Below are 72,089 nucleotides of genomic sequence, written 5' to 3'. Positions count from 1 at the left end.
TAACATTTAGGTATTATGCAAAATCTGAAAACCTAATATGTTAACTTTAAATTACATTAAAACTCTAATCCCTTAAGTGGGATTAAATCACAATGCAAAAAAACCCAAAAAGCCACAAAACATATCAAAAATATACAATGTAAAGAATGTCACATTCAAAACATTAATTGCCTAATATTAGGATATATCACCTAGCATAGATTCATGTTAAAGGATTCTTACCTAACTTATTTGATTTTGGTGAAATTGATATGATTGACATATCCTTAAATTACAATATTCTAGTTCCCCAATGAATCAGGTTTTCCTAGAACACAATTTTGAACCATTAGTATCTCCACTCTTCCACTTCCTACCCAACTTAATCCATTAGTAGTGCAATATTTTAATTTCTTATCGGATGAATTTAGTGATCTTTTCTTATGTTTTATCACTAAAGAAAAAAATAATTACTACTCATATTGTTGTTAAGTAATTGGTGTTGTCACAAACCACCTAGTCTAAATTCATGTTAAATATTTCCTCCCTAACAACTTATTTGATTTTGGTAGCATTGGTAAGAGCTCTAGATATCCTCAACACATATTCGTTTATTTCCCCAAGGATTTAGGCCTACATGGAACATATTTTTATTCATCAATGTCTCTACTTTTCCACTTCCCAGCTAACTTAATATGTTAGTATTGTAATCTTCAAATTCTTTGTTGATTGGTTTTATCCTCTTAAAACTTCCTTTGAGAGACATAATAAGTTGCTTTGTCCTCTCTTAGAGATGGAAACTCCCTTAAAATTTACTCCACCTTATTTTATCCTATGGTATTTTTAATCTATTATTTCTTGAGAAGAAAAAAGAAATAATAATCACAATTGATGAAACCTTTTTCTTTTATTCTACTTAACTTGAATACTTTAATATTTCACTAACCATGTTTTCAATAAGGAGTTCTATGAAGGAAGCATTTGCAAACTGATCAAAAAATGGATTCATTCTCAGTAGCTTCATTTTATTTCATTTTCACATGATGGAGGGGTAGAGCTTCTTGTATCTTAAAGAGATTTGGGGGGACTATTAATAGAAGAAAGAAAGGAAGATTTCTAGGGCATCACTAGATCTTTTGGATTCATAAGTAAGATTTTTGTCATTTTTTAAATTTGTATATTTCAAATAGAATGTGATGTGGGTTTTGAAGATGGAAATTAGATTTTTGAAACTAGTTTTGCAAATGGGTTTTAGGTTTTAGATATGGGTTTTGAGTTTTCCTTTCTCTTCCCCAAATCTCTCCCTCTCCTTCCACTCCTCATTCTCACCCTTCCCATCTTCCACTCCTATTTTTATTCCCCCCTCCGCTTCTCTCCTCCTCTTCCTCCCCCTCTCTCCCTTAACCTCTCCATATTTTTCTACCTATTCATTTCCTTCCACTCCTCCTCCCTCTTTCTCTTACCCTTTTCTTTTTCTTCCCCCGTCCTCTTGCTCTTCCTATTTTTCTATGGAAGCTTGATAATACTGAGAGGGGGGTGAATCAATATTGTGCACTATGATTCAACTTGTACCAATTTTTTCCTTTTTTACACAATTAATTGAATCATAAATATATCATCAACAACACAATATAAATAGCAGATCTAAAGATAAACATGAACTATGAGTAGTACATAAACCATCACAAGTAAATCATGTGAACACTAATGAGCACCACATAAACATTATCATGCACATGAAGACACCAAATGTAAGGTGTAAACCTTTCCAGAAGAAAACTACCATTTGTTTGTCTTCATTTGCTTCTTCTTATTATTATCCAAATCTTTATTTTACATCATATGAAATGTCCACCACTAGTGTGAAAGCCAAAACTTTCTATCATGAAAGAAATTACTCGCTCTAGATATCCTCAACACATATTCGTTTATTTCCCTAAGGATTTAGGCCTACATGGAACATATTTTTATTCATCAATGTCTCTACTTTTCCACTTCCCGGCTAACTTAATATGTTAGTATTGTAATCTTCGAATTCTTTGTTGATTGGTTTTATCCTCTTAAAACTTCCTTTGAGAGACATAATAAGTTGCTTTGTCCTCTCTTAGAGATGGAAACTCCCTTAAAATTTACTCCACCTTCTTTTATCCTATGGTATTTTTAATCTATTATTTCTTGAGAAGAAAAAAGAAATAATAATCACAATTGATGAAACCTTTTTCTTTTATTCTACTTAACTTGAATACTTTAATATTTCACTAACCATGTTTTCAATAAGGAGTTCTATGAAAGAAGCATTTGCAAACTGATCAAGAAATGGATTCATTCTCAGTAGCTTCATTTTATTTCATTTTCACATGATGGAGGGGTAGAGCTTCTTGTATCTTAAAGAGATTTGTGGGGACTATTAATAGAAGAAAGAAAGGAAGATTTCTAGGGCATCACTAGATCTTTTGGATTCATAAGTAATATTTTTGTCATTTTTTAAATTTGTATATTTCAAATAGAATGTGATGTGGGTTTTGAAGATGGAAATTAGATTTTTGAAACTAGTTTTGCAAATGGGTTTTAGGTTTTAGATATGGGTTTTGAGTTTTCCTTTCTCTTCCCCAAATCTCTCCCTCTCCTTCCACTCCTCATTCTCACCCTTCCCATCTTCCACTCCTATTTTTATTCCCCCCTCCGCTCCTCTCCTCCTCTTCCTCCCCCTCTCTCCCTTAACCTCTCCATATTTTTCTACCTATTCATTTCCTTCCACTCCTCCTCCCTCTTTCTCCCTCTTTGTGGCCTCACTCCTGCCCCACCTAAGGGTTGCGCTATCACAACAGAAGATTGGGACCCAGGCAAAAGCTCTGGAAATCGTGATGAGACACCAATGTAGGATGCTAATATGGGGCTTCAGTAGATTCACGCGCAGTTGCAAAACCTTTGCCTCGAAATGAAAAGTCTAAAGAAAGATAGAACAGTTAGGCCGAAGGCACGTGAAGAAGTCTGGTGCCTCAAATGCAAAGGTCAAGGGCATGACAAGGATCAATGTCCCATCTTTGTGAACTATGTTATAGCAGGGGGACCAATGCCTATAAGGTTAGAGGCTATGGCAAGGCCAAGTACAGGGCCCACGCTATGGTGTGCCATATGCCAAGTAGCTGGGAAACATGCGATCGACAACTGCCATTTACTGCAGAAATTCATACAGACACCACAACAGCTCTTCTACAGTTTCTATCAATCAGTAGTTCATGACGAGCGCAATTGCCATAGTTATGAATTAATGATGGACAAGACACCTGTATACAGGGTGCAAGCAAAAAACGGCTTCCAAACCAAGGCGTTGGGAGAGTGCGAGGTGAGTATCATGAGCGCGAGGTGAGTATCGAGGTGATTGTTTTAACCCATAAAAAGACTTTTTTAACATGCATATCGGTTCTTTCTTACCCTTCACCACAAAGTCTTCAAGTTACTTCATGTAGATATCTTCTTCCAGATCTCCATGAAGAAATAATGTATTCACATCCATCTGTTCTACCTCAAAATAAAAAGCAGCAACAACAGATAAAAGTAATCTAATAGAAGCTACCTTAGCAACAGGAGAAAAAATATCACCAAAATCAATTCTTGACACCTGGGAATAACCTTTTGCTACCAACTGAGCTTTTTATTTCTCCACATTGCCTTATGCATTCATCTTCTTCTTAAACACCCATTTGTTTCCAATGGGTTTCCTTCCAGCCGACAACTCCACTAGACCCCAACCCTCATTTCTGTCCAAAGATGTCATTTCATCAACCATGGCCTCTTTCCATAGTTTTCCATCTTCTGAATCTACTATCTCCCTCACATTTTTGGGATCATCATCAGTAATATATAGAGAAAAAACTGAACAAAAAGCAGATGGACTATACCTTTCTGGCTGCCTTCTTTCTCAAACTGATCTTCTCATAGTTGGACTCGGTGGCTCTTCATCTTTTGATTCCTCTTATTTTGTAGTCTTATTCTTCCTCCTTCAGCTCAAAATCTATCTTCTCAGGTTCCTTTGGTAGGAATTCATGTTTAATAACATATTTCACCTCTCTAAACACCACATCTCGACTATACACAACCTTCCTTGTTTCTGTGTTCCAAAGCTTATAACCTTTCAAACCATCCTTATACCCAATAAAGATGCACCTTTTAGATTTACTATCCAACTTGGCTCTTTTCTCCTTTGGAACATGTACATATGCATCGCAGCCAAATACCCTCAGATGTGAAAGAGAGGGTTTCTTACCAGTCCATACCTTTTGCGAAGAATTATCCTCCAACATTGCTAAAGGTGATCTATTGACCAAGTAACATGCAGTCTCCACCACCTCTGCCCAGAATTTGTGTCCTAACCTAGCACCATTGAGCATGCTTCTTGCCTTCTCCATCAACATCTTGTTCATTCTTTTTGCAACTCTGTTTTTTTGAGGTGTGTATGGAGTAGTTTTTTGTCGTTATATACCACACTTTTTATAGAAATCTTCAAATTCCTTCTTTCATGACTCTCCACCGGTATCTGTCCTCAGCACCTTTATCTTCTTCTTTGTCTGGTTTTCCACCAAAGCCCTAAATTCTTTAAATCTGTCAAAGACTTTAGATTTCTTCATGAGGAAATATATCCATGTATTCCTTGAGAATTCATATACAAATGATACATAGTACACATACTTAGCTAGTGATGAACCGACATAGGTCCAAACATATCACTCTGTACAAGCTCTAATATCCCTTTCGCCCTCTTAGCAGTAGAGGGGAAACTCACCTGATTCTACTTCCCATATACACAATGTTAACAGAAATCAAACTCTAGAGAGAAATTAGACATGCCTTCTACCATACCATTACCATGAAGTATTCGAAGGCCCTTCTCTCCAATCTGTCAAAGCCTTTGATGCCATAGCATGGTCTTTTCTCCAGAGACCACCATATTTTCTGCTCCATTTTGAAGAACCGCAGAACTATTGCACCCATCAATAACAATGCTACCCAGAATCTTGTACAAAGTTCCAATCTGAACTCCCCACATCAATACCAATGCTCCCCGCACAATCTTGTAGGTATCTTTCTCGAACACTATTTTTACACCTCCATCATCCATCTTTCTTATAGAAATCAGATTTATGGCCAATGCGGGAATATGCAGAACACCCGAAAGTGTTCTAATCCTTCCACCTTGTAACTTCAACTTGAATTTTCCGCGACCACTGATTCTACTTCCTATCATCCCCTAAAAAGACATCACCACCGTCATATTTCTCATACTCGCAAAACCACTCCCTATGGGGAGTGAAGTGAAAGGATGCACCTAATTCAATCAACCATGCCTCATGATATACATGTGTACTTGAAGGAGAAGCCAAGTACACATCCCCACCTTCATCTGAGTTGGTTTTCACCTCTGCAGAAGGAGCATCATCGGATCCCTTTCCTTTCTCAGGAGCTTTAAATTTATAGTCCTTTTTGAAGTGCCCTTCCTTTCCACATTTCTGGCACGCCTTTACAGGTTTTCCTAGAGATTTAGATCTCACTCTAGATTTAGATCTCCCACTCAAGGACTTATTTTTGTTTCTGTTCTTAGATCGTCCTCGTACAGACAAGGCATCACCATTCTGGACCTCCTTATTTTTCCATCTCATCTCCTCCAACAGTAAGGATGAAACTATTTCATTAAACTCCAAGGTAGTTGTATTGCTACCTATTGTAACAACCAAACTATCCCATGAATTTGGTAGAGAACACAACAAATTGATGAACTTATATTCATCTGATATTTAAATATCAACAAATAACAACTGGCTTACCACAATATTAAAAGCGTTCAGATGCTTTGTCATCGAGTCTCCATCCTTTATCCTCAAGGTATACAACTTTTTCTGTAGGAACAGTTTATTCACCAGAGATATAGATTGGTACAAAGTCCCTAACTTGTCCCACAAAGCCTTCACCAAAGCTTCCCCTCATACATTCAACAATATTGAATCTGAGATACATAACCATATTTTTCTCTTTGCTTTCCCATCCAACTTCTTCCAGTCTTCGTCTAACATTGTCGTCAGTTTAGTATCCAGATCTACCATGATCCATTGATCTTTATCCTCAGTATTATCAAGCTTCCATAGAAAAATAGGAAGAGCAAGAGGACGGGGAAGAAAAAGAAAAGGGTAAGAGAAAGAGGGAGGAGGAGTGGAAGGAAATGAATAGGTAGAAAAATATGGAGAGGTTAAGGGAGAGAGGGGGAGGAAGAGGAGGAGAGAAGCGGAGGGGGGAATAAAAATAGGAGTGGAAGATGGGAAGGGTGAGAATGAGGAGTGGAAGGAGAGGGAGAGATTTGCGAAAGAGAAAGGAAAACTCAAAACCCATATCTAAAACCTAAAACCCATTTGCAAAACTAGTTTCAAAAATCTAATTTCCATCTTCAAAACCCACATCACATTCTATTTGAAATATACAAATTTAAAAAATGACAAAAATCTTACTTATGAATCCAAAAGATCTAATGATGCCCTAGAAATCTTCCTTTCTTTCTTCTATTAATAGTCCCCCAAAATCTCTTTAAGATACAAGAAGCTCTACCCCTCCATCATGTGAAAATGAAATAAAATGAAGCTACTGAGAATGAATCCATTTTTTGATCAGTTTGCAAATGCTTCCTTCATAGAACTCCTTATTGAAAACATGGTTAGTGAAATATTAAAGTATTCAAGTTAAGTAGAATAAAAGAAAAAGGTTTCATCAATTGTGATTATTATTTCTTTTTTCTTCTCAAGAAATAATAGATTAAAAATACCATAGGATAAAATAAGGTGGAGTAAATTTTAAGGGAGTTTCCATCTCTAAGAGAGGACAAAGCAACTTATTATGTCTCTCAAAGGAAGTTTTAAGAGGATAAAACCAATCAACAAAGAATTTGAAGATTACAATACTAACATATTAAGTTAGCTGGGAAGTGGAAAAGTAGAGACATTGATGAATAAAAATATGTTCCATGTAGGCCTAAATGCTTGGGGAAATAAATGAATGTGTTGAGGATATCTAGAGCTCTTACCAATGCTACCAAAATCAGATAAGTTGTTAGGGAGGAAATATTTAACATGAATTTAGACTAGGTGGTTTGTGACAACACCAATTACTTAACAACAATATGAGTAGTAATTATTTTTTTCTTTAGTGATAAAACATAAGAAAAGATCACTAAATTCATCCGATAAGAAATTAAAATATTGCACTACTAATGGATTAAGTTGGGTAGGAAGTGGAAGAGTGGAGATACTAATGGTTCAAAATTGTGTTCTAGGAAAACCTGATTCATTGGGGAACTAGAATATTGTAATTTAAGGATATGTCAATCATATCAATTTCACCAAAATCAAATAAGTTAGGTAAGAATCCTTTAACATGAATCTATGCTAGGTGATATATCCTAATATTAGGCAATTAATGTTTTGAATGTGACATTCTTTACATGGTATATTTTTGATATGTTTTGTGGTTTTTTGGGTTTTTTTGCATTGTGATTTAATCCCACTTAAGGGATTAGAGTTTTAATGTAATTTAAAGTTAACATATTAGGTTTTCAGATTTTGCATAATACCTAAATGTTATGTGTAGTGAAATTAACACAATAAAGAAGATAAAGGCATGACTCTAAGGTTTGTTGATTTTCATAATTAAGGATTTCTAAAATAAAATTATATGTATGTTGTGTATACCATTAATATTTATTTTTATTTTCCTTACTTATAGTTATTTTATCTTTTATATTAATCTATTAACCAAAATTTTGGAAAAAGAGAATATATGTTTATCTAAATGCTATCATAATTTTTCCATTAGATTTTTACAAGATTATCAAAATTCAATTTAAAATTAAAAAAAAAATTAATATAACAACTATTTTATAATCCATAATATTTTTTTAAAATATATTTAATAACAATAATATAACATTATTAAAATATTATACATAAAACTCGACTTCCATGCAACTCAGCGAGAGACCAGCAAACAGCTTCTCCTTCGATTTCCCAAGCCAAGACTAGTTCCAATTTTTAGCTCTACCTACAAATTCCAATTTCCAATTGTACCCTTATTAATATATGCCACGCCACTTCAGCTCAACATCCTTTGAAGAAAAAAACTATCTGATCTATGTATTATGAATGAAAACCAGTTACATATAGTCTTTTACATATCCTTTTGTCGACATCCTTTTTTTTATAAACGAGATAAACTTTGCCTCTTTACATTAGCTTTGCATATTGTGATTCAGATTATGTGGCGCTCTGCAATCTTGTGTTCAACTAGATCCAGAGGTAAAGTCTTTCAAATATCAAAGGATGCCGATATCATCAGAACTGGAAGTCTTTTAGTGAACACCCAAATCAGAAAGGTTCAAGGACCACAACTTTTGCTCGACCTCTCTGATGGCATCCGGTCGTCTGACAAAATTCTGCGAGCCATGGATAATCAGCTAGATGAAAATTTCAATTACCTGAAACGCAATGCAGCAATTGGAATTTTCAGTACCAAGTTAGAGGCTTTGATTAAACCCTGGAGGGTGAGGGGAAGGTATTATATTTGGGCTCGTCATCCCCTGATGCGCTTATGCATAGGGCTTTATATGGAGTAAAGGCAATAACTATATTATTTTCTGGTTCCTTTGCATGGATTCTATTGATGTGGTCTTCTTTTTCTGAATCTGAATCTTCTCGCTAGTTAATAAATTCGACCCTAAACTTTTGCGTTCCGCCTGGGTTCTTGTGGTCCGTGTCTTTCCTGGACTTGCAAAAGAGGGTAATTTTTCAACAAGTGCAAAGCAATAATCGATGGATTGGAAAGCTTACAGGCAGTAGCTGCGGACCTGAGGTCACTCATCCAGACAATGCCATTACTTTCTGAGAATGGAAATAGTGAGGAGGAGAAGTTAAAGATGAGAATGGCTATCCATGTGGATGAATTCAAACATAAACATTGAAAGGGTTGACGAAGATTTAAGAACTTTTGAGAAACCAGGTGGATGGCTTCTTCAAGAATTTGGTGATTGTGAACAATGCTTTCATTCAGACCACCTCATTCTCATAACCATCACAAATTCTGTGTGCTTGTATTTACAATGTACACTGCATTGCCATGCCAGCCATCCGAGGCCCCGTTACCATGGCCACAGCAAGAGCTCGTCGATCTCGTGATCTCGTCTCCACAGGGTCTGCCAAAGAGCATGCCGCAAGTGTATGAAAGAGAGCATGCCCTGCGATAACAAGGCGGAACAACAAATTTCAAAACAAAGCGGGAAAACAAATTTCAAATTCAAATGGCCTCCGGAAGTGGGAAATATAAATGGGAATCTGCTGATAATAAATGAGAAGTACTGGAAATCATGTTGGCCGGAAACGCAAAGGTGGCCGCCGGAGTTACAATCCATGGAGATGGATGCGCCCCCATGACCCGCTCGACATACATAGATGGGCCAGCCTCCATAGGGGCATTTAATACCCAATGTATGGCTAGTTAGCTCTTGCCCCTAGACGGTAGCAAGTAGGTAAGAAAATCGACCAGGAACCATAAATGTGTGAAAGTTGGCTTGAAACTAAGCAATTAAACACTCCAGATGTGAAGAAATAGTAGGTGAAGTGAGCGGCGCTAAGGTACAATCGGACAATCAAATCCTCATGGATAGGCAAATTAATGACAACCACTAGAATTGGGCAGTTCCTATTTCCAACCCTATAGAAACATAAATGAGCGCTAAGTACCTGTGACAGGACATTCGTGCATCCGAAGACATGCTACATATGCATGAAAGCCATACATATCCATGCATATTCCGGCAACTTGATCGGCAGTTCCTATTTCCAACCCTATAGAAACATAAATGAGCGCTAAGTACCTGTGACAGGACATTCGTGCATCCGAAGGCATGCTACATATGCATGAAAGCCATACATATCCATGCATATTCCGGCAACTCGATCACCCTACCTCCGGCAAGCTCCAGTATTCAATGTATCTGCGACCACTGTCAGACCTGTCCCGTCTCCTCCTGCAACCTCCGTTGGCTTCCTCGTCTACCACCGTTTTCCAAATTCCGTTTTATTTTGAATTTAGTAAAGGCGCTAAAGGAAATCAAATTTGAATTTTGAATTTGTAATTTCGTTCCGTCCATATTTTATTTGGTTAGAAGGCGGCTTTTTGGCTCGTGGTTCATGTTTGTTTTTTTTGAAGGGGAGCCGCTGAACACATTATTCCTTGGCACCGAAAAGCTCTGGAAGCTACTTCGTATTCGGAACCTCATTATCTCATCACGGATTGGGCATGGACGCTAGTGAAAGAAGGCAGAACCAGTGAAATAATAGACGAGAGAATCCGGCAAAGCGGGGCGGAGAGCATGATGAAGAGATTTGTTTCAGTGGGTATTCTGTGCGCACATGTTATGGTGGCATTCAGACCTCGAATGGTGGACGCTGTGAGGATGCTGGAGGGTGAGGGCGACATTCCTGAAATTCCAGACAGGCCTTTGCCGCTTATGTTACATGGTCCGTCTCTGTTAGACCAATTAAACGATTCTTCCCTTTTTCCTTGTAGCATTTCTGGGCCTGCCTTCAGCGGATGTAGGTAACTGCATTTCTTCCATTAGAGCACTGCCCGAAGTGTGGGCGGTAATTGCAAAACATTTGATAGTAGACAGTTCAGTTCTGTGAAGTAATTTGTATTATAATGTCCAGGAAATTAGTTTGAATTTAAGTGTTTAGTTGTCATGTAAACTCGTCGAACTTGTACCAGTCTGTGGTGCTTTCAGTGAACCTGTTGTTAATATATATAGTTGCCCTTCTTGGAAAATGAATGTCAATCCAATCTATGGCTGCCCATTCTTCCATGTCCCTGATACATTGATGAAATATTTTGTTGTCGCCGATATTGCTGTGGAATTAGCGGTGGATCGAATCTGAGCATTAAATCCTTCTTTACGGGATAACCGATGGCTTACATTTCCAATTGGGTTGAAGGCCTCCATGCTCGAGCCATCTCTTGATACGGTTCTGGTGGAGAGTGAATTTTTATTTTGCTTTCATCCTTGCTTACTGCAACTTATGAAGTGTATCCATCCTATGTTGAACTAGCTGACAAGGCTTGCCTTGGTATTCTTGGGACAATTGGAGCGTAGGCAAGTGGATGTTAGGCAGAAGGATGGATTATTTCCCATAAACCTGGAAATATGGTGAAGTGTTTAGAGAGGTTTTGGGTGTTATGCGGTTAGCCCATAAAGCATTCATCAAAGCAGAGGGCCAAATACATTGTTTAGAGTAAATTGTCTTCTTGATACAATGGATAAGATTTTTATTTGTAGATTTTGGGAGACCATTTCCCTGTACGCATTATTATATGAGAGTTTAAGCACGATACCATACTGCAATGAAAAATCATAAAGCTTTAAAGACGAAAAGTAAGTTGCCTTGTAAAACACAAGTGATACTGGAACGCCAAAACATGAGATAATGTTCTGTTGGAGGAAGTTGATGACATCTTGGTCATTCACTTGCTTAAGCGGAACTGCTTTTATCCACCGCATGAAGTAATTTGTAATTGTCAAGATGTAGAGGTGTTGTTTTGATGAATGTGGGAATATTTACTTAATGATTTCCAAGCCCCATTGTTGGAACGGTTAAATCACTGCAATAGGGTCCAGCGGGACTGCTAACCTTCGTGTTCTGTCGGCGCATCGTTGATAGGTCAGGCACTTGTAGGTGTAGGCATGTGCATCCTTGAAAAATGTGGTCTAGTAGAAACCAACTCGCATAAGTTTGTGCGAAGTGGTATTTCCTACAAAGTGGCCCCCAGTTGGTCTGTCATGCAGATCGTGCAAGACCTTCTCTGAAACATGTGCCTCTAGGCACCTAAGCAAAATCTCGTTGTCATGCTTTCTGTAAAGAACTTTGTTCACCAATTGATATGGTAAAGATTTAAGGCATAGTGCCCTCTTATGACTCATGGATAAGTGAGAGGGTATGTTGCCATGCTCAAAGTGCTAGTGCACATCTTCGTACCAATATTTTTTGGATGAAGTGGGTGGTGCTTGCTCTACATCATACATCTCAATTTCTTGCTCCCAACCAGTGAGTTATTCTTCTTCCTCCTATGCATGGACCGCCTTAGCTGCGAATCTATAAATACCATGACCCTTAATAGTATAAACTTGATTGATGTCAAGATCATACTCTTGCAAGCCTGTCATCCAGTTCGCACATCTTTCACCCAGCTCTTGCTATACAAGAAATGATCGGACTGTTGGGTGAGGCACATATACTATGCAATGGTTCTTCAGCAAGTAAGGTCTGAAGTGTTTCACCGCCTTGTATACTATGTATGCTTGTTTGTCAACAACGAGGTAGTTGAGTTTGGGTCCCTGCATGCTTACGCTCATGAAAGAGAAGGGATGTTCGTCGTTTAGCTCATCCTTCTGAGTCAGTACAACAGCAAGTGAGTTTTTGGAGGCGAAGGTGTATAGCAAGAAATCTTTGTTAAAATATGGATTGTAAAGTGAAGGAGCATTTGCTATAGCCTACTTGATACTGGTGAATCCATTCTTTTCCCACTTACCCTAGTTGTGTAATGCATCCTTCTTGATCATGTCTTGCATATGTTTCACTATTTGTGCATAATCCGAGATGAACTTCCAGAGGAAGTTTATCTTTCCCAAGAGGGACTGCATTGCTTTCTTGCTAGCTGGGTGAGGAATCTGTGTAATGGTCCAAATTCGGTCTGGATCAACCTTGATCAAATTTCTGGCAATGATGTGCCCAAGGAAGTTCCCCTCATACACTGAAAATACACTCTTTTTGGGATTCAAGGAAATCTTGTATTTCTGACATCGCTCAAATATCTTCATCAGATGGCATATGTGGTCTGACCATTTTCTGGAAAAGATAGTCACATCATCAAGGTACGACACTATGCTCTATTCGATGATACCATGGAAGGCGATGTCCATGGCGCACTGAAAAGTTTCTCTTGCATTCACGAGCCCAAATGGCATTCTCATGTATGCAAACATACCCCAATTGGTACGGAAGGTAGTCTTTAGTCTATCAGGTTCTGCTACCAGAACCTGGTTATATCATGAAAAACCTTCGAGTAAGGAAAACATTTATGCCCCATATAATATCTGTAAAATATGCTCCATTAATGGCACGGGGTAGTTGTCTTTTATCCGATGCATGGTTCAAGTTTCGCGAATCAATGCACAAGCGGATCTCCCCAGACTTCTTTCGTACATGAACTAAGTTAGAAACCCATGTGGAATGACGAACTCTATAAATGATCTTTGCATCCAATAACTTAGTCAACTCTTTCTATATGAAGGGTTCAAGTGACGGATGTACTTTCCTCAGCATCTGTTGAAATGGCTTGACCCCTTCCTTCATCGGAATCACATGTTGGATTATTCGTATGTCGTATGTTTTCACATCATCGTATGTCCACACGAAGACATCCTGGTACTGTTTGAACAAGTGGACAAAGGCTTGTCGCTCCTGCTGTGTGCAACACGTACCGAGATTGACGAACTTGGGATATTGTTATGTTCCCAAGTTTATCTGTTTATGCATCATGGTGGAAGTATGGGTTTTTCTATTGCTTGGCCCCTGAAAGTAGTTCTGCAACTCATAGAGCTTTTTAAGAGATACCACACCCTTGGGGACGAGGTTGCCTTTCTTGTCATCAGTTGTAGCTTACAGACACTGCTCTTGCTCATCTTCGTCAATCACTAAGTCCTTGAAGACATCAGTGTTGGCCATGAAGTGCAGTATCTGTTGATCATCATATAAAAACAAAGATTAGTTATATTGTTAGGGATAGAAGGTTTATACAAAATTTCAATAGTAAATCAATCCCTAAGCGGTGACATCATAGTAGCTTCGTTTGCTAAGGCATCAACAACTGCATTACATTTGTTGGCACAACAGTGATATTGAATTCTTGGAAGTTAGAGATTAGTCGCCATACCTCTTGCTGGTAAGTTTTGAGATGAGGTGACAAACATTGTATGTTGTTATGTACCTATCGTACCACGATTTCTAAATCACCTACCACTTTGAGCGCGACAACGTTGACGCTAATGGCCTTGTGCAATCCCAATATGAGTGCTTTGTATTCAACAATGTTGTTCATGCACTCAAACTCTAAGCGGCTTGAGATCAAATGTTTCCTGTGCTTCGGGTCTATTAAGACACACCCAACTCTAGAACCATCTTGTGTCTTTGATCCATGAAAATACATGGTCCACAACTCATATGTACACGGACTGCTTGACGCGCTAGTACTACTGCTGCTACTGCTATTGCTACTAGTGTTACAATGTATTGTACAAGTTTAATTTCCATCAGTTGGGAAAGGAAGGAGACCCAACTGTGTGTCTGGTGAGGTTGGAGCTGGATGTGTGAAAAAACACCCCAACTGTGTTTCCAAGAGGTATTTGACGAACATGAGTTCTGCGAAAGCCAACGGTTCATTCTCACCATTGATGGAAGTGACATTGTGTCTCATGTATCTCTTAGATAACACCCGAATCTGATTGGTTTTTCCTTGGTATAGAAGCCAAAAGTGTGATCAGTGTGTAGAAAAGTACCCATTCAACTTGCTGGACTAGTCTTTGTTAAGAAGTACGCCATATGCTTCCGGTATGTCCACAATGACAATGCTAATGCACTGGTGAATTCAACCATCATGAGATAATCAGATGATCACATCCTAAAGTTCACCAATGGCTGGTATGCATGTTCGATCTAGTTGGATGATCTACGCACATGTCTTACTCCATTGTGCATTGATCTGTTTGGCAATGGAGAGTGGCATACGTTGGTTGATGCGCCAGAATCAACCAAATAGTTGTGAACATTGCAGTTAAATATTTCAAATGAAAGCTAGAATGGAGGGAAAACAGAATCTCGAGTGTGTTGAGCATAGTTGTGAGTGAACCGGGAGATGTGCTTCTTCCCTTGCTAGTAGAGGTTGTGTTTTCTACAGATGTTTTCCCTAATGCGCGCAACAAAATATACCAGAGCGGGTAATCAAGAGCGGGTAAACTAATCCAGGTGGATGTTGGTGACCACCGACCTATCCCACTTGGACCCCCACAATTGTCTCTTTCAGTTTTTCAGTTTCCAGAATTGTAGCACAATTTACTATTTTTAGCAGTTTTTCAGGTCCTGAACTTCCGGAGCCGTTTTGAGGCCCTAAACGACATTTTTTGGGAAATCTAGGAGCTACATAGGTCCATGGATTGATGTTTCTCTTCCCAAAGTTGTAGTGCTTGGATATATCTTTCTAACGAGCTATTGCACGCATCAAACGAAGATTGGGTGCCAAAGTTACGACCCCGGGAAGTTGATGTAGCAACTTACCCAAAAACGGGGCCCTCAATTTGGCGTTTCATCTTACCTCATTTCAGTAGAGTTTGTGAAGCGGTTGGGCCTACCGACTACACCACACCCACAGCCGTACAGTATCGGGTGGCTTCACTAAGGACAAGATCTCCGAGTTCGCCAACAGTGCCACCTTCCCTACAACATCAAGTCCTTCACAGACAAGGTATTGTGTGATGTTGCACCTCTAGATGTTTGTGATGTACTATTTAGCTAGCCATACTTATGGAGGTGACATGTTGTGTATGGTTCAAGGCCTCGCGCTGTTATTATTACTTTGGGTAATTCATTATACAGGATACCAGAGGTAGCCCCACCTACTGCCATGTCTTTGATCTCTGCTAAAAAATGCAGCAAGTTTGTCTCCGAGACTAGGAAATTCATTTTCTGTCTAGTTCGCTCCCAAAGTAAGGGGAAGATCGTAGCCACATCCATGACCCCTGTGAAGGGTTCATCCACGTAGCGGCAACATCAAAGGGATATAGTCTTGACAGAACATCGAAACAACTTCTCCTCACCCACAAGGGTACCACACAAGTTTTAGGTGGGCAACAAAGTTTGGTTACATCTGTAGAAAGAATGCCTTACAAGATCCCATCAGAAGCTCAGACCACGTCGACATGGTCCTTACACATTACCAAGGCTGTGGGAAATAATGCTTTGGAGCATGTCATTCCTCCATTCCTTCGCCTGCACCAGGTGTTCAATGTGTACCGCCCTCGACCATGCTTCCCACCATTACTGGACACATCCGAGTTTGCAAAATAGCTCACCAGGGACCAAGTTCAGCAGATGGAGGAACTCAATGCAATGGGGACCACTGCTTCCTAAGGGGGGAGGAATGATCCAGGTGGATGTTTGTGGCCACCCACCTATCCCACTTGGACCCCCACAACTGTCTCTTTCAGTTTTTCAGTTTCCGTAATTGTAGCACAATTTACTATTTTTAGCATTTTTTCAGGTCCTGAACTTCCGGAGTTGTTTTGAGGCACTAAACAATGTTTTTTGGGAAATATGGGAGCAACATGGGTCCATGGATTGATGTTGCTCTTCCCAAAGTTTTAGTGCTCAGATAGATCTTTCTAATGAGCTATTGCACGCGTCAAATGAAGATCGGGTGCCAAAGTTACAACCCCAGGAAGTTGATGTAGCAACTTACCCAAAACAGGGCCCACAATTTGGTGTTTCATCTTCTAGGGTTAGGTTTTTGGATGTTAAGGGTTTTCAATTGTTTCTCAACAATAAATAGGCCTTCGAGCCTCATTATAACATATTTCAGAGGCATGTAGCCACCACATCTCTTCTCAGAGATAAGCTACCATCACCCTAGCTGGTTTATTTCCATTGCTGTTTGTAAGAATATTTCAATATTTTACATTAATGAAATGAAGTATTATTTCCATTGCATCTCTGTCTTTATGGTTATCTCTATGATTTGTTGCGTTCCTGTTTAAATCCAGATCATAAACACACCAAGAAATCCGGGGTTAGATTCGTGTTTCTACTATCCGACAAAGTGTTTTGAAGTTTACTGCTCATGGACGTACTCTTGTTTGCAACTATCTTCCTGAGCTTGCTTTGTACTTTCTACTTTTAGACAGTTGGTGGATCAACCTTCCTTAACAGTTCAAGCCTCCTGTTCATCTCCCCGATCGTAGGGGGAGCCCCTTGACTTCTGAGATTGTATTGACCGCTTTGCTTTGGGGGGCTGCGTCTCGATGTTCGTCTTCTGCACTGCTTGAGAGAACTGATACATGTTTATCACCTTCCTAGTGCTTGGTGCCTCATCAGGTGCAGTGTCTTCCTCGTCTTCGTCTCTAGACTGATATTGCACATTGTTTACTGCTTTTGGCATACAGGTGCATACTGTGTCTACAACTCATTTCCATTCCACACACGTCCCTTCTGGGTGAAGGTCTTCATGGAATGAGAAAAAATCTTCATTCGTGCACAATCCATCTGGAAAACTAAGTTGGAGCGATGCGTAGTTTTAGCCGGGAAGCAGTTGCTACCTCATGACATGATCCAATTCTATTGTCTCGGAGGTCGGCTGCTCGCAAATGTCTCGATTGTTCATTGTTTTAGTTCAGAGACCTCTGTTGTCAAGTTCTTGATGAGACGAGTAAAAGTTTCAGTGTCACTTGATTCCTTATCTTCACCCTCTTTCACCGCAACCTGGGGCTTCCTGCTCGCATCTCTTGAGTCTTTTGTTGGTTCATCATCCTTAATGACTCTAATTGTGCTCAGGTCTTTTTCGACAGTGATCGCATCTTCGCAGTTCTCTAGTAACATTGGTTTCGCATCTCGCTTGACAAATTGTGCAATACTACTTGGAAGTGTAGACGTATAATAGTTGACAGTGATGGAGTCTTGAGGTTTTGTGTCTGCTGCAAACTTGTTCAATATGCTTAAAAAACTCTGATTAAAATCTTTTACTTTATCTTTCGACTCCATCTTCAAACTACCTAACTCTTTGAGAAACATGGCAAAGGTCTTGTCAGCAGCAAAATTTTCCAAAAACATCCTTTTGAACATACCCCATTTTTGGATGGATCTGATAGGAAGGCTATGATACCATACCGCTGCGCGGCCATCCAAGGAACACAGAAACAATCTGCATGAAACACCGTCGTGTCGTACCTCGAGTGTCTGCAGTTGCAGGTATAAGTTGTCCAAGTGGTCTTCTGCCTTCACTATTTTGTCAGGGTCATACTTTGTCAACATCCTCTTTGAACGCTTTGGCATCTTGTGCAAAGAACCTGGGAGAGCCAATGGTCCCTGAGTCATCCATTCCAAGTTTTGGTCAGCCATGTCTTCTTCTTCTTCATCCTCCTCCTCTTCTTCAGATTAGGACATTTCTGGCTCTGAGTCTATTGGTTTGTATCCACCTTTGCCTACTTCATTTCCTTCCCCTCCGCCTCCTGTACTTGAGTCTGAGCCCAAGATCACGAGGGTGTCATGTTCTCCCTGTCAAAATACTGGATGTTCCTCTCCATTCTCAACAGATTCTTCCATACCTCCGAGCATGGCAAGAACTACTTCTTCCACCGATGATACAAAAATCCTCTGGGAGTGGTCTTTGGCTTCTCTGATACATATGGAAGATCTTGTATTCCTGGGATTAGTTCGACTTCTTTGGCAAACTGACGGGTGATGGGATGGATACAGTGAACGTGCTGATACGAAATTTCATGTTCATGTTTAGGAGGTGAGGATTAACCAACTTCAGAGTTACGCGTGGGAGAGAGGGAGTGTGAGTCACTGCCTTGACAAGATGATTGATGAGTGGCAGTGAGAGGACATTCAGCCATAAACAATTGCCAGCCCTCCTTCTAGCGCCAGAAATATTGACGGTGCTGGACCCGCCAACATTCAGGGGATTTCCCTGGTATGAAGACCCAAATAGAACCTCACATTGTTTGGTGTATGAGTCCCATATTCCATTATCTTAAATATTTGCCTTAGCTCTTTCTTGTCAGCTCCTGAGAGTGGTTTACTTTGTCTTCGAACATCAAGGTTCGCGTGCTTGGTGAGTGCTTAGTGTCAATTGTGTCAAGGTTCTTTCACTGCAGAGGGAGAGGGTGAGAGTGAGCCTCAAGTCGAAACGGAATAGTCCCAACTTTGTTAGAGTCACACAACACACCTGAACATGCGCAACTTCCGTGGAGTAGCCCACATAGATGCAGTAGTAACAAACACAAGGTAAACAAATAGCACGTACAATACCTAGTGAAGTAGTCCACATGAGTGCGATGGTGATTATAACAAGTTTACGAGAATGATTTTGTTGAGTGTCTGGCAGAATGGTCCACACGCATGAGACAACTTTAATAATTGATACAACACATTTCCAAAAACATATGTACTAAAACAACCAAAATAGTTCAATTTTCTTAATACAGGTTAGAGTGACATGCATTACAAGCGACCAAAGAATAGTCTTACAAACGAATACAATACATGTGTGAAAATGTGCTCGCATGTTAACAAGATTCTGAATTAAGAGAATGTTCCAAGACACATTGGTAGACCATACATCGCTTACCTCGATAGTGGGGCATTGGAGCCACTGCTCACTCCTCAAAGAAAATACTACATATTTTCAAGGCTATGTGGGAGGAACCAAGGTGAAAATTCCTTTACATGTAGAAATGAGAGGTTTATATAGACAAGGGTGAAACTGACCCTTGTTATTGTTCGACTTCCCTCATGACTTCCCTCATGACACGTACAACACCCAACGAAATTTTCCACACGAGTGTGACGGTCATTATAACAAGTTTACGAGAATGATTTTGTCGAGTGTTCAACAAAATAGTCCACACTGGTGAGACAACGTTAACAAATGATACAACACATTTCCAACAACATATGTACTAAAACAACCAAAACAGTGCAATTATCTTAATACAGGTTGTAGCAAAATGCATTACAAGCGTCCAAAGAATAGTCTTACAAATGGATACAATACATGTGTGAAAGTGATGGCCTGTAAGCAGGCTTATGAATTAAGTGAAAGTTCCAAGAAACATCGGTACACGATACATCACTAACCCTGATAGTGACGAGTTGGAGCCATTTCTTGCTCCTAAAATAAAATACTACAAACTCTCAAGGCTATGTGGGAGGATCCAAGGTGAAAAGTCCTTTGCATGTACAAATGAGGGGTGTATATAGCCAAGGGTGAAACTGACCCTTGTGACTGTTTGACTTCCCTCATGACTGTTTGACTTACATGAATCTTCAACTTTACATGACTCTTCAACTTTACATGTGGGTCTCTTGGACTTCCACGTTACATTACATTGATTACAACAATATGGCCCACAGTAATGATGTGGCCGAGATGACTCATGACATGACTCGACATGACAGTGCTGGTTTTTCATGTTGATGATGGTGTCCATGTCGAGCTGTAGTGATGCTGAGTGATGAGTGTGCTCTTTGTGTATCAGAGCTTCACCTCTATATGGCAAGGTGTACGGAGTCTTCAATGGTCTTGGTGTTTTCTTGATGTTGCACGTGTATGTATCCCCTTCGCTGGTACTTGGCATGCTTCATGTGTTCATTCGTTCGTGAAAAAGTCTCCTAGCATGCGCCATGTCTCATCCATGTACCTGTATCTGTAATCACTCATGATGAGATGACATCAAATCTAGAAATCTCCTAGTCTCCCATGATGCATCATCTTTCGTTTTCGGATGCAGGTGACCGAGAGAGAGGACAAGGCTCTGAAACTGCGTAGAGCACATTTCAGGCTAGGATGCGGTCTCCGAGGCACTAACAAGGAAAATTTCACAGAAGTCACTGGGAGGATGGGATGAGCAGTCTGGAACAACAGTGACATTCTGCAGGATCTAGCTTAGTTGTGAGGAAAACTGTGCAATTCTTTCAGAGAGGCAATGTAGGCAGTAGGGAGGAGACTAGCAGTGAAAACTGCGTAGATTCTCCGGGGAGGTTGGCAGCGGGCTGTGGGAGCTTGCTGGTGAAAACTGCGTAGAACTGGGAGTTTGGCATGCAAGACATGTTTGCACAGTTTATGGGCTGAGTGGGGTGTCAGGAAGCAGGAGGATAGTATAAGAAAACTACAAGTTTTCAGTAGGAGCAGTAGGTCAGATGATAGGGGGACTGGCTGACAAAACTACACATATTTTAGGGATAGTGTTGTGGTAGGCAGCGGGTCTGCGCAATTTCTTCAGTCAACAAAGGTGGGCATACTGACATCTTCTACACAATTTTTTGGATGAGTGAAGCTCAAGGTCACTGCCTGGTCAAACTCTCCGATTGACCAGCAAGAGGCTTAATAGATTGGCTTGTGGGCAATGCAGATTGAGATGGCTTATAGGGAAACTTCTGTGTTATTCTAGGTGTCAGTCAGCTAGGTCATTTCCATGATTGTGCAATGTAGACTGCCTGGGAGGTAGCCTCAAGCTCTGAACAATTCTGGGTAGCAGTACATGATCATTGAGGGCTAAGAATGCACAGTGTAGCTTAATGGAGATTCGCAGGTGGAGGGTGGTTTGGATACAAAATCATCAACAAAATGACTAAGTGTGTGAATGAGTGAACTCGTGCATGCATGACCTTGTGTTGGCTTATATGGGCCTGACCCAGGTTTAAAGGTGATTTAACCAAACAAATCTCGTTACTACTGGCCCTTTCGGCAACAGTCCGTGGAGTGCGGACTGAGGTCTCACCTGAAGTAGTATGGGAGGGTGCTAGAACCAAGTTTCCGCACCTGGGGGATGTCTGATGAGCTTCTGGTGGTCTGCGGTTTGACCATGCGCACATGTCGCTACGCGCATCTATTAGTCCTTCGCAGCCTGTGATGCTGCATTCGCCCAGCCCTACTCAGGGCGCGATCTGTATTATTACCCAAGTTCCTTACTATTAACCTGTTATTATCAGATTACTTAACTTATCTGTGTAATTCTAGTGATAACTAACAGTATATCCAACATTCATATAAGTGTGCGCGATAAACAAAACAATATAAATGTATATAATGCAATATACAAGCATATGCACAGAAAATGGAATCAACTTCTCTTTATTATTCTTCGTTCAAGGTTACAGACTTGACACCGCCTTGCACACTCAGCTGCAGACTCTACTAGGCCTCTGCGCATTCAGCTGCAGAGCCTCTTCCTGCAACTATGACCCAATACACTTATATTCTTACTCTATGCTCCAACCATTCATACTCATCTACTGTTATCTCTCCAATTCGCTCTCTTTACAAATTAGAGCCTCGCTCTATTTATACAATCCCTTGGTCCGCAGACCATGGGTATGTCGACATGACATTACATTACATTACAAAACTTAGGGCAGACAACCCTATGACTCAACCTATACTTCACGCTTCGCGAAGTCTTACAATACATTTGACCAAAACCTGGGCTTTGAGCCCCAAAACATGTTGTGGGGGGGATCCGATGCCCAACAGGCCCCCAACACAAACATTGTGACTCGCCCTTGAGTCACTCTGTCAGCGCAACGATCTTGGTGCAGAGTCCTTCCAACTAGTCCCAGACTGCTCGGAGGTCCGCAATGCATTGTTCTGTGGTTTGTTGGACCTACTGTAGCTGCTGCATTCTTGCTTCTGAATCATCTGTGTTTGAATTGTGTCCTTACCTTGGTACTGGCATCTGCTACATGTGTTTATAGTCCCATTCCCTTGTCTGGTTTCTCAGGTCGCAAAGACAATGCTTCGACCGGTTAGTGAGATAGGTGGCCCACCCATGTAGGGCTTCAAGCAAATGCCGTTTACATTGCCTGGGAAGGGTTCTCCATTTAGTTTGACTAGCTGGATCGTGCCTTTGTCTGTGACCTCCTTAACCACGTATGGTCTCAGCCAGTGCATTCTGAATTTTCCCAGAAATTTTTCAAACTTACTGTCATACAGCAGCACTAAGTCGTTACCTTGAAGGTGTGCAAATTGATATGGCGGTCGTGCTAGGCATTTTCACACTATTTTTGTACTTGCTTATGAAATCCAGCCAGAAACCATTCTTCCTCGATTTCTTCTAACTGTGCGTGCCTTTCTTCCAAAGCTTTGTGATCCGTCATGCCTGTGAGTGCTGCTATTCACAGACTAGGTACGATGTATTCCATCGGCATGACAACTTTCATGCCATAGACTAACCGGAAAGGTGTTTGTCCCATCAATTTTTTGCACGTTGTCCTATAGGCCCATAATACGACAGGTACGCGCAAGTCCCAGTCGTGTCGTTGCGCGTTACATACATTGGTTAGCATAGTCTACAGTATTTTGTTAAATGCCTCTACTATCCCGTTAGCTTGTGGGTGGTACGGTGTACTTTTTTGATGATACACCTGGAACTCTTCTATGAGCGCGCTGATGGTTTCATTCATGAAATGTGTTCCGTGATCACTCATTAAGATTTTCGGACAGCCAAATCGTGTCAACACGTTTTCGAACAAAAACTTCACAATCATAATGGTTGTGCAGTCTTTGACCGGCTACCTTCCGCCCATCGTGTCAGGTACTTCGTCGCGGTGATGATGTAGCACACGCCCGTCTTTCCCTGAGGTTTGATCGATCCCACAAAGTCAATTTCCCATATTTCAAATGGCTGTAGTGTGATTTGTGGATTTAATGGCATCTTGTCCCTTCGTGATGGTTTTCCAGTCCTTTGACATATATCGTAGGCCTTACAGTGCGCTTTCAAATCCTAGTGCAAGGTTGGCCACCATAACCCTGCGCGAAGAATCTTCTGTGCGGTCGCGTGTCCTGCATAGTGTCCTCCTATAGCACCCCCATGTGCTTCCGTGAGGATTTGTCCTTGTTCAAATTCAGGGACATATCTTCGCAATATCTCATCATTGCCCATTTTGTAGAGGTGCCCCACGATGACAAAAAAGTCTGCCGCGCGCACCACCAATTCCTTCTTCTGTTGGACTGAGTATTACTTCGGCGCAGTCCCTGTTGTTAAAAAATGGATTATATCTTTGAAGTGTCTGTTCGCGACACGCACTACAAAGAGCTGTGCATCAGGTAGTCCCTCCTCCAAGTTCATTGGTTCCTCGCCCGTCTCAATTCGTGACAAGCGATATGGTCCTGCGCTTAGGCGTCTCAGCTTAACTATGAATTCAAAATCATATTCTTGAAACAATAAGAGCCATTTGCATATGTGCCTCCCCAACACAGGCTTATTCACTAGGTATTTCAATGCAGAATGGTCGATATACATCTTGAAATGTCCTCCAAGTAAATAGTGTCAGTATTATTGGAGTGCGTACACCATTGCCAACCCCTCGCGCTCAGTGGTGGAATAGTTCTTTTCTTATTTGGAAAATCTCCAACTCGCAAACGCGATCGGGTAATACACGACCTCCGTGCCCTCTTGTGTGAGTACAGCTCCCAGCGCGATACACGACGCATCAACATGTACATGAAATTCCACATCCCATTTTGGGAAGACCAGGATTGGAGCGGATGCCAGTTTCCCCTTCAGGACATCCAAAATTTTCATGCAATCATCATTCCAGCAATATGTAACATCCCTTTTCAATAGTTTTTCCATTGGTGTTGTTATTTAGGCATAACTTTTGATGAACTTTCTATGATATCTAGTGTGTCCAAAAGTAGCGCGCAGTTGTTTAACACTTCGTGGTGCTTCCAAATTTATAATAACAACAATCTTTGTAGGGTCCACAATTAGTCCTTGTTTGCAAACCACATGTCCCAGCAAGTTTCCAAATGGAATGAGGAATGTGCACTTCTTAAGGTTCAGCACGATCTGGTGTCGACGGAAAGTATCCAGCATCAAGCGTAAGCTTGCTACATGGTGCTTAACTAATCCAAAGACAATCCAATCATCCAGATATACCTCGAAGAAATTGTGGATGTATTCTGTAAACGCAGCCAGAATGATGCATGAAAATATAGCTGGTGCATTCTTCAGTCCAAATAGCATAACGGTGTATTGAAAGTAGCCCCATTCTGTTGCGAATATCGTTTTGCTCCTATATTCCGGCATGGTCTTGATCCGATGGTACCTTGAGAACCCATTCGTGAACGAGTATGCTTCCTGACCGCCAACATTCTCCAGTACTTCATATGTGAATGGTGTCGAGAATGGATCATTTACATAGGCATCGTTCAGCTTCCTGAGGTCCACACATATTCTTATTTCACCCTTCTATTTTTTCTCCTGTACTACCATAGGACTCACCTAGTCGGATTCTTCCACTGGTTCAATAATTCCGGCTACGAGAATTTTGTCTAATTCATCACGGACCTTTTCTTTATACTTCGGATTCAAGCAGTAAGGTCGCTGCTTAACTGGCTTCGCGTTGGGTTTCAGGGTGATCTTCATCATCCCTAAGTTGCCAACGATCCCTTTTAAGTCCATAATTTTGGTCGGGAACAAGTCTTGGTATTCGTGGAGTAACTCAGCGACCTTATCCACCGTGGCATCGTCCCAATAGTCCCCAAGTGTTGCGTACTTCGGCTCCGCCTCCGTTCCAATGTTGACCTACTTTGTCTTTAGTGGTGCAGTGATGTCGGGGTCTTCAAGTGATGGTCCTCGAATCTCGCGATAGCCTTCCATTTCTAAAATGTTAATATTTCGTGGGTCCTCATCATCCTCCTCAACATTTATGTTGTAACACTCTAGCGCACAACTCAACTGTGTCACCCATTTTGGCTGAAGTACTTCCATTGGCTCCTGGGGTATTTTGAAGATAGTTGCTTTTACTGCCTGTAGCGCATCGTCAACAGTATCTGACCAACGATATTCAAACATGAATGTTAACAAAAATCCCTCACGCAAGACATCCCATTCGCTCATACCATGGCGGAGCTCCGTCTCAATATACCAATTCATGGGTATGACATCCAGGGTATGATAGAATAAATGTACCCATTCAGGCTGTGGCTCTTCCTCGTAGACCTTGGTCCATTTCGCGAGGTGTGTGCATGGATCATCTCGTCCGTCATATTTGTCTACTAGCCATATCTGCGGTTTCCCAAATCATAGGCGCATCATTCTTCTGCATCTGTGCTAGTCCTCAAAACTTCCTTGATGCGTACCCCACCATCGTGCGAGCGTTGCACGCAATGCCCACTTTAGAGCATCGAACTACTGTTTTTTTGGTACTGCGCTTTCAAATTTGTTCAAGAATTCATCCCCCGCTGTCAACCCATCATATGTAGGCAGATCCCTTGCCTCTGTTGTCACGCAACATAGTGATCTAACCATCATGTTGCAATTAAGCGTTGTTACTTCGTGTAGCTGATTCTACCATCGCTCTATCTCTTTGTCTGAATCTGAAGTGTAGGAGCTTTCGCGCTCCCACGAAATCCTTCCATCTGCAGTTGGATTCACCCAATCCTCTTCTCGCATGGTTATCTTGTAAATACAATCGAGATCATCATCACTATCATCATCGTGCACCGGTTTAGTGTATCGCGCTCCTTCGGCTGGATCTAGCGGTACTACTACGCGTAGTGACTTTTTTTCAAAGATCATTTTGCGCTTCTTCAGATTTATGACTCCGTTCATATCGATGGCCCAGTCTATTCCTAGTAGCGCAGGATAGGGATTACTGTCATTGACAATCTCTATCACTTCAAAATCCGCCTGCGCACTCGCACCTTCAATATCTACTATTACCCCTTGCAATCTTCCCATGGGCAAGATATTTTGTTGGTTCGCCATTCGTAACTGAATAGGAGACCACTATAGCGCGGGTATGCCCATGTTTGCTTTGGTAGTACATTTGCGTCCAATCCAAGATCCAAGATTACCTGATCCATTTCATATTCACCGATTTGCGCGGTCAACCTCATTTCCCTTCCTGTGCGCAATGCATGCTTTCCAAATTTCTGGACCACGCGCAGTTCTCTTGACCTCGCGCACCTAGTGATAAGTTCCTATAGTCCTTTTACTGCCTTGCTATCGCGTAGTAATTTCATGCATGTCTCCAGAAAGGTAGTGAGCATTGAAGGATCCACCCCTAGTTCTAGTTGATCCTTACTACCTGAAGTGGAGGCCTCTGTGAAGCTCTTCTTAGCTTCCATGAATGTCTCCTTTGCGCGTTCTAAATCAAATTCGGGTTACTTTATAGGAGCCTTGCGAACCACGCACTTTCTTCTGACTGCTTACCTTTATCATCACCAGTGGTCATACCGCTCTTGAGCATCATGTTTACATTCAGGTCTTCTTCGTGCGGCTCAGACCTCATCATCTGCAAATTCTGAGTCGGAGGGGGCTGAAGTACCCCTTTTTCACGCAGTCTCGCTATCAATGTAGGGCAGTCTTCTGCCTCATGATCAAACTAAGTACAGTACAAACATGATGTCCTTGTCAGGTTTGTACAATCACGGGCATAGTGTCCTGTCCCTTCGCAATTGTAACAAATTAATTGTCTGCAACCCCTTCCTGGTCCCACTCTGCCTCGACCTCGACTGCGCCCCTGAAATCTAGCGCGTGCCATTTCCGTATTTGGGTTGAGGGCTCACGTTTCTGTCTGCACCCTATAGGCAGGAGTCCGATCCATCATTAGTTCATAGCTTCTGCAGGTGCGTTCATCATGGCCTACTGACCTGCAGAAATTACAAAATAATTGCTAGGATGTCTGCATATACTTCTGCAATAGATGACAATTATCCGTAGTGTGCTTTCCTCCTATCTGATAGATCGCGCACCATAATGCAAGCACTGCGCTTGGTCCTACCTGTACCTTAGGTCTTAACGGCATCAACCCTCCTCCTTCCGAGTAATTCGTGAACACTGGACAATGGTACTTGTCATGCCCCTAGCCTTTGCATTTTATGCACCATACCTCCTTGCGCGCCTCTGGCCGAGGTGTCCTATCCTGTTTCAAACTCTGCATCTCCAAACACAGATTTTGAAGTTGCGCGTGGATTTTTTGGAATCCCAAACCAGGGTCTTGTATATGGGTCTCATGTAATATCATCGCCATCTCCAAAGCTTCAGCCTGGGTGGAAAGTTTTTGCTGTGACAACGTCGTCCTCAAGTGCGGTGTTATGGAAGCTACAAACCATGCATGGTGTTGTCCATCCATCAACGTCATGTTGGCTTCGCGAATCATACCCTTCAGTTTTTGGTCCAAATCCCATGGGTCTCGCTCGGGAGCATCGCGATCTCCTTAAAACCGATGATTGATTATGTTTCTGAATTTGGCCTGCTAAATTCCCTGTTCAGCGTGGTCTCGATTTCTGCGATTCCTGCGTTTGGATGGTCATTAGAATTCTTTATGTACCATGTTAATGCATGATCCTACAACGCACTTACCAACGTAGCCTTCTTGATATTGTCATCCACGACGCCTTGTGCTTCCCATACCGCCCTTACCACGAACTAGAATTAGTCCAGATCTTCATTCCCCACTCCTCTGAATACTGGTAGTTTGATCGCACTCACCATACTGAACTGTGGTGGTGGCGGAGGTGGGGTGGGTGGAGATGGAGGTGAGGAGGGTGAGATGGGTGGCAGTGTAGGTGGAGGTGGTAAGCGCGGAATTCACTGCCTTATCAAACTGACCGCGCTTCTCAGAGAAACTTTCACGAGCTCCTCCTCACTTTCCCACGAGGGGGAAATTAAGGGACTAGTTTCTAATTCTTCACTACTTCCACTTCTGTAGATCTTCCCACTTCGTGTAGTTCAAACATTAATTTATTCGCATAACCCGCCTTTCACACAATAGCATCTTAATCCAAGTATTCAAAGATTTAATATACTTACCTCGCGGTACCTTGAGGGAACATCGCTCCGCCTCACTGTAACTGACGATTGTATCTACCACAAACTCAGTGATAAATCCTCCTATAATTCAGTTGAGCCAATGGTCCACAGATCACGCGAGCTTATCTCTTGACGCTTCTAGTCTGTGCACTAATTCTGGAGTCCACACGATTGGTTTGTCAAGCCTACACCTTCACTGATTGTCTGCTAGCTTCATGATCCACTCATACAGTTCAGAAGGAAAGGATGCAAAGAAAATTCCGTGGATTTCCATATACAAGTAGTGCTCCAACTAATGTTCCTAAGATACTCGTGGATTTTTGTTTTCCTACGCCACAAACTCTTGAATCTTCTTGTCCAACCACCCTTCAATTTCTTTCTTTGTTGGATTCTAGTGGCATGACATCAAACATCCCTTATGCAGATCCCGGTCCTGGCAACGGAATCAATTGTTGGCTTGTATGGGCTTGACCCAAGTTCAGAGGTGATTTAGCCAAACAAATCCCGGTACTACTGGCCCTTTCGGAAACAATCTGTGGAGCACGGAATGAGGTCTCACCCGAAGTAGTATGGGAGGGTGCTAGAACCAGGTTTCTGCACCCTGGGGATGTCTGATGAGCTTCTAGCGGTCCGCGGTTTGACCCTACACACACATCACTACGCGCATCTATTAGTCCTTCGCAGCCTGTGATGCTGCCTTCGCGCAGCCCTACTCAGGGCGTGATCCGTATTATTACCCAAGTTCCTTACTATTAACCTGTTATTATCCGATTTCTTAACTTATCTATGTAATTCTAGTGATAATTAACAGTATATCTAGCATTCATATAAGTGCGCACGATAAACAAAACAGTATAAATGTATAGAATGAAATATACAAGCAGATGCACAGAAATTGGAATCAACTTCTCTTTATTATTCTTCATTCAAGGTTACAGACTCGACACCACCCTGCACACTTAGCTGCAGTGTTAGAAAATTATATATTACAGAGCAATGGAACACATAAAATATTGCAGAAATATAAACACAGAAAACACATAAAACAAGAGAGACACAGATATACGTGGTTCACCCAGTTTGGGCTACATCCACGGAGAAACAACCAGTCATTCTTTTTATATTATCCAAAAAATTGAAGAGATACAACCTACATCAGATCCGTTGTAACTCCCTCTTCGCTCTTAATCTCCTCTCTCTTCCTCACTCAGAATACAGATATGCATAGACGTAATACAACTCCCTCATATATAGTGAGGGGTTTCCTTCTAGCGAAAAAAACCCTAAATTAAACATAACTTCTACTGTCAGATCTTCGCCTAATAAACGGCCCAGATTGACTACGAAATTACAACATTTTTCAAGGCAATTTTACATCTATTTTTAGCTTCGGGGCCGCTACCCATGAAACCCCCGCCGGGGGACCGCTGGCCCTCGGACCCCCTAGCCAGGGGGTATGGGCCCCCCCGAACCCCCGCGAGGGGGACAAGTCCCCCCCGCACCCCCCCGCGTGGAGGGGTGTACAATCTTCCTGGGGTATACATCCGGCTGAAACCTTTGAATACAGAAGATAATCAGGCTCCACACCCAACAATCTACCACTTGGAGACTGATTATAGCAACTCCACCACTGCTTCATTTGCTAGATAATGACTCCACTTTGGACCTGGTTGTTTCTCATCTTCTTCATCATACTTGAAGACCAATTGAAACTGAGCAGATTCTCAATTTATCCCTGGTTACAACTTTTGTAAGCATATCTGCAGGATTCTGGGTAGTGTGTATCTTTTCTAGCTTCAACCGTCCATCTTCCAATGCTGACTGTATGCAATGGTACTTGAGCTGTATATGTTTAGTCTTGGAATGAAATGCAGAGTTCTTTGAAAGATGTATGGCACTCTGGCTGTCACTATATAACCTGCCCAACTCCTGCTTCTTACCCAATTCATCCAGAAACCTTTGTAACCACATCATTTCTTTACTAGCCTCTATAGCAGAAACATACTCTGCTTCTTTTGTTGATAGTGCAACAACACTTTGCAGTTTTGAGATCCGACTGATAGCTGTTCCACCTATAGTAAACACATACCCTGTTGTGCTCCTCTTGTTATCTCTGTCACCCGCCATATCTGCATCAACATATCCTTGTAGAGCAATGTTTGAACCACCAAAGCATAATGCTTGATTTGTGGTACCTCTTGTTATACTCCTATACCAATAGGTGTCATATTTCATGATTGACTTGATGAGCTCTGTAATATGTTTATCCCTTTCCTTGTTGCAAAAGTTTTCCATATTATAAAAAAAAAATGTAAAAATGTAAAAAATGTAAAGAGGGTATGCCTTAAAAGAAAAATCAAAGGGTAAAAAGAATAAAATGGTCAAAAAAGAAAGAAATGAACCCCAAATAAAGAAATACCAGGAAAGTGTGCAAGTCCAAAATGCCACTATGTTTTCATTTTTTGTAAATAAAGCATTGTGTGCAGCTTGTTAACTTTTGCCACAATTGATGAATAGCCAAACAGCTTAATCTTGGCTAGTTCATGTTTGAATTTCATGTTTTAGAGATAGAGAATAAAATCTGTCCAAACTGTTTAATCTTGGCAGAAAAGTAGATATGTAGAGAAGCAAAGGAGCTCAACAATTTAATCTGAGCCCTTGGAAGTAATAAGTGCAGACTTAGGTAGGCTTACCATGAAAAGAAAAGAAGATTGATAAGGGTTTGCAAGTCTAAGTGAACCCGAGCAAAGAAGAAAAAAATGCTAAGCAAAGTAGGCAGGGTAGGTAGATTGGTGTTGCAGAATGATACTTGTGATGGATCATGTCTCTCAATGTGTTAACTTTTACTTTTATTACAAGTGCCATGGCGGACATTAGATTTGGAGCAGCTCAAGCGAGGCAAGGTTTCGTAACTAACTTCCCTTCATATTTTTTCCCTAAGTCATTCACAAACTCCCCCAAAGGTATTAAGATCTGCTTAATATCACTAAAATCACTCATCTCATTCCATAAACATTGCCTAAATAAAACCCTATTTTTTAAGGAGATTGGCCATATTTCTTGTATAAACCCCTTTTCTCCTTCCTAACCTAAATTTTAATATAAAAATTTCAAACATTGGCTTAGCTCTTTTTATTTTTTCAAAAATCCATATTAACTTTAACATATATTATTTAGGTCCCACTTTATTTCCCAATCCCCATATTATGTAAATATATAAAAATCCCCAAATAATACATATTCCCCTCCCTGGTCGATTACGACCATATCACTGTTTAAACAGGGATTAACGAGTTTAATTAAAACTTGTTAATAGCCTTTCTCGCCACGCCATCATGGAATTAATTAGCCATCTAGGCTAACTAATAACCAAGCCCCGAAACAATCAAAATGTGCCCAAACTATTAAAAAACACAGTTTATTATATTGGGCCCGCATGCGTTAACTTCCCGCCATCTCCATAGTGTGTCTGCCATCTGATCTGGGCCTGACCATCCAACGGTCGACGATCATTTCGCAACCCACCTTTTGGCCGATGTTTAAGTCGCGTGGGACCGGTGGTTTTGGTGCCTGTACTCTGCCACGTGTCGCGCTCCCGCTGTGATTGCTTGCCCTCCGCCTGAAACCGCCCAGCCCCAAAAGCGACGCTGGGAAAAACTGCTTACCACCGCCCCCCCGTTGATGTCATCTACTCACGTCCTCCGTCCGATGCTGACATCACCCGCCACATCACTACCACGTCACATGCCCCCGTACTCCTGCTAACGTCATCCGTATTGCTTACATCAGCCGTCCTTCAAAGCAAAAAATCCCACCAAGCTTCATTTTGTCAAAAAAGGGATAAAATATCATTTTTGTTATATTTTCGCTGCAAACGGCGCTCCGGGCATGCAATCAACCGAGTTTTCAGAATCAATCTAGACTGTCCCCCGACCAGAAAAGCTACAACAGCGAGCTCCGCAGCCTGCCATTCAACCTACATAGGGCAGTCTTCCTCTTTGAACACAGTTTAAACCAAACAGAGGGACTTCCGAGCTTGCAGAAGAAAGAAACAGAGATATACAGGGATATTTTGTTACCCTAGCTAGTGGATCTGTAGAAACATGAATGGCGAAAGGAAAAGCAGTGAGAAGACACGTTTGTTGTTTTTATTTTACCAAAACACGATGGACAGCGATGAGCAGAAGTCAAAACACAATTAAAGAGTATCAGATCAAAATTAAAGGCAGCAGATCAGAATTAAAGAGCACATTTAAGACAAGCAGTCGGCGCAGAGCTACTACAGAAGACCGCTGCAAGCCAGACCCTAAAGGCCTGCCTCCAGCACAACATCAATCAGCTGTTTTTTTTTACTTGTAAATTCTTATTAGTTAAACCTAGATATTATCTCACAACTGTTATGAGATATTTGTTGTACATATTTTGTTGTATAATTACCCCCTCCATTAGAGTATTTGGGTAGTTGGTGTGTGTGGATTTCCTAGACTCTGCTGTAATATTGAAATTTTGGAATAGAAAGCTGTTGGAATCAACTGTTGTTTGGCCTACTGGATGAAGAATTGAAGCAGCGGACCTGTCACAGAATTCTTGAATCAACCTCAGGATCAATAAGTCGTCTATAACTTGTGTTTTACAGTTTTCTTGTTTATTCTATCATCTGTGTTTCATAAATCTGAATGATAAAGAAAATGATTAATTTCAGAATATGCTTGATTGCACTCTGTTTTCAGTCTTTGTTGTTCTCTGTGTTTTCTTTAGAATTTGAGTAAGTAGTGAACTCTTAATTGCTCATGTTTCCTGATTCTTTCATGCTGATTATTTGTTAAAGAATTCTTAACTGCTCCTTATCAGTAATCATCAATTTTCCCTCTTTCAATAGGTTGAAGGATTCTTAACTGCCCTTCATCCATTTGAGCCCATTCCATCTGTTTCAATCCTTCATTTGTTCCCTGTTTGACTACCTTGCTTTGTGAAGCCATCCTCTGTTAAGAAACCAAATCCAGAAAGCCTTTTTCTTTGACTCCACCATGCCCAATGGACTAAACTATTCTGTCTTACCTCTCTGTTATGTTGAATCTCACCACTCAAACTCAAACAAAAACCCTTGAACTTCATAACTAGTTTAATACTTTTAAAAACAAAGCTAAATCATAAAGAGAGAGCCCTCTCTGGATACAGATTGGCTAGATTCTGTATCTAAAAGATTGGTCTATGGTTACCTCGGCATCCTTCCCTTTCTTACAACTTTGGGGAAAACCTGAGTGATAACATCATTGGCGACTCCACTGGGGACCTGAATAATTGTTTGTTACTATTGTTTATTTCATAAGCTACAGACGGAGCCTGAAGTTAGCCAGGTAGCCTTTGAAATGCTTTTTCTTTGCAATTGCAGAAGTAAATGAATGCTACTTCAGTCTATCTCCGGTCTAGCTTATAGATTGGATAGTTGGTTTCAAATACTTGATCAGTTCCTCTTTTCAAAAAAGTCTTTAGGAAAGTTCAAAACTCCCACATCTAAAAACCTCCTAGAAGAGACTGTCAAAGTTGTATTATCAAACCTATTTCAAGAAAAAACCAAAAACACACCTAGAAACTTGGCCTCAGAAAGGATTCGTTACACCAGATCAAATCTTGATCCTAATCCCCCACCTGTGTTTGAAAATCCTAATCTGATTTCTAGGATTCTTAGAAGTCAAGAGAGCCAAGAAAATTATGCTAGTTCACACCTTGACAAACATTTGCAGAACTCCATTCAATCTGAGCTTACCTCTGAAAAAACACCAAACCTTTCTGTGATTACTACAGCTTCTCCAAGTTCACCATCAGCACCTCCAACTACCCTTTCCACTCATCCATCTACAACACACATTCCCATTGTTATCCCTACTCCTCTAGTTGTCACATCTATTTCTGCAACCATGGCAAACCGATATACTCCCTTAAACTTACCTGCCAATCTAGGGGCTCTGCCCCAAGACTATCAAACTAAAATCACTATTTTGAAGGTACTGGTACTTACACGGCTCAACAACATAGCAAGAAAATGACCGACTATTTTGAAAGTTATGAGATTGATGCTGATGATGTTAGAATGAAAGTATTTGTTCAAAGTTTAATTTGAGATGTTAGAACCTAGTTTAGAGCCCTCCCTGCAAACAGTATCAATGACCCACAAGCTTTTTATCAGACCTTCTTGAACAGATGGGAAAAGAAGAAAGATCCTCTCCACATTTTATCAGAGTATGAAAACCTAAGAAGAGGCACACAAGAAATTGTCCAAGATTACTGTACCAGATTTAATAATGTCTACAATGTTATTCCTCAAAATCTCAGACCTCCTCCAGATTTGGCTTTGATCAAATTCCCTGATGCATTTGATTTTGATATGGCATACCAACTTAGGGAAAGAGCTCCTCGAAACTTAGAAGAGATGCAGAGTATAGCTGTCAGTGTTGAGGCCAACTTGATCTCTAAACGATCTAGAGCCAGAGCTGAAAGAAGGACACTTTTCAAGGAAGAACCTTCTGCCTTTGAACAGAAATTAGATGCCATTATTAAAGGAATGGATAGACTTGGAGATAGATTAGAAACAATCGAGAGAAAATCCCCTTGGGAGGGTCAACCAAACAATACTGAAAGAAATCCAAATTTCAGGAAGAACCAAAATCCTAACACTGGAAAGACAAGGCTTGACCAAAATATTAGGCCCCCATTTCAAGAGAATTGTGTTGAAGCCTCAACTTCTGATGAACCAACAGAAGACACTCAAATTAATTTGATGGGACTCAACAATGAACAACAAGTTTTCTTGACCCAAGAGGATCAAGAAGCTCACATTCTTAAACAATTCCAAACTCAGTCAGGTGAAACATTTGACTTTAGGGAGGGATATGATACAGTCATTTATGAAGTCCAAAAACAATACAATCTGAGGAGCAGAAGAATAGATGTCCCTGAAATCAGCAAACATAAAGATACCAAGCAACCTAACAAAGGTAAGATCAGTACCCCCCCTGTACATATTCTTTCTAAAACAGATCCTAACCCTAACATTCCAATTGTTGAAGATGTATCAGATAATCAACCACCTAACAGATAACCTTCCACTTCTACTCCTTCTAAAGGAAAAGTAAAAGAGCCTCTAGAACCTGATTTGGAAACAACTTCAGCCCATAATCCCACTCCTGAAGAGGAGAAAAACGAAGAAAATCTAGTTGTCTGAAATACAAGAACTCAAACCGAAAAACCTTTCAATCTTGAGACAGAAGTAGGCAAACTAAAGATAGTTGTTCCATTATCAGAATTAGCAAAACATGATGTCTACAGAAGTCAAATCAGCAGATCACTCAAAATTTCTATGAGCGAAGATTCAGTAAATGTTTTTGATAACCAGCCCGAGTTGATATTTGGCCCTAGAGTGAATGGAAAAACAGTAGAGGGAGAAGTTCCTCCTTTCTATGTAGGTTTAAACATACATGATAAAACACTTCATAACACCATGTTTGATTCTGGTGCTTCCCATAATTTAATGCCTAAATCTGTAATGGAGAAACTTGACCTTGACATCACCAGGCCATATAAAGACCTTTTCTCTTTTGATTCAAGTCAGGTCAAATGTTTGGGTTTAATCAAAGATTTATGTGTGTCACTAGTCCAATATCCTGCCAAAACCATCTTAATGGACATAGTAGTAGCTGATATTCCACCAAAGTATGGTATGTTATTGTCTAGATCTTGGGGTGCAAAGCTTCAAGGATCTCTACAGTTAGACATGTCTTACGCTACTATTTCAGTGTTTGGTCAACCCAAGAGACTATACAGAGAAACCTTAATGAAGTATGTAGTAAGTAGCCAAGAGAAACCTCAAAATTTCCCTATCTACTCAGTACATTTAGATATGGATTCTTTTATCCTTTACAATGCTGAAATTGATCCCCCACATGAAATAAAAGTTCTGGCAGATGAAACAGATAAAATTGCAAAAGAAAGGTCTAGTGTCCGAATCCAAAAAATTTATAAAAATCATGATACATCAGACAAACCAGAAGAAACTGAAAACTAGATCTCCCTATTGAACAGATCCCCGAAACTCCAGATACTAATTATAAACATGAAATACTTTGGTACTTAGAATTTGATGGTTCTGTGAACAAATTAGGAGTAGGGGCAATAGTCTGGGTGCACAACCTTGAAAACAATCATGCTGAAGGCCATGTCTACAAGTTAAACTTTAGATGCACTAATAATATGGCTAAATATGAAGCTCTATTTCTAGGTCTTAAACTGGTCTAGAAATTGGGAGCAACTAGAGTGCCAGTCCTAAGAGACTCTGATTTAATCATTCAACAGATAAAAGGGAAGTTCTTGACAAATGATCCCATATTGAGAGAGTACAGAGGAACAACTATAGAGATCCTCAATACATTTCTAGAAACTCAGCTTGCCAAAATCCCAAGAAAACATAACTTGCAAGCTCATAGCCTAGCAATGTTTGCCAGCACCTGTAAACTACCATTTGAACCAAATCATCAATTCACAGCTGAAATTAGACACAGGCCAGCCATACCTGATAATGTGAAAAATTGGCAAGTATTTGACAGTGATGATAAGATCAACAATTTTTTAACCCTAGAAGAAGAATTTGCTAGCACTAACATGGTTGGAGATACAGTTAGTGAGTTTGATCCAACAAATCAGACAGAAACAGACATTTTAGCAAAAAATGCAACCCAAATGCTTCATCCAACAAAATTTACCAAAAAGGAAATACAAGGTCTTAAGGAAATAGCCATTGATGAGATTATTGAAGGAGATTCTCAAATTATCAATTTGAAAGACAATCATTTGCCCAAAGGATTAGCTCCTTTGGAAGATCTCTTTGATTTCAACGATATTTCAAAGAAACCCTAGATGTAACCTCCAAAAGCAAACATTGAAGACTACAACATAGGAACTGAAGAGAATCCAAAAATGGTAAAATTGTCGAAATCTTTGCCCCCTGATCAAAAGCTTAAGTATGTTGAACTGATCTAAGAATTCTAGGATGTTTTTTCCTGGAGCTATGAAGACCTGAAATCTTATGACACCTCTGTAATTCAGCGTACAATACCTCTCAAGGAAAATCAAAAGCCGTTCAAACAAAAGCTCAGAAGAATTAACCCTGTACTACTTCCTTTAATTGAAAAAGAAATCAAACGAATGCATGATGCAGGGATAATTGCTCCAATTAGATTTTCAGAGTGGGTGTCTAATTTAGTGCCTACCAGGAAGAAAACAGGAGAAATCAGATTATGTGTTGACCTAAGAAATGTAAACAAGGTTTCTTTGAAAGACAATTACCCCTTACCTAAGATGGATCATATTTTACAAAGAGTAGTAGGTGCTTCTAGGATTTCACTACTGGATGGGTTCTCGGGTTTTAATCAGATTCTGGTTCATCCTGATGATCAAGAAAAGACTGCATTTACAACAACATGGGGTACAATCAAATATGTTAAAATGCCATTCGGACTTAAGAATGCAGGGGAAACCTTTCAACGAGCAATGTACATAGCTTTTGCAAAAGAAATTCACGATTTTCTGGTTGTATATCTAGATGACCTCATTGTGTTTTCTAGATCAGATCAGCAACATTTAGATCATTTGAGACAAGTGTTTTTAAAATGCAGAAAGTATGGTATTTCATTAAATCCTAAAAAGTCTTTGTTTGGTCAAGAAGAAGGCAAACTGTTAGGCCATATCATCTCCAAATATGGCATCAAAATTGATCCTGCTAGAGTAGAAGCTATTTTGCAAATACCCCACCCCAGAAATGTCAAAGAACTTCAAGCTTTCCTAGGGAAGATCAACTTTTTGAGAAGATTCATATCTAATTTGGCTGAATTAACAAGATTGCTGAACAATATGTTAAAAAAGGATTCAAAGGTCAAATGGATAGTAGAAGCCAAACAAGCATTTGAAGAAATTAAAATGGCTTTGACCAGAACACCAGTCCTCACAAGTCCAAAGTTTGACAAAGACTTCATAATTTTCTCATTTGCATTAGAACACACTATAGCAGTTGTTTTACTACAAAAAGATGATCAAGGATGTGAAAAACCCATAGCCTTTTTCAGTAAAGCACTTAGAGATGCACCTCTGAATTACAAAATCATGGAAAAACAGGCTTTTGCACTTGTGAAAGCTATTCAAGACTTCAGAGTCTATATACTATACTCCCATGTAGTAGTTTATGTACCAAATTCTGTTGTCAAAGACATCCTGGCTCAGGATGGAATTGAAGGCAAACGAGGTAAATGGATAGCTAAAATATTAGAGTATGATATTGAGATAAAACCTACAAAGCTTATAAAAGGACAGGGATTGGCTAAACTCATGACTGAAACAAACATTCAAGCCCTAGATATTAATGAACTAGATAATGAACAGGAGATGGTGAATCCACAAATCAGCCAGGCCTTCTTAAAATCACCTTGGTATGCTGATATAATTCATGTATTATTAAACTTGCAGGCTCCTCCAGGGTTATCCAGAACAAAGAAAAGGTTTTTAAAGATGAAAGCTTCAAAATTCTATATTTTAGATAATGCTCTTTTTTGGAAAAAGCATGAATGTATTCTATTGATTTGTTTAATAAAATAAGAAGCTGAAAAAGTTCTCAGAGAATTTCATGTAGGGGACTGCGGTGGACACCTTTACTGGAAATCAACTGCAGACAAAATCCTAAGGGCTGGATTTTACTGGCCAACCTTGTTCGCTGATTTTAAGAATTTTTTCACTGCTTGCCACAAATGCCAAATTTTTGAAGGCAAAAGGAAACTGTTACCCTTACCCTTGAGACCATTTTCCACTGAAAAGCCCTTTCAACAATGGGGTTTGGACTTCATTGGAGAAATACACCCTCCCTCTTCTAGCCAACATAAATGGATTCTCACTGCCACAGACTATTTCACCAAATGGATAGAAGCCATTCCTTCTAGACAAGTCAATGATACAGTGATTATAGGATTCTTAGAAACCAACATATTGTCTAGATTTGGTTGTCCTGAAAAGATCATAACCGATAATGCTGCTGCCTTCAAGTCCAAGAAAATGATAAATTTCTGTAACAAATACCACATCACTTTAGGCCATTCCACAGCCTATTACCCTCAAGGTAATGGTCTAGCTGAATCCTCCAATAAAATCCTGATCAATATTATTAAGAAATTGTTGGAAGAGAACAAGAAAAACTGGCACAAGAAACTCACAAATGCACTATGGGCAAACAGACTTACTACAAAGAGATCTATTGGAACCAGCCCTTATGAGTTAGTTTATGGCATGGAGGCTATATTTCCTTCATCTTTAAGAGTTCCTGTAATGAAATTGCTACAAGAAGCTCAGGTGGAACTCAATGGCATTCAAAGGAGAATAAATCAAACCATCCATTTGCAGCAGACCAGAGAAGAAGTACACCAAAGATCCCAAGTGTTACAAGAAAAACTCAAGAAAATATTTGATAAAAGGACCAAAGCAGAAGACTTCTACATTGGAGACAAAGTTCTAAGGTGGGATTCCAGGAGAGAAGACAAAGGAAAACATGGGAAGTTTGACTTCCTATGGAAAGGGCCATTTATCATCCATGCATTTCAAGGGAACAATACTTACTTTTTGAAGAGCCTAGATGGTACGGAAACAGAAGAAGGACCATTGAATGGTCGAATGCTGAAACATTACTTTGATCCAGTTTTTTAATGTATTCTGACTCTACATGTACATACTATATCCTCAATAATGTCACAGTTTGGTGGATAGCAACTTGCTGCAATTGAAGCCCGAAGAGAAGGCCCTAAGCTTCACAAGTGTGCTGTCATACATACAAATAAAGCAACCAACAAAGGGAGATTTTCTAAACACAGTCTAAGTTACTCATAAGGCCATCTGACCTGCTGTTCTTGACTTTTCACTAGGGAAAGCCATCCCAATAGGTGTCATATTTCATGATTGACTTGATGAGCTCTGTAATATGTTCATCCATTTCCTTGTTGCAAAGGTTTTCCATATTATCAAAAAAAAAAAAAATGTAAAAAATGTAAAGAGAGTATGCCCTAAAAGAAAAATCAAAGGGTAAAAAGATTAAAATGGTCAAAAAAGAAAGAAATGAACCCCAAATAAAGAAAGACCATGAAAGTGTGCAAGTCCAAAATGCCACAACTTTTTCATTTTCTGTAAATAAAGCATTGTGTGCATCTTGTTAACTTTTGCCACAATTGATGAATAGCCAAAGAGCTTAATCTTAGCTAGTTCATGTTTGAACTTCATGTTTTAGAGATAGAGAATAAAATTTGTCCAAACTGTTTAATCTTGGTACATAAGTAGATAGGTAGAGAAGCAAAGGAGCTCAACAATTTAATCTGAGCCCTTGGAAGTAATAAGTGTGGACTTAGGTAGGCTTACCATGAAAAGAAAAGAAGATTGATAAGGGTTTGCCAGTCTAAGTGCACCCAAGCAAAGAAGAAAAAAATGCTAAGAAAAGTAGGCAGGGTAGGTAGATTGGTGTTGCGGAATGATACTTGTGATGGATCATGTCTCTCAATGTGTTAACTTTTACTTTTATCACAAGTGCCATGGCGGACATTAGACTTGGAGCAGCTCAAGCGAGGCAAGGTTTTGTAACTAACTTTCCTTCATATTTTTTCCCTAAGTCATTCACTAACTCCCCCAAAAGGTATTAAGATTTGCTTAATATCACTAAAATCACTCATCTCATTCCATAAACATTGCCTAAATAAAACCCTATTTTTTTTAGGAGATTGGCTATATTTCTTGTATAAACCCCTTTTCCCCTTCCTAGCCTAAGTTTTAATATAAAAATTTCAAACATTGGCTTAGCGCTTTTTATTTTTTCAAAAATCCATATTAACTTTAACATATATTATTTAAGTCCCACTTTATTTCCCAATCCCCGTATTATGTAAATATATAAAAATCCCCAAATAATACATATTCCCCTCCCCGGTTGATTACGACCATATCACTGTTTAAACAGGGATTAATGAGTTTAATTGAAACCTGTTAATAGCCTTTCCTGCCGCGCCATCATGGAATTAATTAGCCATCTGGGCTAACTAATAACCAAGCCCCGAAACAATCAAAATGTGCCCAAACTATTAAAAAACACATTTTATTATATTGGGCCCGCATATGTTAACTGCCCGCCATCTCCATAGCGCGTCCGCCATCCTATCTGGGCTTGACCATCCGACGATCGACGATCATTTCGCAACCCACCTTTCGATCGATGTTTAAGTCGCGGGGGACCGGTGGTTTTGGCACCCGTACTCTGCCACGCATCGCGCTCCCGCTGTGATCGCTTGCCCTCCGCCCGAAACCGCCCAGCCCCAAAAGTGGTGCGAGGTAAAACTGCTTACCACCGCCCCCCTGCTGATGTCATCTGCTCACGTCCTCTGTCTGGTGTTGACATCACCCGCCACATCACTACCATGTCACCTGTCCCCGTACTCTCGCTGACGTCATCCGTACTGCTTACGTCAGCCGTCCTTCAAAGCAAAAAATCCCGCCAAGCTTCATTTTGTCAAAAAAGGGATAAAATATCATTTTTGTTATATTTTTGCTACAAACGACGCTCCGGGCATGCAATCAACCGAGTTTTCAGAATCAGTCTAGACCAGCCCCCGACCAAAAAAGCTACAACAGCGAGCTCCGCAGCCTGCCATTCAACCTGCATAGGGCAGTCTTCGTCTTTAAACACAGTTTAAACCAAACAGAGGGACTTTCGAGCTTGCAGAAGAAAGAAACAGAGATATACAGGGTATTTTGTTACCCTAGCCAGTGGACCTGTAGAAACATGAATGGCCAAAGGAAAAGCGGTGAGAAGACACGTTCGTTGTTTTTATTTTACCAGAGCACGATGGACAACGATGAGCAGAAGTCAAAACACAATTAAAGAGTACCAGTTCAGCATTAAAGAGTATCAGATCAGAATTAAAGGCAGCAGATCAGAATTAAAGAGTAGATTTAAGACAAGCAGTCGGCGCAGAGCTACTACAGAGGACAGCTGCAAGCCAGACCCTAAAGGCCTGCCTCCAGCACAACATTAATCAATTGTTTCTTTTTTACTTGTAAACTCTTATTAGTTAAACCTAGATATTATCTCACAACTGTTATGAGATATTTGTTGTACATATTTTGTTGTATAAATACCCCCTCCATTAGAGTATTGGGGTAGTTGGTGTGTGTGGATTTCCTAGACTCTGCTGTAATATTGAAATTTTGGAATAGAAAGCTGTTGGAATCAACTATTGTTTGGCCTACTGGATGAAGAATTGAAGCAGTGGACCTATCACAGAATTCTTGAATCAACCTCAGGATCAATAAGTCCTCTATATCTTGTGTTTTACAATTTTCTTGTTTATTATATCCTCTGTGTTTCATAAATCTGAATGATAAATTAATGATTAATTTCAGAATATGCTTGATTGCACTCTGTTTTCAGTCTTTGTTGTTCTCTATGTTTTTTTCAGAATTTGAGTAAGCAGTGAACTCTTAATTGCTCCTGTTTCCTGATTCTTTCATGCTGATTATTTGTTAAAGAATTCTTAACTACTCCTTATCAGTAATCATCCATTTTTCCTCTTTCAATAGGTTGAAGGATTCTTAACTGCCCTTCATCCATTTGAGCCCATTCCATCTGTTTCAATCCTTCATTTGTTCCCTGTTTGACTACTTTGCTTTGTGAAGCCATCCTCTGTTAAGAAACCAAATCCAGAAAGCCTTTTTCTTTGACTCCACCATGCCCAATGGACTGAACTATTATGTCTTACCTCTCTATTCTATTGAATCTCACCACCCAAACTCAAACAAAAACCCTTGAACTTCATAACTAGCCTAATACCTTTAAAAACAAAGCTAAATCATAAAGAGAGAGCCCTCTTTGGATACAGATTGGCTAGATTTTGTATCTAAAAGGTTGGTCTGTGGTTACCTCAGCATCCTTCCCTTTCTTACAACTTTGGGGAAAATCTGAGTGATAACACCTCTCAAATACCTAGGAATCCACTTCACCGCCATCCAATGTTCTTTTCCTAGATTGTTCATGTAGCTACTTACAACTCCCACTGCATGTGCAATATCAGGCCTTATGCAGACCATTGCATACATTAAGCTTCCAACTGTTGATGCATATGGAACTTTAGACATATGAGCCATTTCTTCCCGAGTCTTGGGACACTCCTCCTTACTTAATTTGAAATGGCTAGCCAAAGGTATACTAACTTGTTTTGCATTCTGCATATTAAACCTTTTCAACACCTTTTCTATGTACTCACTTTGAGACAATGTTAATTTTCGATTCTTTCTGTCTCTAGTTATTCTCATACCAAGGATTTGTTTTGCAACACCCAAATCCTTCATTGCAAATGAGTTTGCCAATTTTCTTTTGAGCACATTTATTTCCTGCATGTTAGCACCTACAACAAGCATGTCATCTACATATAATAACAATATAATATAGCTACCATCATTTTGCTTTTTCAGATAAACACAATGATCAGAGTGACATCTAGTATAACCTTGTTCAGACATAAACTTGTCAAATTTTAGATACCACTGCCTTGGAGCCTGTTTTAAGCCATACAAGCTCTTCTTCAACCTTCACACTAGTTTCTCCTTCCCTTTACCTCATATCCTTGTGGCTACTGCATATATCTCTTCCTGCAAATCCCCATGGAGAAAGGTTGTCTTTACATCTAAATGCTCAAGATGAAAATCTTCAACTGCTACTAGACTTAAAATAGTTCTGATTGAAGTCATTTTAGCAACAAGAGAAAATATTTCATCAAAATCGATACCTTTCATTTGTGCAAACCCCTTCACGACAAGTCTAGCTTTGTACCTTTTTCTACCTCCATCTTCTTCATTCAACTTGTAAACCCATTTATTTTGTAAAGTTGTTTTACCTGCAGGCAACCTGACTAAGTCTCAAGTTTGGTTATGTGCTAAGGGGTCCATCTCTTCTTTCATGGCTTGCTCCCACTTCTTCCTAGTTTCTACCTGTACTGCTTCTTCATAACATTCTGGTTCACCAGAATCAGTCAACAATACGTAATATAATGAAGGAGAGTATCGTTCAGGGGGTTTACTTATCATGGTAGATCTTCTAACACAACTTTCAGGTGTTTGAAGTACTTGTTGCTATTGTGGTTGTTGTTCTGGTTATTGATCATTATGATTTTCAGGCACCATCACTTTTCCTGTGATATCTTTAAGCACTGTGTATTCTCTGTTTTCTTTTTGTTGTTTCTTTTCCTGTAGCTAATCCTTATACAAAACCTTTTCATTGAATATCACATCTCTGCTCCTAATGATTTTGTGTTTTTCATAATCATAAAAGCGATAACCAAAATCATTAACACCATATCCAATAAAGGTACATTTCTTTGATTTTGCCTCAAGCTTTGTTTTATTTTCTTTATTAATGTGGATAAAGGCTTCACAACTAAAAGTCTTTAAAAAGGAGTAGTTTACCTTTTTACCTGTCCATGCCTCCTTTGGAATACCACCATCCAAGGAACTTGAAGGCCCTCTGTTTATTAGATAAACAACAATATCTACAATATCTACCCAAAATTGTAAAGGCAATCATGCATGCAATCTCATGCACCTTGCACGCTCCATGATTGTCCTATTCATCCTTTCTGACACACCATTTTCTTGTGGTGTTCCTGGAACTGTCTTCTCTCTGCGAATTCCATTCTCAGAACAGTACCTATCAAACTCTTTGCTGCAATATTCACCTCCATTTTCTGATCTAAGACACTTCAACCTTTTTCCTGTCTCATTTTCAACCAAAGCTTTCCATTTCTTGAAAGTATCAAATACATCATATTTATTTCGAATACAATAAATCCAAGTTTTTCTGGTTGCATCATCAATAAAGGTAACATAATAATGAGAGCCACCAAGAGATGATACCTGAGCAGGTCCCCATACATTTGTATGCACAAGCTCTAATTTTTCGATCTTCTTTTCTTTCCCAACTCTAAGGAATTTGACTCTCTTATGTTTTCCGTAAACACAATTCTCACAGAATTTTAAATCAACATGCTTCAAACCTGGCAACAAATTTCTTGAGTGAAGAATCTGCATCCCCTTCTCACTCATGTGCCTGAGCCTATGATGCCACAATGCAGTATCTTCTCCTGTAGAGGTTAAAGCATTAACAAAATTAGAAATACCATTGCATAAATACAATGTACCAACCTTTCCTCCTTTCGCTATTACCAGGGATCCGTTAGTGACCTTCCAGGTTTTATCTGTGAAATTAGTTACACAACCTTCACCTCCCAACTGCCCTATTGAAATCAGTTTTTTCTTTAGATCTGGAACATTTCTTACCTCCTTCAATAGTCACTGATTTCCATTTAGCTATTTTATGAAAATTGTACCCATTCCAATGATTTTACAGGGTTTATCATCACCCAATCGAACCTATCCAAAATCTCCTTGAACATAATCATAAAAATGTTTCCTATCAGGTGTGGCATGGAATGAGGTCCCTGAATCTACCACCTAAGCATCAATAATATTTTCTAGTGAAAGAATCAAAGCATCTCGCAACACATCACCTGTTACATTCGCTTCATGATTAGTTTCTTGTTGCCCATATTCTTCTTTTTCCTTCCGAGACTTGCAGTCTTTCTTCATGTGTCCTTTCTTCCCGCATTTCCAGCACACTATCCCTGATCTGGACTTGGATCTGCCTTTTCTTGACTTACTGCGGTATCCTGGGCTCTTTCCTCTTTCCATTTTTCTTCCCCTAGTCTCTGCAGTCAAAGCATTACCTGGTGTCTCACCGGAGCTTTTCCGTCGCATTTCCTCGCTAAGGATTGCACCGAAAACATCATCAAACTTTAAAGTACTAGATCCAGAGACAGAGTTAATAATGGCCATAACTAAACCATTTCAACTTTCTGGCAATGAGCATAGAAATAACAGAGCCCTAACTTCGTCATCAAAAGTTACCCCTACAGAACTTAACTGACTTGTAACTGTATTAAAATCATTTAAATGGTTCGCAATAGATCCACCTTCTGACATCATCATATTAAATAGTTTCACCAATGTCGACATTAAATTCTCTGTTGTCGTTTCCTTTGAAATATTAAATGCTACCGACGCCGCTAGGCACAGCCGTATTGTTCCAAGTGCCTTTTTGTCGAGAATATTCCATTCTGTGTCTGTCATACTCGTCAGCTTCTTTGTCTTTCTGCTCAATGGTAGGTACGGATCTCTCTGATACAGATAATCTTCCATCTGCATCTTCCACAACTGGTAGTTTTGGCCGTTGAATTTTTCGACCCTAAACCTACCATCTTCCGCAATTGCTCCCACTCGAACCAGGAACCCTTCTCTCCTGCGAGTTTATCGCGAAATAGACCTTCGACTCTGATACCAGTTGTTAGAAAATTATATATTATAGAGCAATGGAACACATAAAATATTGCATAAATATAAACAAAGAAAACGCATAAAACAATAGAGACACAGATATATGTGGTTCACCCAGTTTGGGCTATGTCCACAAAGAAATAGGCAGTCCTTCTTTTTATATTATCCAGAAAACTGAAAAGATACAACCTACAGCAGATTTGTTGTAACTTGCTCTTTGCTCTCAATCTCCTCTCTCTTCCTCACTCAGAATACAGATATGCATAGACGCAATACAATTCCCTCATATATAGTGAGGGGTTTCCTTCTAGGGCAAAAATCCCTAAATTAAACATAACTTCTACCATCAGATCTCTGCCTAATGAACGGCCCAGATTGAATACGAAATTACAAGATTTTACAAGGCAATTTTACATCTATACAAGTCCCCCCCGCACCCCCCCCGCGTGGAGGGGTGTACAATCTTCCTGGGATATACATCCGGCTGAAACCTTTGAATACAGAAGATAATCAGGCTCCACACCCAACATGTAGGGGTCCGTGCACTCAGCTGTGGACTCTACTAGACCTCTACGCACTCAGCTACAGAGCCTCTTCCTACTACTATGACCCAATACACTTAGATTCTTACTCTATGCTCCAACCATTCGTACTCATCTATCATTATCTCTACAATTCGCTCTCTTTACAACTTAGAGCCTTGCTCTACTTATACAATTCCATGGTCCGCAGACCATAGGTAGGCTGACATGACATTACATTACATTACAAAACTTAGGGCAGACAACCCTATGACTCAACCTATACTTCGCGCTCCGCGCCCGCAATTCGCGGAGTCTTACAATACATTTGACCAAAACCTGGGCTTTGAGGATCCGATGCCCAACACCTTGCGAACACGCTCAAGGCAAGACACCTCAAACCAATAAGGCAACATTCACTTAGTGTGACTGACCAACGGGTGCGAGTGACAAGTGTGACACTTGAGATAAATCGTTGAACAACCACGAAGACACTTGCGTGACATTGCATACAACTTTGTGTGTGAGTGCGATAGATGCTTACATAGAGAATACAACTTGTACACACAAAGACGGGCCTTAAACATAGTCAGAACATGACTACAATCATGACATTGTCACCAACATGCTAAAGGATGTCCAGTGAATGGTAAAGTGAGGAGGGTTCGAAGACTCAACATGTGTTGGCTTATTGGGCCCTGACCCAGGTTCGGAAGAGTTATTAGCCAAACAAATCCCGCAGCTACCGGCCCTTTCGACAACAGCCCATGGAGCGCGGACTAAGGTCTCACTTGAGGTAGCAGGGGAGGGTGCTGGAACCAGGTTTCTGCACCCTTGGGATGTCTTGATGTGGTCTGGGGGGGTCGCAAACCGTTCGGTGGCCTCGTGCCACTTTGGACTGTTATCGAGCTTCCACGAAGATCCGCGTGGGTGTACTTGCTTATTAATGAAATTATTATAGATCTGATCTTCTTGGTATAGTCTTTAAGAAAACATTTAACACTAAAACCCAATGCGCACAATTATAACAACAAGAGGTATAAACTCATATAACAGATGCATAAACCAAAACACAATAGATCCACGATACTTCAACAACCACTTATCTTTATTAAAATATTCTATTCATACAACCAGATCTGCCCTGCGCACTCAGCTGCAGGGGTCTGTGCACACAGCTACGAACTCTACCGGGCCTCTGCGCACATAGCTGCAGAGCCCCTATCTATCTACCAACAACCTTGACTCGGACTTATAGACGCAGATAGTACTATCTTCAAAAAACCATAACACCAAGATCCAAGAAAAAGACTTCTCCAAAAATTGACCTCTAGCCATAGAGCCTTGCTCTATTTATAGATTCTCATGGTCTGCGGACCATGGGCAGGTCGAATATATTCCTATTATTTTACATTATTCTTAGGCGGACAACCCTTTGACTTGACTCATTGCAATTCGTGCTCCACGCACTTCGCAGAGTCTTTACTATACTTTTTTCCCAAAGCTGTGGACTTAGGGTCCCAAAACTATTATGCGGGGCCTCCACTACCCAACAGACCCCCAACACAATCAATATGACTCGTCCCGAGTCACTCGACTAGTGCAACAATCTTTGTGCAAATGTCATGCAGCAACTTCTGTGCTTCGCTTACACTTGCAACAAATTCTTCCGCCATCTTCTGTACTTGTTTTACACAAGCCGTTGATAAATCAGTATTTGCTTCAGTCACTTGTTCGGTTGCATGTGTTGCCTGCATGTGGGCCACCTTTCGCTCGATGGTGGTGGACACCCCGAACGCCTTATCAAGCCAAGGCTAGAGCCATTCTTTAATTACTGTTGCTTTTTGCTGAATGGCATCAGCCTGTATCTTAAGAGCCCGAACCTCCCTCATTTTGGCTAACCGCTGCGTAATAGCAACCATTTGCATGGTACCCCCTAACATTATAATAGCTTGTTGTAGCTCCCTTGCCTCTGTTTCCAACTGTTGTAAGGTTGGATCCTCCTGTAGGGACCTGAGCATAAGAAGTGATTAATCCAACACATCGGAGCACTCCTGCATAGCACGTGCTATTGTTTCTCGTTCGGATTGAATGATGCCTCTCCGCTGTTCGGTGACCTCCGGTGGTGTAGAAGGTTGCGCTTTGAGTTGCAGCTCTGCGATTTGCAATCTGAGAGCCAACTGAATCCTCGTGGCCTCCTCCTTCACTTCGTGGAACCCACCGCCAGCTTGTGGATTCGTATGCCAATAGGAAACTCGACCGCAATCTCTAGCTCAGGGGTACGTGAACATGATTCCCCTACAAGTTGCCCCAACTGTTGACTCTGTGTGACCGCTTCGTCCCGTTGGATGCTCAATTGTTCTATATTAATTCTCTGTTCACTAAGTACCTGTTCCGCGTGTCCTTCCTTGGCACGGAGCTCCATCATCGTGCTGTCCTAGTGCTGGTACAAGCTTTCGCATGGGAGAGCAGCCAAATTTAATCCAAGCCCCGTAAGCCGACCCACCACAGCTTTGTCCGCTGCGTTTTCTGTTATCAACGCTCCTGCTGGGATCATGATAGTATTAGCCATTTGGGCCTTTAGCAGCTGCTCAGTGGCTGACATACCCGTAACTCCACGAGTAGCGATGGTTCCCAGCTGCGAGGCCCATGTCCCAAGTTCCTGTATCTGCGTGCAGAGTGCCCCCAACACAATCTGTTGCTCCGACATGGCCTTGTCGATTGCTTCTCGGGTGACTTTGCGAACTGTGTCCCCTATGTCACCTAGGTCTCCCTCGGTCAATGTGGTTAGTTCTCCGTCCCATTTAGACGCCTTGGCCTTCTTTCGCGGCTTCGTCCATTCTGTCGGCTACGGCTGTTTTAAGGGTGCACCCATGGTGGTTGGCGGCGTTCCTTCCATCCCTGTATCTGTGGCTGTCTCTGTGGGCACCTTCGGACTGCTTTCGTCCTTTTTCATCGCAGCCCCTTCTGTGGGTGTTTTACCTGTAGAAGCCTGCGCTGCCTCCCGGGTTGCCCGTACTTCTGCAGCGTGTTGTTCATTCCTCTTTTGTTGTGCTATGCGCTTAGCTTTAGCCTTCGGTTTTTGGATAGTGGTCTCATCGTGCCCCATCGCATCGGGTCTGCGCCACTCTGGTGGCCAGGTATCCAATACCACAAAGACAACCTCATTAATTGAAATGAAAGGGATTGTGGACCACGTCTGGTCTGGGTCCTTGCGCACCTGGATGTATACATAGTACATGTCTGCCTTAAACTCGGCGATGTTCTTCACACTGTGATATGTCTCGTCGGATAGCCGGGGTTGTGTTGAAGCCCCGAAAATCGGGTCAACAACAAGGGGGATACCCACTCGGTCCGGACCTTGGTTGGCAGCTCCTTATCCATTTGGTATAGCGGGTCCGACTGGGGATAATGGGACCAGTTTCCCAATGTAAGGGTGTGTGTGTGTGTGCAGAGTTGGATGTTGCTGATCTAAGGATACTTAAAGCTAATCTTATTCAAACTTTTAAACTAACTTTATGCTATTGTAATCTAATGAAAAACAGCACATCTAATCTATGCTAACCCGGGGTGTATTTATTCTATTATGCGATCTAAAAAGATTTCAAACAATAACTGGTAATAAAGATCATTCAGCTATCACAAGAATAGAAATCAATTAAGATGAACTACTTTGCATAAAAAGTTAGGCAAAACAGTTGTGAACAGCATATCGCATAATAATTTATTCATATATCAGACATAAATAAATGGCTCCATCGTACAAAAGTGCCAAATGGTAACTCACACATTCATGCAATAACATATAAACAACTAAAAACTGTATATCACTTTAAGAATATAAGCAGAAATGGTCAAGAGATAAAAGTACCATTTATGACTGATCCTACTCATAAGCTTCAAGCAAAAATGATTTATCTCTCCTTGCTCTAACATCTAATAAGAGTACAAAAGTGCAACATCAGTAGCAGATATCAAATGCAAACATTAATAAACCTTGATCCATCCATTCATCAAAACCCCCTCCGAGGGTGCAAAAGTGCATGTTCTGAGGACAAGTTTTTGACAAATTTCTGGACCCTTCTCCAAATGCATGAAAAGGGTTTAAATACCGCTAACTAAATAACTTAATTACATAAATTTAGGATACGGTTTAAATGACCGCCTTTCTTCTAAACCAAAACTATTTCTAAAAACTGAATCTAATTCCTAACTATTTTTGCATTTGCTCCTTAAATGTTGCGAGCATTCAACATTCGCCTGGGAAGAGTCGGCTGGTTGCCTTCTGCTTTTATTTGAGCTACAAAAATAGAAATGGCAAGCGCTGGTACCACTTTTTAGTACACTAGAAGATATTTTTTGAGAATCATCCTCTGGTTGGGCGAATTTACTGCGTATATACTTGGCAACAACCCAAATTTCTCTCAAACTGCTTCTGCTTTTGCTATTTCAGTTTTCGGACTTGCGAATGACTAAGCAAGTTAGGGACTTTGCTTTCTGAACAATTTTCTTAGCGATGCGCGATTAGCGCTAGGCGCTAATCGCGCATCGAAAACTGCCTCTGTTCTTTATTCCGGGCTTTTCTGGTGCGTTTTCCTTCTTTAGCGCCTTTTTCCTTTACCGGGTAGAAGTTTAAGGATTTTTGGTAAACATGCTGCTTTTGTGATCTTTCTGACCCTGAATGTTGAATCACCTATCGACCTCAGCATCTGTTGAGTGATACTCTGGAATCTGTGGTTCTGTTGCATGCGGCATTCGTTTATGAAGGCATCTCTTCTCTGTTCTCCGAGCATTGACGCTTTCCCCTTTTCCTTAGATGTTTCCTGCTCATTGCTTCATATTGTTTCCTGTTTTTCATTCCTGCAGTTCACGCAAAGGAAAAGAGTAATGATAATAAATACTGATACGAAAGCTCTAACCTCTATGAATGTATAAAATCATGACACCCATCGTGAACTGACTCTTCGAAAAACACAAAACCGTCCTTCATTAACACTTTGGCATATGTTCATTAATTTCTTTTAAGGCGCGCGCCTAATTTTTGGTTTACGGACAGCTTTTCTTGAATGTTGAGCCGAGGAAATTTGCGATGGGCGATAGCAGCATCGTGTCATCGCATTACCTAGATGTGTCATCGCAAGTTTTTTCAGATCGGATTATCGCAGATCACAGATCGCATTTATCGCAGATCGCAGATATCGCAAGATCGCAGCATCGCGGATACAATGAGTCATTAAATCATTGTGTGTTGCTTATGCGATATTGTGATATCCGACGTCGCACATCGGCAGTCGAAGATTTTTTAAGATTTTCATTTAAGAGCGCTTCTTAATGTGTGCAATGCGATGAATTTCACGTCGCTTCTTCACAGTTTTTATTATGCTCATAAGGGGATGTTTTATCTTCTCCACGCGATGCGACATGATTTCAAGGAGTAGAATACAAAAAGTTATATAAAATGTTTTTTTTTTTTTTTTGATCTTTTACTAAGGGTCCCCATTTGCTTAGTGTTATTGCTAATACTAAACAAAGAGGGGGGTTGTTGGTGGCCACAACAATGGCGATTCACTGGGAAGAACCAGTTATCTCTGCTTTTCTATTGAATCTTAACTTCCAAAACAGAAAAATTTTCATAAGTCTAAATTTTGTTATGGACAGATAGAGTACATTATGCCTTATCCTATTAATGATATTTTGTTTTAACCTTTTTCTATTCTAATTGCTTGCTTCCTCAGGCTTTGTCCTTGTATTTACATCAGCCATTACTCGGTCTTTTAAAGATAAAATAAAGTCTTCTCTGTGTGCCGGCAGACGTCCATAGCCTCGACAGGGTTACCTGTTACCCAGTAATGATCCTTTATCCTGCTTAAGGCTATCTACAACTTTTCAAAGAAAAACCCATTTTGACACTTTTTCCCTTTTTTATTCTCAAAGAACAATGTCTTAGTTTGGTAGCCAAAATTATGACACAATCATTCACTTGATTTACACTTTTGCTGAACAAGCTGGCTCGTGATGAGACCCCTTGTCTTTTGATTGCAACAATCTTGAGTCGTTGCCCTGTTTTGGTGGACAGTATTGGCAAAGTCAGCAAGTTATAATATCTGTGATCATGATAAGCCAGCTCGTGATGAGACCTCTTATTCTTTGAGATATAGTGTTTCTCGGATTGTTCCTATGAATGCTGCGATTTTCTTTAGCGGGGAGGAAGTCATTGTTTTTCCTTAAGAAAGCTCTGGACGACAATAATAGAGTTTGAAAACAGCAGTCTTACAGAGAAGCCTTATTTTGCTATTGATACCTTTCATTGTGCTGATATAAAACAATTCCTTCGCTAAAGGTTGCTTTCATCAAATTTTTGAAGTTGAAACTAGTATCATATCTAGGCTAAAGATTTTAACTATATCTGTCAATAATAAAAATCAGATTTTCAAAAATTTTTGCTACTTATACAAGCGAAAGCTCAAAATCTGAAAGAGAATTGGTGTATTTTCCGCGAACACCTGTAGTAACCACTCACAACTAATGTTATTATGAAAAAGAAAAGAAAAACTATCCTACAAAATAGAAGAATAATCTTCTATGGAAAATATATTTTAAGGATTTGTCCATTAACAGGCAAAGAATCCCTTCTACCTGCTAAATCTTGCAACACAAACGTTGATGGACCTATGACTTCAACAATCTGAAAAGGACCAAGCCACATCTTTTGAAATTTCGTATGTTTGCCCTTTTCTTCATGAGCCTTATCCCATTTCAAAACTAAATCTCCCATTTGAAAAAAATTTCTGGTCATTATGCTTGAATCAAAAGAGGATTTTATTAGTGCTTGGTGATGAGCATGGGTTTTCTTAGCTTGTTCTCGTTGTTCTTCTAATTTAATTATTTCCATTTGTCTTAGTTGTATGGAGGAAGTAGATACTTCATCGATGTATTGTACTAAAGACAAAGAGGGGATGACTAAGTGAGTTGGAAGAACCACTTCTTTCCCATAAACTAAATTAAAGGGAGAAGTGCCGATTGAAGCTTTCTTCGTTATTCTATCTGCCCATAAAGCATTTACCAAAGCTTTGTGCCAATTCTTTTGGTTCTGGTCAACTGTTCTTTTAATAATCCTGATTAGGTTTTTATTTGTTGACTCAGCTAACCCATTACCTTGCGGATAGTAGTTGGCCGAATATTTCAGTTTGAACCCTCTTTTAAGTGCAAACTCAGTCATTGCATTTCCAGAAAAGTATGATGCATTATAAAACATTAAAGCCGTTGGCAATCCAAACCTAGTGATTATAAATTGATCTATGAATTCAATAATATTTTTCAGAATTAACTGTCTTGAGAGGAACTGCTTCTACCCATTTAGTAAAATAATCTGTTGTCATGAGGATGTATCTATGCTGCTTAGAAGAGTGACGAACGATCTCACCTATTATGTCCAAGCCCCACTGACTGAATGGTTGCTCGATGTTTACCGGCTGTAGTGGCAGGGACGGCTTCTTTTGTCTTGCAGCAGTTGTTTGGCAGACTTGACATTTCCTTACGCAACTGTGTGAGTCTTTGAACAGCGTAGGCCAGTAATATCCTGCACGTAAGATCTTATGTGCAGTAGCATCTCCAGCATAGTGTTCGCCTGCTGGTCCATCGTGGAGTTCCTGCAAAACATTTTCAGCTTCAGTTTTCTCAAGACATCTAAGAAGAACAGAATCATAATTCTTTCTAAAAAGAACATCATTTATGAGCTGATATTGTTTAGCTTTCAATCTCAGAGCTCTTTTCTTAGTGTGATCTAGGTGTGATGGAGCATATCCATTCTTAAGATAATAAATGATGTCAGCATATAATGATTCTGCATCGTTTAGGCTTACCTCATAAAGTTGTACCTGTTCAGATGAATTTTCAGAAATCTGCGATGCTCCGGCCAACATTTCGTAGAAGCCTTGACCTCTTACAATGTTTGCTGGCTTGATCTCAAGGTCGTATTCCTGTAAAGCAGTGATCCAATTTGCTCTTTTCTCACCCACATCCTTCTATACTAGAAGATTTCTTACCGCTGGAAATGGTACTATGATCTTAGTATGGGTTTTAAGTAAGAAAGGTCTGAAATATTTGACCGCTTTGAAAACAGCATATGCCTGTTTCTCCACGTCTGAATAGTTGAGTTCAGCACCTTGTAAATTCGAGCTAAAAAATGCGATTGGAGCTTCCACTTTTTCTTGATTTGCTTGAGTTAGAATCGCAGCATATGATTTCTCTGAGGCAAATGTGTATAAGATAAAAGATTCTGAAAAATTCGGGGTTGCTAAAGATGGAGCATTAATGATAGCTTGTTTGATCAGGTTGAATGCTTCATGTTCATCTTGACCCCATTTAAAATTTGAATTCTTTTTAATCATGGTTTGCAAAGGAGACAGAATTCGTGAAAAATTTGGGACAAATCTCTTTACAAAATTGATTTGACCAAGGAAAGATTGCATGGCTTTTTTATTATGAGGTAGGGATATTTCAGAAATTTCTTTGATTCTGTCAGGCTCGATGTGAATACCAGATTTTGACACTATGAATCCTAGAAGTTTCCCTTCACTTAGTGCGAAAAAAGATTTCTTTGGGTTAAGTGAAATCCCATACCTTAAACATCGTTGAAAGATCTGTTTTAAGTCTCTGAGATGGTCGCTTCGCTTCTTGGAGTACACTGTTATATCATCCAAATAAATTACTACAGATTTATTGACTAATCCCTTGAATGCAATGTCCATGGCTCTCTGAAATGTAGCACCGGCATTGATCAAACCAAATGGCATCTTCCGATATGCGTATGTGCCCCATTTAGTTCTGAATGTGGTTTTCAACTGATCATCGGGATGTACCAGCACTTGATTATATCCTGAAAATCCATCCAAGAAAGACATCAGTTCTGAGCCTGCTACTGCCTGTAATATCTGCTCCATAGGTGGGAGAGGAAAATTGTCTTTTTGACAGGCTTTGTTAAGATTCCGAAAATCGATACAGATTCTAATATCTCTGTTTTTCTTTCTAACGGGTACCATATTGGAGACCCATTTGGAATGTCTGACGGGGAAGATTATTCTGGCTTTTAATAACTTATTCAGCTCAGTTTTTATCTGATTTTCTAAATTGGGGTGGATCTTTCTCAGTTTCTGTTGGACAGGTTTTTCGTTGTCAATCATAGGGATTGTATGCTGAATGATAGAAGTGTCGTATGTTTTCAGCTCATCGTAATTCCAGGCAAAAACATTTTTATACTGTCTTAAAAGACGAATATACGCTAGTTTTTCTTCAGGGGCTAAGCCTATGCCTAGATTAATGTTTTGTGGTTTATCATCGGTTCCTAGGTTTACTAATTCGTAGTTCAAAGTTGAACTGTAGAGCTTTGAATTGGCAGACCTTTTAAACCGATTTTTCAAATCGTATAAGTCTTCTAACTTAACCACCGATTTAGGTATAGCATTATCAGTGCCATTTTGTTGTATTTGTCGATCGCGATGGTCTTCATCAATTATCTGATTGGAGTAGGATCCTTCGGAAGTGAGAAAATTTACAATATCAGGATCGTCATTGAATACTCTCCAATTTGTAATGTTGTCAGGGATGGATGGTCTAAAGATTAATTCTATTGAGAATCTATCTGGACTAAACTCTTTGGAGGGAATAAGCCTAGAGGCTACATTAGCCAAAAGGTCTGCGCTTGCGTTTTGGAGTCTCGGGATTGACGAAATATTGAATGCTATGAAATGCTCAGTCAGATCTTGTACTAGAGATTGATAGTGTTTTAAATGACTTGATAGGCAATGAATAATGTTACGTACCTGTTTGACAACAATCTCAGAGTCTCCGAAGACTTGAAGATACTTGACGTTCAACCCGATTGCTTTGTATAGGCCTTGCACCAAGGCCTCATATTCTGCTGTATTGTTTGTGCAATCGAATTCGAGTCTGCATGTAAGCATGGTCTTATTTCCTTCTGGACTAATAAGAACGCATCCTGCTCCTGCTCCTTTGTTAGATTTAGAGCCATCAAAATATAATTTCCAAAACAAAGATGTATTTACAGGTTTATCTACAAAATTAACACACTTTGAATTATCAGTTTGGGAAAAAATTTCGACTTGGGACAAAACTGAATTTTCTAAGTAAGGTGATGTATGAGCATTGAAATTGCCGAGAAAAGAATCTACCAAGTAATTGCCTATGATACTGCTGTTATACGCTACTGCTTCATTTTCTCCCTCCAATTCCGTTACTATGTACTTCTGGTGTAACTCTCGTTCAACCTTTATTTGATTCGGTTTACCATTGTAGGGTAACCACATGTGTGACCAGTCGGTTGAAAAGTATCCATGGAGTTTCTCGGACCAATCCCTGCTAAGAATCAAGCCATAGAATTCTAGGATATCAGCCACTAAAATGTCAATAACCTGACATACCTTTGGGTTGGATGACAATCTTATGGTTACTTGATTAAGTTCACCAATCACTTCGACTTGAGATCGATCAAGCTGAACTATGCACACTGCGGATTTTTTTGGTTGGACATTTAACTTGGCACATATTGATCTGGGTAAAATATTCGTTGAAGCACCAGAATCTACCAAACAATTGTGCACATTTTTATTAAAAATTTCATAAGTGAGAAGGAAAGGGGGAGTGTGAGACCTTGATCTTCCTCCAATCAAGGCGATGTCATTTGGATCAATCTTATTAATCGTGTTGGTTGGAGGTCTTCCCATGTTGTGGGAAGCTACAGCTGTAGGCAAAGATGTAATAGGCACGGCATGTAATTCTTTCATCATTATCTTTTGTTGATGTTTCAATTTGCTCAATTCATAAAGGGTAATATTAGCCCTAGTCTTTTTCATGTCGTCAATAATATTGTATTCCATTTCATCCGACACTATTAGTGTTTTTGATGGAGTTGTTTGATCTGATTGGACCGGGCTAGGTTGAGTCGCTTTAGTGGTCATTTTTTTTGTTGCGACTTTATCTTTAATTGCAGAGCTTGTGCTCTTCTGCTTAGGGGTAGTTTGGGGAGGATCAAGTTGATTTTTGCTTTGTGTGCTAACCGGAAATGCTTCTTGATCTTCTTCTTGTGGGAGGATGAAATCCCACATTCCTTGTAATTCCACAACTTCTTCGTCATCAGTTTGCCCTTCAGTGGTATTCTCTTCTTCTTCCTCTTCTTCGAATTCGACATTTGAAATAGCGTTGGGTGCTTTCACATCCATTGAAGGACCTCTTTTAAAAGCTCTGTAGGGCTTTTTCGAAGAAGTTTCTGCTACTTGTTTTTTTATGTCAATCATCTCATTGAACATGGTCTTTAATACTTTTTGCAGTCCTTCCAAATCGAAAGGGTCTTTCGTTTGTTTCTTCTTGGAGTCTTCCTTGAAGGTGACTTTTTTAGACTTGCGTTCCTCTATCGTAGATCTCTTTTCCAGGGCTATTACGCGTTTCTCTACTGCTATCGCCTCTGTCAAGTTTTCAACTAAGGTTGTTTTATTTGCCCTATCCACGAAGATTGCTAAGTTTGATGGTAAGGCCGTAATATACCATTCACATCGTACTTCTTAGCTGGGTTAGGAAGCAGTGGGAATTTTGTTGAGGATCTTATTGAACCGTAAATTGAAATCTTTGATGGGTTCTCTAGCCTCGGCTTTAAGATTGGATAGGTCATTGATTAACGTTGCCGTTGATCTGTCATCACCAAACTTGGTAAGGAATTGACTTTGGAAAATGTCCCAACTTGTGATAGACCCGGAGGGTAATGAAAAGTACCATGACCCGGCTGTTCCTTGCATTGTATAGGGAAAAAGCCGAACAACAACATCTTCGTTAGTAACTCTGTTGAGATTGATAGAAAGCATGAAATTGTTTATGTGTTCTTCAGCTAGCATGCCTGCTTCTGGATTGAATTTGGGTAGCCATTTCTCAGGATGGGCCGGTATTTGACTCAAGGGTGGAGGCATTAAGACTGCCCCAGGATTATTCCATGGAGACCGGGCCATCGTTGAGTTGCTAGTGAATGAAAGTGCAGAAGATGATCTCTGTGGCTGGGAAGATGAGGACACTATGATCGTAGATGATTGAAGAGGGGTTGTGGGAGTTCCAGTAAGCGGATGGATGATGGTTTGGAATGAAGATGTGAGTGGCTGACTTCGCGGTGAGGGAGTTGAAATGGACGATGTAGATGAAAGAGTCTCACTATCAGACTCTTGTGGTGTTTTCCTCGCTCTTTTCCTGGTGGGGAGAGGCAATACAGTTGGCTGGATGCCAAATTTTTCACTCTTTAATCTGGTCAGGGGATGAGCAGGATTGTATTGCGAAGTCACGCTGCTTTGAGATTTATCAGACCTCTGAGTAGAAATGGAAAATCCCTGGAGTTTGTGAATCAGAGTTTGAACTTCAAGGGGTTCAATGGTAGATTGGTCTGAAATATTAGGGTGTGTAGCAGCGGTTAATACTCGAGCGACTTTTGACTCTGGATTTAAACGTACTGGGGAAGTCGGGGGAGTTGATGAGGGCGATTTACTCTCAGAATGGTATTTAGATTTTGATTTAGGTGCCATTCATAATTCGGGCCCTCTTTCTAGCGCCAAATATGTTGAAGCCCCGAAAATCAGGTCAACAACAAGGGGGATACCCACCCGATCCGAACCTTGGTTGGCAGCTCCTTATCCGTTTGCTATAGCGGGTCCGACTGGGGATAATGGGACCAGTTTCCCAATCTAAGGGTGTGTGTGTGTGTGCAGAGTTGGATGTTGCTGATCTAAGGATACTTAAAGCTAATCTTATTCAAACTTTTAAACTAACTTTATGCTATTGTAATCTAATGAAAAACAGCACATCTAATCTATGCTAACCCGGGGTGTATTTCTTCTATTATGCGATCTAAAAATATTTCAAACAATAACTGGTAATAAAGATCATTCAGCTATCACAAGAATAGAAATCAATTAAGATGAACTACTTTGCATAAAAAGTTAGGCAAAACAGTTGTGAACAGCATATCGCATAATAAGTTATTCATATATCAGACATAAATAAATGGCTCCACCGTACAAAAGTGCCAAATGGTAACTCACACATTCATGCAATAACATATAAACAACTAAAAACTGTATATCACTTTAAGAATATAAGCAGAAATGGTCAAGAGATAAAAGTACCATTTATGACTGATCCTACTCATAAGTTTCAAGCAACAATGATTTATCTCTCCTTGCTCTAACATCTACTAAGAGTACAAAAGTGCAACATCAGTAGCAGATATCAAATGCAAACATTAATAAACCTTGATCCATCCATTCATCAAAACCCCCTTCGAGGGTGCAAAAGTGCATGTTCTGAGGACAAGTTTTTGACAAATTTCTGGACCCTTCTCCAAATGCATGAGAAGGGTTTAAATACTGCTAACTAAATAACTTAATTACATAAATTTAGGATACGGTTTAAATGACCGCCCTTCTTCTAAAGCAAAACTATTTCTAAAAACTGAATCTAATTCCTAACTATTTCTGCATTTGCTCCTTAAATGTTGCGAGCATTCAACATTCGCCTGGGAAGAGTCGGCTGGTTGCCTTCTGCTTTTGTTTGAGCTACGAAAATAGAAATGGCAAGCGCTGGTACCACTTTTTAGTACACTAGAAGATATTTTTTGAGAATCATCCTCTGGTTGGGCGAATTTACTACGTATATACTTGGCAACAATCCAAATTTCTCTCAAACTGCTTCTTCTTTTGCTATTTCGGTTTCCGGACTTGCGAATGACTAAGAAAGTTAGGGACTTTGCTTTCTGAACAATTTTCTTAGCGATGCGCGATTAGCGCTAGGCGCTAATCGCGCATCGAAAACTGCCTCTGTTCTTTATTCCGGGCTTTTCTGGTGCGTTTTCCTTCTTTAGCGCCTTTTTCCTTTACCGGGTAGAAGTTTAAGGATTTTTGGTAAACATGCTGCTTTTGTGAGCTTTCATACCCTGAATGTTGAATCACCTATCGACCTCAGCATCTATTGAGTGATACTCTGGAATCTGTGGTTCTGTTGCATGCGGCATCCGTTTATGAAGGCATCTCTTCTCTGTTCTCCGAGCATTGACACTTTCCCCTTTTCCTTAGATGTTTCCTGCTCATTGCTTCATATTGTTTCCTGTTTTTCATTCCTGCAGTTCACGCAAAGGAAAAGAGTAATGATAATAAATACTGATACGAAAGCTCTAACCTCTATGAATGTATAAAATCATGACACCCATCGTGAACTGACTCTTCGAAAAACACAAAACCGTCCTTCATTAACACTTTGGCATATGTTCATTAATTTCTTTTAAGGCGCGCGCCTAATTTTTGGTTTACGGACAGCTTTTCTTGAATGTTGAGCCAAGGAAATTTGCGATGGGCGATAGCAGCATCGCGTCATCGCATTACCTAGATGTGTCATCGCAAGTTTTTTCAGATCGGATTATCGCAGATCGCAGATATCGCAAGATCGCAGCATCGCGGATTGCATGAGTCATTAAATCATTGTGTGCTGCTTATGCGATATTGCGATATGCGACGTCGCACATTGGCCATCGGAGATTTCTTAAGATTTTCATTTAAGAGTGCTTCTTAATGTGTGCGATGCGATGAATTTCGCGTCGCTTCTTCGCAGTTTTTATTATGCTCATAAGGGGATGTTTTATCTTCTCCACGCAATGCGACATAATTTCAAGGAGTAGAATACAAAAAGTTATATAAAATGTTTTTTTTTTTGGATCTTTTACTAAGGGTCCCCATTTGCTTAGTGTTATTTCTAATACTAAACAAAGAGGGGGTTTTTGGTGGCCACAACAATGGCGATTCACTGGGAAGAACGAGTTATCTCTGCTTTTCTATTGAATCTTAACTTCCAAAACAGAAAAATTTTCATAAGTCTAAATTTTGTTATGGACAGATAGAGTACATTATGCCTTATCCTATTAATGATATTTTGTTTCAACCTTTTTCTATTCTAATTGCTTGCTTCCTCAGGCTTTGTCCTTGTATTTACATCAGCCATTACTTGGTCTTTTAAAGATAAAATAAAGTCTTCTCTGTCTGCCGGCTTTAAAATATGCTCGTTTGTCGTAGGTAGAGCCTCTGCTGCCAGCAGGCGTCCATAGCCTCGACAGGGTTACCTGTTACCCAGCAATGATCTTTTATCCTACTTAAGGCTATCTACAACTTTTCAAAGAAAAACCCATTTTGACACTTTTTCCCTTTTTTATTCTCAAAGAACAATGTCTTGGTTTGGTAGCCAAAATTATGACACAGTCATTCACTTGATTTACACTTTTGCTGAACAAGTTGGCTCATGATGAGACCCCTTGTCTTTTGATTGCAACAATCTTGAGTCGTTGCCCTGTTTTGGTGGACAGTATTGGCAAAGTCAGCAAGTTATAATATCTGTGATCATGATAAGCCGGCTCGTGATGAGACCTCTTATTCTTTGAGATATAGTGTTTCTCGGATTGTTCCTTTGAATGCTGCGATTTTATTTAGCGGGGAGGAAGTCATTGTTTTTCCTTAAGAAAGCTCTGGACGACAATAATAGAGTTTGAAAACAGCAGTCTTACATAGAAGCCTTATTTTGCTATTGATACCTTTCATTGTGCTGATATAAAACAATTCCTTCACTAAAGGTTGCTTTCATCAAATTTTTGAAGTTGAAACTAGTATCATATCTAGGCTAAAGTTTTTAACTGTATCTGTCAATAATAAAAATCAGATTTTCAAAAAATTTTGCTACTTACACAAGCGAAAGCTCAAAATCTGAAAGAGAATTGGTGTCTTTTCCACGAACACCTGTAGTAACCTCTCACAACTGATTTTATTATGAAAAAGAAAAGAAAAACTATCCTACAAAATAGAAGAATAATCTTCTATGGAAAATATATTTTAAGGATTTGTCCATTAACAGGCAAAGAATCCCTTCTACCTGCTAAATCTTGCAACACAAACGTTGATGGACCTATGACTTCAACAATCTGAAAAGGACCAAGCCACATATTTTGAAATTTCGTATGTTTTCCCTTTTCTTCATGAGCCTTATCCCATTTCAAAACTAAATCTCCCATCTGAAAATTTTTTCTGGTCATTATGCTTGAATCAAAAGAGGATTTTATTAGTGCTTGGTGATGAGCATGGGTTTTCTTAGCTTGTTCTCGTTGTTCTTCTAATTTAATTATTCCCATTTGTCTTAGTTGTATGGAGGAAGTAGATACTTCATCGATGTATTGTACTAAAGACAAAGAGGGGATGACTAAGTGAGTTGGAAGAACCACTTCTTTCCCATAAACTAAATTAAAGGGAGAAGTGCCGATTGAAGCTTTCTTCGTTATTCTATCTGCCCATAAAGCATTTACCAAAGCTTTGTGCCAATTCTTTTGGTTCTGGTCAACTGTTCTTTTAATAATCCTGATCAGGTTTTTATTTGTTGACTCAGCTAACCCATTACCTTGCGGATAGTAGTTGGCCGAATATTTCAGTTTGAACCCTCTTTTAAGTGCAAACTCAGTCATTGCATTTCCAGAAAAGTATGATGCATTATCAAACATTAAAGCCATTGGCAATCCAAACCTAGTGATTATAAATTGATCTATGAATTCAATAATATTTTCAGAATTAGTTGTCTTGAGAGGAACTGCTTCTACCCATTTAGTAAAATAATCTGTTGCCGTGAGGATGTATCTATGCTGCTTAGAAGAGTGAGGAACGATCTCACCTATTATGTCCAAGCCCCACTGACTGAATGGTTGCTCGATGTTTACTGATTGTAGTGGCAGGGACGGCTTCTTTTGTCTTCCAGCAGTTGTTTGGCAGACTTGACATTTCCTTACGTAACTGTGTGAGTCTTTGAACAGCGTAGGCCAGTAATATCATGCACGTAAGATCTTACAGTAGCATCTCCAGCATAGTGTCTGCCTGCTGGTCCGTCGTGGAGTTCCTGCAAAACTTTTTCAGCTTCAGTTTTCTCAAGACATCTAAGAAGAACAGAATCATAATTCTTTCTAAAATTAACATCATTTATGAGCTGATATTGTTTAGCTTTCAATCTCAGAGCTCTTTTCTTAGTGTGATCTAGGTGTGATGGAGCATATCCGTTCTTAAGATAATAAATGATGTCAGCATATAATGATTCTGCATCGTTTAGGCTTACCTCATACAGTTGTACCTGTTCAGATGAATTTTCAGAAATCTGCGATGCTCCGGCCAACATTTTGCAGAAGCCTTGACCTCTTACAATGTTTGCTGGATTGATCTCAAGGTCGTATTCCTATAAAGCAGTGATCCAATTTGCTCTTTTCTCACCCACATCCTTCTGTACTAGAAGATTTCTTACCGCTGGAAACGGTACTATGATCTTAGTATGGGTTTTAAATAAGAAAGGTCTGAAATATTTGACCGCTTCGAAAACAGCATATGCCTGTTTCTCCACGTTTGAATAGTTGAGTTCAGCACCTTGTAAATTCGAGCTAAAAAATGTGATTGGAGCTTCCACTTTTTCTTGATTTGCTTGAGTTAGAATTGCAGCATATGATTTCTCTGATGCAAATGTGTATAAGATAAAAGATTCTGAAAAATTCAGGGTTGCTAAAGATGGAGCATTAATGATAGCTTGTTTGATCAGGTTGAATGCTTCATGTTCATCTTGACCCCATTTAAAATTTGAATTCTTTTTAATCATGGTTTGCAAAGGAGACACAATTCGTGAAAAATCTGGGACAAATCTCTTTACAAAATTGATTTGACCAAGGAAATATTGCATGGCTTTTTTATTATGAGGTAGGGATATTTCAGAAATTTCTTTGATTCTGTCAGGCTCGATGTGAATACCAGATTTTGACACTATGAATCCTAGAAGTTTCCCTTCACTTAGTGCGAAAAAAGATTTCTTTGGGTTAAGTGAAATCCCATACCTTAAACATCGTTGAAAGATCTTTTTTAAGTCTCTGAGATGTTCGCTTCGCTTCTTGGAGTACACTGTTATATCATCCAAATAAATTACTACAGATTTATTGACTAATCCCTTGAATGCAATGTCCATGGCTCTCTGAAATGTAGCACCGGCATTGATCAAACCAAATGGCATCTTCCAATATGCGTATGTGCCCCATTTAGTTCTAAATGTGGTTTCCAACTGACCATCGGGATGTACCAGCACTTGATTATATCCTGAAAATCCATCCAAGGAAGACATCAGTTCTGAGCCTGCTACTGCCTGTAATATCTGCTCCATAGGTGGGAGAGGAAAATTGTCTTTTTGACAAGCTTTGTTAAGATTCCGAAAATCGATACAGATTCTAATATCTCCGTTTTTCTTTCTAACGGGTACCATATTGGAGACCCATTTGGAATGTTTGACGGGGAAGATTATTATGGCTTTTAATAACTTATTCAGCTCAGTTTTTATCTGATTTTCTAAATTGGGGTGGATCTTTCTCAGTTTCTGTTGGACAGGTTTTTCGTTGTCAATCATAGGGATTGTATGCTGAATGATAGAAGTGTCGTATGTTTTCAACTCATCGTAATTCCAGGCAAAATCATTTTTATATTGTCTTAAAAGACGAATATACGCTAGTTTTTCTTCAGGGCTAAGCCTATGCCTAGATTAATGTTTTGTGGTTTATCATCGATTCCTAGGTTTACTAATTCGTAGTTCATAGTTGAACTGTAGAGATTTGAATTGGCAGACCTTTTAAACCGATTTTTCAAATCGTATAAGTCTTCTAACTTAACCACTGATTTAGGTATAGCATTATCAGTGCCATTTTGTTGTATTTGTCGATCGTGATGGTCTTCGTCAATTATCTGATTGGAGTAGGATCCTTCGGAAGTGAGAAAATTTACAATATCAGGATCGTCATTGAATACTCTCCAATTTGTAATGTTGTCAGGGATGGATGGTCTAAAGATTAATTCTATTGAGAATCTATCTGGACTAAACTCTTCGGAGGGAATAAGCCTAGAGGCTACATTAGCCAAAAGGTCTGCGCTTGCATTTTGGAGTCTCGGGATTGACGAAATATTGAATGCTATGAAATGCTCAGTCAGATCTTGTACTAGAGATTGATAGTGTTTTAAATGACTTGATAGGCAATGAATAGTGTTATGTACCTGTTTGACAACAATCTCAGAGTCTCCGAAGACTTGAAGATACTTGACGTTCAACCCGATTGCTTTGTATAGGCCTTGCACCAAGGCCTCATATTCTGCTGTATTGTTTGTGCAATCGAATTCGAGTCTGCACGTAAGCATGGTCTTATTTCCTTCTGGACTAATCAGAACGCATCCTGCTCCTGCTCCTTCGTTAGATTTAGAGCCATCAAAATATAATTTCCAAAACAAAGATGTATTTACAGGTTTATCTACAAAATTAACACACTTTGAATTATCAGTTTGGGAAAAATTTTCGACTTGGGACAAAACTGAATTTTCTAAGTAAGGTGATGTATGAGCATTGAAATTGCCGAGAAAAGAATCTACCGAGTAATTGCCTATGATACTGTTGTTATACGCTACTGCTTCATTTTCTCCCTCCAATTCTGTTACTATGTACTTCTGGTGTAACTCTCGTTCAACCTTTATTTGATTCGGTTTACCATTGTAGGGTAACCACATGTGTGACCAGTCGGTTGAAAAGTATCCATGGAGTTTCTCGGACCAATCCCTGCTAAGAATCAGGCCATAAAATTCTGGGATATCAGCCACTAGAATGTCAATAACCTGACATACCTTTGGGTTGGATGACAATCTTATGGTTACTTGATTAAGTTCACCAATCACTTCGACTTGAGATCGATCAAGCTGAACTATGCGCACTGCGGATTTTTGTGGTTGACATTTAACTTGGCACATATTGATCTGGGTAAAATATTCGTTGAAGCACCAGAATCTACCAAACAATTGTGCACATTTTTATTAAAAATTTCATAAGTGAGAAGGAAAGGGGGAGTGTGAGACCTTGATCTTCCTCCAATCAAGGCGATGTCATTTGGATCAATCTTATTAATCGTGTTGGTTGGAGGTCTTCCCATGTTGTGGGAAGCTACAACTGTAGACAAAGATGTAATAGGCACGGCATGTAATTCTTTCATCATTATCTTCTGTTGATGTTTCAATTTGCTCAATTCGTAAAGGGTAATATTAGCCCTAGTCTTTTTCATGTCGTCAATAATATTGTATTCCATTTCATCCGACACTATTAGTGTTTTTGATGGAGTTGTCTGATCTGATTGGACCGGGCTAGGTTGAGTCGCTTTAGTGGTCATTTTTTTTGTTGCGACTTTATCTTTTATTGCAGAGCTTGTGCTCTTCTGCTTAGGGGTAGTTTGGGGAGGATCAAGTTGATTTTTTCTTCGTGTGCTAACCGGAAATGCTTCTTGATCTTCTTCTTGTGGGAGGATGAAATCCCACATTCCTTGTAATTCCACAACTTCTTCGTCATCAGTCTGCCCTTCAGTGGCATTCTCTTCTTCTTCTTCTTCTTCGGATTCGACATTTGAAATAGCGTTGGGTGGTTTCACATCCATTGAAGGACCTCTTTTAAAAGCTCTGTAGGGCTTTTTCGAAGAAGTTTCTGCTACTTGTTTTTTTATGTCAATCATCTCATTGGACATGGTCTTTAATACTTTTTGCAATCCTTCCAAATCGAAAGGGTCTTTCGTTTGTTTCTTCTTGGAGTCTTCCTTGAAGGTGACTTTTTTAGACTTGCGTTCCTCTATCGCAGATCTCTTTTCCAGGGCTATTACGCGTTTCTCTACTACTATCGCCTCTGTCAAGTTTTCAACTAAGGTTGTTTTATTTGCCCTATCCACGAAGATTGCTAAGTTTGATGGTAAGGTCGTAATATACCATTCACATCGTACTTCTTCGCTGGGTTGGGAAGCAGTGGGAATTTTGTTGAGGATCTTATTGAACCGTAAATTGAAATCTTTGATGGGTTCTCTAGCCTCGGCTTTAAGATTGGATAGGTCATTGATTAACGTTGCCGTTGATCTGTCATCACCAAACTTGGTAAGGAATTGACTTTTGAAAATGTCCCAACTTGTGATAGACCCGGAGGGTAATGAAAAGTACCATGACCCGGCTATTCCTTGCATTGTATAGGGAAAAAGCCGAACAACAGCATCTTCGTTAGTAACTCCGTTGAGATTGACAGAAAGCATGAAATTGTTTATGTGTTCTTCAGCTAGCATGCCTACTTCTGGATTGAATTTGGGTAGCCATTTCTCAGGATGGGCCAGTATTTGACTCAAGGGTGGAGGCATTAAGACTACCCCAGGATTATTCCATGGAGACTGGGCCATCGTTAAGTTGCTAGTGAATGAAAGTGCAGAAGATGATCCCTGTGGCTGGGAAGATGAGGACACTATGATCGTAGATTATTGAAGAGGGGTTGTGGGAGTTCTAGTAAGCGGATGGATGATGGTTTGGAATGAAGATGTGGGTGGTTGACTTCGCGGTGAGGGAGTTGAAATGGACGATGTAGATGAAAGAGTCTCACTATCAGACTCTTGTGGTGTTTTCCTCGCTCTTTTCCTGGTGGGGAGAGGCAATTCAGTTGGCTGGATGCCAAATTTTTCACTCTTTAATCTGGTCAGGGGATGAGCAGGATTGTATTGCGAAGTCACGCTGCTTTGAGATTTATCAGACCTCTGAGTAGAAATGGAAAATCCCTGGAGTTTGTGAATCAGAGTTTGAACTTCAGGGGGTTCAATGGTAGATTAGTCTGAAATATTAGGGTGTGTAGCAGCGGTTAATACTCGAGCGACTTCTGACTCTGGATTTAAACGTACTGGGGAAGTTGGGGGAGTTGATGATGGCGATTTACTCTCAGAATGGTATTTAGATTTTGATTTAGGTTCCATTCATAGTTCGGACCCTCTTTCTAGCGCCAAATATGTTGAAGCCCCGAAAATCGGGTCAACAACAAGGGGGATACCCACCCGGTCCGAACCTTGGTTGGCAGCTCCTTATCCATTTGGTATAGCGGGTCCGACTTGAGATAATGGGACCAGTTTCCCAATCTAACGGTGTGTGTGTGTGTGCAGAGTTGGATGTTGCTGATCTAAGGATACTTAAAGCTAATCTTATTCAAACTTTTAAACTAACTTTATGCTATTGTAATCTAATGAAAAACAACACATCTAATCTATGCTAACCCGGGGTGTATTTCTTCTATTATGCGATCTAAAAAGATTTCAAACAATAACTGGTAATAAAGATCATTCAGCTATCACAAGAATAGAAATCAATTAAGATGAACTACTTTGCATAAAAAGTTAGGCAAAACAATTGTGAACAGCATATCGCATAATAAGTTATTCATATATCAAACATAAATAAATGGCTCCACCGTACAAAAGTGCCAAATGGTAACTCACACATTCATGCAATAACATATAAACAACTAAAAATTGTATATCACTTTAAGAATATAAGCAGAAATGGTCAAGAGATAAAAGTACCATTTATGACTGATCCTACTCATAAGCTTCAAGCAACAATGATTTATCTCTCCTTGCTCTAACATCTACTAAGAGTACAAAAGTGCAACATCAGTAGCAGATATCAAATGCAAACATTAATAAACCTTGATCCATCCATTCATCAAAACCCCCTCCGAGGGTGCAAAAGTGCATGTTCTGAGGACAAGTTTTTGACAAATTTCTGGACCCTTCTCCAAATGCATGAGAAGGGTTTAAATACTGCTAACTAAATAACTTAATTACATAAATTTAGGATACGGTTTAAATGACCGCCTTTCTTCTAAACCAAAACTATTTCTAAAAATTGAATCTAATTCCTAACTATTTATGCATTTCCTCCTTAAATGTTGCGAGCATTCAACATTCGCCTGGGAAGAGTCGGTTGGTTGCCTTCTGCTTTTGTTTGAGCTACGAAAATAGAAATGGCAAGCGTTGGTACCACTTTTTAGTACACTAGAAGATATTTTTTGAGAATCATCCTCTGGTTGGGTGAATTTACTGCGTATATACTTGGCAACAACCCAAATTTCTCTCAAACTGCTTCTGCTTTTGCTATTTCGGTTTCTGGACTTGCGAATGACTAAGCAAGTTAGGGACTTTGCTTTCTGAACAATTTTCTTAGCGATGCGCGATTAGCGCTAGCGCTAATCGCGCATCGAAAACTGCCTCTGTTCTTTATTCTGGGCTTTTCTGGTGCGTTTTCCTTCTTTAGCGCCTTTTTCCTTTACCGGGTAGAAGTTTCAGGATTTTTGGTAAACATGCTGCTTTTGTGAGCTTTCTGACCCTGAATGTTGAATCACCTATCGACCTCAGCATCTGTTGAGTGATACTCTGGAATCTGTGGTTCTGTTGCATGCGGCATCCGTTTATGAAGGCATCTCTTCTCTGTTCTCCGAGCATTGACGCTTTCCCCTTTTCCTTAGATGTTTCCTGCTCATTGCTTCATATTGTCTCCTGTTTTTCATTCCTGCAGTTCACGCAAAGGAAAAGAGTAATGATAATAAATACTGATACGAAAGCTCTAACCTCTATGAATGTATAAAATCATGACACCCATCGTGAACTGACTCTTCGAAAAACACAAAACCGTCCTTCATTAACACTTTGGCATATGTTCATTAATTTCTTTTAAGGCGCGCACCTAATTTTTGGTTTACGGACAGCTTTTCTTGAATGTTGAGCCGAGGAAATTTGCGATGGGTGATAGCAGCATCGCGTCATCGCATTACCTAGATGTGTCATCGCAAGTTTTTTCAGATCGGATTATCGCAGATCGCAGATCGCATTTATCGCAGATCGCAGATATCGCAAGATCGCAGCATCGCGGATCGCATGAGTCATTAAATCATTGTGTGCTGCTTATGCGATATTGCGATATGCGACGTCGCACATCGGCCGTCGGAGATTTCTTAAGATTTTCATTTAAGAGCGCTTCTTAATGTGTGTGATGCGATGAATTTCGTGTCGCTTCTTCGCAGTTTTTATTATGCTCATAAGGGGATGTTTTATCTTCTCCACGCGATGCGACATAATTTCAAGGAGTAGAATACAAAAAGTTATATAAAATGTTTTTTTTTTTTTTTTTGGATCTTTTACTAAGGGTCCCCATTTGCTTAGTGTTATTGCTAATACTAAACAAAGAGGGGGGTTGTTGGTGGCCACAAAAATGGCGATTCACTGGGAAGAACCAGTTATCTCTGCTTTTCTATTGAATCTTAACTTCCAAAATAGAAAAATTTTCATAAGTCTAAATTTTGTTATGGACAGATAGAGTACATTATGCCTTATCCTATTAATGATATTTTGTTTCAACCTTTTTCTATTATAATTGCTTGCTTCCTCAGGCTTTGTCCTTGTATTTACATCAGCCATTACTTGGTCTTTTAAAGATAAAATAAAGTCTTCTCTGTCTGCCGGCTTTAAAATATGCTCGTTTGTCGTAGGTAGAGCCTCT

This window comes from Pinus tabuliformis, chromosome 5_1, assembly GCF_031772625.1.
Source record: "Pinus tabuliformis cultivar Carrire ecotype Pingquan chromosome 5_1, CPIR1, whole genome shotgun sequence".
In the NCBI taxonomy this organism is placed as follows: domain Eukaryota; kingdom Viridiplantae; phylum Streptophyta; class Pinopsida; order Pinales; family Pinaceae; genus Pinus; species Pinus tabuliformis.
The sequence above is the reverse complement of the archived record's forward strand: the minus strand, read 5'-3'. Positions refer to the sequence as shown.